Source organism: Rhipicephalus microplus, chromosome 1 (assembly GCF_043290135.1).
Source record: "Rhipicephalus microplus isolate Deutch F79 chromosome 1, USDA_Rmic, whole genome shotgun sequence".
Lineage (NCBI taxonomy): Eukaryota > Metazoa > Arthropoda > Arachnida > Ixodida > Ixodidae > Rhipicephalus > Rhipicephalus microplus.
The window spans coordinates 282,247,281-282,319,369 of record NC_134700.1 but is presented as its reverse complement, the minus strand read 5'-3'; the positions used below and the strand labels follow the sequence as shown (position 1 = coordinate 282,319,369).

At 42.8% G+C, this 72,089-nt stretch overlaps 1 protein-coding gene across 2 annotated transcripts; it reads right to left on the bottom strand.

Annotated features, from left to right (window-relative positions):
- Nucleotides 1–29,195: 29,195 nt before the first annotated feature.
- On the bottom strand, nt 29,196–69,920 carry LOC142817990 (oxytocin receptor-like). 2 transcript variants are annotated; one of them, XR_012895465.1, is made up of 3 exons: nt 69,741–69,920; nt 34,284–34,431; nt 29,196–29,519 (listed from the first exon to the last, which is right to left on the bottom strand). XR_012895465.1 is itself a non-coding variant. In XM_075896118.1 (2 exons), the coding sequence occupies exon 2, from the start codon at nt 34,026–34,028 to the stop codon at nt 32,835–32,837; it is 1,194 nt and encodes a 397-aa protein (XP_075752233.1). In that variant the 5' UTR covers nt 34,029–34,431; nt 69,741–69,920; the 3' UTR covers nt 29,528–32,834. The 2 variants fall into 2 exon arrangements, 1 of the variants encoding a protein (XP_075752233.1); XM_075896118.1 differs by lacking the exon at nt 29,196–29,519 and having other exon boundaries at nt 29,528–34,431.
- Between the last annotated feature and the right edge of the window lie 2,169 nt (nt 69,921–72,089).

The following is a 72,089-nucleotide window of genomic DNA, read 5'->3' as shown; positions in this document are numbered from 1 at the left end:
GAAACTAGTGTCGGCCATTCTTTCACGTGTAAGGCTTCAGTATGTGCAGTTATGGTTTGCTGAAACTTGCAACATTTTAACGTGGAACCACACTTATGATGCAGTTATAAAATTACTAATTTTATCAGGTAGATATCATCCAAAAGCATACTTTGGCACTGGTGGCAGAGGACTGATTTTATGGATTTGCTTTGATCCGCAAATACCTTCGATTCTCTGTAGCTTTACTTCAAGAATAGAAACATTGCATTTAGTCTATATACGAGTGCATTTGTCTATCCTATATTATGCACGGAAGTAAGTGAAACCAAGCCCTGTGTGGCCACAACCAAGTACATTTATTCGAGTCTGATTACTTGCAGGCCTTCTACAGTACGCTTGAAAGAAGGCGATGAAAGATTCATATTTCAGCCACTTTGCGTGAAACAAACAAGGACGAAGCAACGAGTAAAACTAACGACCACAACTAAAGATTCCTTCGAGAGGGCGCCGCAAAGCTATCACACTACGCCTAACAGGGATGAACAAAGTTACATAAACCAGCCTGAAATTGATCGAACTTCAAGCTCAGTGCCATTAGGGGTAAGTTTATTTATTTACTTATTTATTTATATATTTCCAAATGTGTAGCATTTCGTTATATGAAGTGATAGAGGACAGTCAAAGTATTGATCCAACTCAGCCATTCACTACATCGCTAGAATGCGTACGTACTAGGAATACGTGACATTGGTTTTTCAACTTAGCGGATGCTTTCAGTGTTGTCACAAGCACATGCTAAGCATGTGCGTGTTTTCGAAAACAACGTGTACAGACGTGCACGGGTGTTTGTGGCTGAGTACACGCTTTCTTTATTTCTTCGTTCCTAGAGAAAGTTTGTTTCTTCACACAAATGGTATTATACAGGAGGTGCACGCTTTACAGGAAATCTTAACAACGGTGTGATGAAGCATCTTTCGGGAAGTAAGTATGGTATATTGTGATCGCAATCATTATCATAGCACCAGCTCTAATACTGTTAGTGGTAGTAGTAGTAGTAGTAGTAGCAGTAGTAGTAAAAGTATTAGTAGTGGTAGTAGTAGCAGCAGTAGTAGTAGTAGTAGTAGTAGAACCTATAGCCAGTAGTTTCCGCAACTATTATGCTAGAAACTATTAAGGCTAAAGCCGTAAGTGCCATCAGACAAAAATACCTACGCAGGTTCAAGTGCAGGAGTAAGTTTTGCAGATGTAAAACTGTGTGGCTGGAGCTTAGACCTACACTAAACGTTCCACCACGTGATCTGCGCAGCAAACGGATGGTTTTAATTAGCCAAAATTCTCAGCAATGTTGAGTCGTCGTCATCATCATCAACGCCATCATCATCAACATCATCATCATCATCATCATCATCATCATGATCCACAACATGAACACAGTGCGTACTCTTCAGCGATGTTCGTTCGCACGTGTCCTTACAGACGCGAAATGGGTACTTTGCAACTTCGCCTTCGAATCAGGTTAGGTGAACACTTAAGGATACCTGTGAATTCTAAAGCGAAAGCTTTAAATGCCTCATCAAACTCTAAACAGGACCATGAGCGTCCCCCGTCGGTGGCTGTGACTAGTGATACAAAAAAAGAACATCTTCCCAAAGGGAACCCTGATGGGATGCGAAGCAGCAGCGTTGCGCACGGACGTGATCGGCGTTTTTGACGCGTATCTCATCGGTGTCGTTGGTCTTCCGTAGCCGACGCTTGCGTTCGGCATCGCTGGCTTGTGCCTCGTCGGTGTTGCAGGCACCGCGTCGGCATTCGCGAATGCGATCGGCTCTGATAACCCTCGCAAGGCCGGCTACGGCAGGGTTAAGCCAAAGTGCTTCGGTGTATGTTTCGGCGGGCGAAGGAGCTTCGCTTTCCAGCGTCCTCCCCATCACAGATAAACAAGCCGAAAGGACGTTCACTCGATGTTTGCTCGAACGTTTCGAGTGGTGGAGGGGTTAAAGTGAAAGGTAGGAACACGCGGCGAGCACGCGGCAGGCCAGGGAGAGAGTGACGTCACCGGGCACAGCGAGGGAAGGAGTGGCCTAGTTGGCACCGCCCCAACAACTGCGGTGGGGAGAGCGTGGTGTTGTGCGTTGGCACGTAGATACGAACAGACAGCGTTACACAGACTAGTCGAGAAGTTTCATCACATTTTAAAATCATCACGTGATCACATCACCATATAACTGAAATTGCGGGTATCACCGATAACCAACTGTTCCGTGCTGCCTTAGCCAATATTGTATATGCAGAAATATCTGATGATTAATCTGTGTTTGTGTGACCACATTGTTGCGATAATACAAATTTGTTTTGTCTTTCCTTTTCTTTTATATGTACACAACCTTTTTTTTTGTAACCATGCTACCTCATGTTATGCCTTTGTTCTGTACCACTCCCCTCTGTAATGCCTCTGGCCCTGAGGGTATGATAAATAAATAAATAAATAAATAACGTTAGAATGACGTCATAATACTATGCTGTGTTGTTATCCTGTTACAGAGACCTTAAACTGTGACTTCAACATATCATTACTTACTACAAAGTGGTGGTGACATCACCCCACCGTCACTTATTACAAAGTGGTGCGATTATGAAGGCAATGTGTAATTGGTGAGGTGCTTCCACGCTCTATGAGGCAGAAAGAAGCCAGATCAGATTCCGTAAGCTTTTGAACGGTGGCGGCGATTGATCGATACATGAAATGAGAGGGAAGAGAAGATGGCTTTCTTGTGATTGCTTTAGCACGACGTCGACTTCAAATCATTCATTCGCAGGTGTATCATTACTCTTTTCCATGCCTGGTCGGCACATATTAGGAGTAACGTACAAGGGCTTTTATACGATTTCTAACAAGCTTTGACAAATATGCATGTCCTAATATATTTTATTGAGGATAAACCTCTAGATATATTAGACTAAATTGAGAGCTTCTCGTAGCGTGCGCCTCTCATGCAAAACTTACAGGCTGGGAACATGTGTAATGTTGAGTTCATTCGTATTCGTCTCAAAGATAAGTCCATAAAATACGATGAAATCGTATAACTGGTCACAGTTACCTGAATACTTCTCTTAAACTGCTTTTTTGTTAAATTCTTCGTATCATATATGTATATGCAATTGCAGCATATGCCATGTATATGCTGCAATTGGCCTTCACGGTTAGCGACTCTACGACCAATACGACGCGCTTGTTCTGCGTGTGTTTGATTCTTTTGCATGCTATTTTCTCTTTCTTTCATTTCATATACTTTTAGATAAATAATAACTTGCTAACTTTTACACAGCCGATACTGCTGTAGCATAACTGTTAGTTTATGCCGAGAACGTCACGCTGTGTTTTCCGGACGACCACCCCTGAAGATCACCCCTGGCCAAGTATTTTTTTTTGCTTAAACCCAAGTAAGGTTTATTAGCGGCGTACCTCACCGATAAGATTATAAAAAAATTAATGACCACGCATTGAGAGCGATCTCATTGAAACGCTCTGATTCCACTGTTCCTCACTGACGTCGTGTGAAACACGAATCTCCGTGCTCATACTTTGAATTTGACATCGTTGTGGCACGTTGGCACGTAAGTATCGCAGTTGGCTTGCCCCGCTTCGATTTAAGGCTCTCAAACAATTCCTTTTTACTATAACCGATAAAGTGAGCCACGAAAAACTTCCGTTTCCACTCGGCCACAAACCACTCACTGTACTCACTATCAATGGCGTTCTATGTGTAATCTTTCCTTTCACAAAGCGGACGCCACTATTTACGACCGTAAATACGACCGTACCAGTAAATATGACCATACCTGTAAATACGACCACACCAGTAAATACGACCGCACCAATGTAGCCGCCAAGATTATGGTAAGACTTCTTCTTTTTTTATTTTTTTCATCTGTATACGCAAGCCATAGATGACGCCACAAACCACAGTTTTCATGCCTTCATAGTCAATTTTCAAAGATCAAAATTTTAAAAACTTCGATTGCTTTCTTAGCTTAGCTAACGGAACTACTTAGCTGGAGGTCCCCCGTGGAAGAGCAGTGGTTACGGTGCCCGAATGCGGACCCAAAGGTCATGGAAATCGATCCCAGCCGCAGCGGTCACATCTCGTTGAAGGCGAAGGTAGAGGCCCGTGTGCATGTCATTGTAATTGCACGTAAAAAAACGCCTTATATTTGATATTTTTGGGCCATTCATTACGGCGTCTCTCACAATCAAATCCTGGTTTTGGGACGTAAAACCACAAGTATTAGGACTTCAGCGGGAGCTCTTTACGTTAATTCTGTTCCGTTTATCCTTTACTGAATTCCGAGAACTGACAGTAACGAAGGAAAAGTGTTTTATGGGCTAACGTATGTGAAAACGGAGAAACGACTGACGTTAAGTAGATGTGTGGTATTTCAAATTGGATTCAAACCAATGGCTGATGTGTTCTCATCACAAAAAACTAAAGATTTCACGCACAGCTTGATCTCTCAGCGTTAAAAAAGAGATATGTACACAGTGTACTCCCACATGAGTGAACTTCAAGAGACCCAAAGAAACAGTTTATTCAACTGAACTTTCAGTTGGATGTGGACACAGCAAATATAAGGTGAAATTCGTGATACACAATTTATTTTGAAAGGCGTTTCTTGTTATTTATTCAGACTTGTGCTCTTAAAGTGCAAGAAGAGACAAAGTTTTCCAGAGTGCGTCCCTTTCAATGCACTGCCTCTGATTTAGCTCGTTGCTGTGATACGAAATCTCACGACTTTTTATATATCCTACAGCCTCGTCTAGATATAAAGCATTTGTTTTGTGATTGCCTATTTTACGTGCCACAAAAAAAAAAATGCTCACTTCAACGCTGGCAGGAAATGGTGTGGCAACGCTGAGAGAAAGCGGCATTTTATCTGCAACGTGTGATGAGATAAGATAAAAAACTGCTATAAGGGATGTGATTGATTTTCTATAAGTACGAGACCGCACACTAGACTTAAGTGAAGCCATGGTGTGGCGTCGTTATTGTATATGCGCATAACTTGTTTCTTCCTTCTTCGTCACCCTCTTTCTAAGGTGATAGATGGAACTAGCTCGGGCCGATATGGCTGTCTTTTAATAAATCATTTCTCCCTGTCTCGAGGGATACGGGATTTGAACCTGTCTCACCACTGACAACTTCTTCGTCACGCGCTCTTTTTTGAGGGGCTGCGAACAAATACTGGAAAAATTTTCTAACTCTGATAGTTCGGTCGCGGTTATTGATGCACGCGTGGTTTGTTTTCGCCTCCCGCCCGGCTATCTTGCCTCTTCGGTGCTGCACGCACAAGCGATGTTGCACCATCGCCGACGAATTTTCAATTAGGGGGCAAGAGGGCAACGGCTACTTAGATGCTACAGAGCTAGAAACTTCATTAAATTGATCTCGAAAAATCAGCCGGATCCCGAAGATCAAGTTTATTCAACTAAAATATGCACCATAAGGAACTTCGCTTACTTAAAATATTTTTGCGTAGAGCACGCAGAAATACCACCTAGGAGTTGTTGTCAAAGGTAGCTATTTTGATATACTAATAACTATTGTGATATATATATATATATATATATATATATATATATATATATATATATATATATATATATATATATATATATATATATATATATATATATATATATATATATATATATATATATATATATATATATATATATATATATATATATATATATATATATATATATATATATATGGACAGAGCGAGCGAGAGAGAGACACAGAGAGAAAGAGAAGCGATACAACCTAGCAGTTGTTTTGGTATTGAATCTGTAGCTAATTATACGAAAACTACTTAACTACTTTTCTTTTTCTCTTTTCCAGCGATAAGCGCTAGTTATTGTGAACCTCTTGATGTATAAAAGTTGATTATTCAAAGTGTTTGCAAGGGAAAAATTACGCTGCTGGTATCAATATTTTCGTGACCCGTCAAAAATGGGTGGAATTCTGCTCAGCCAAATTTTCAGATCCGTCTACGAAGCTACTCCGGCGGAAGTACAGCAACGGAAATACTTATTTTGTTACTTTAGACTGCGAGCTACGTTACACCGAAGGTGTAATTCGTTTCGTGCCCAGCGACAAAGCGGATTTTTTTTTTAAATACTGGCATGTGGGAGGGGCGAAACACGACAAAAACGCATCCGATTGCCTTAGAGAGTGTCGTATTATTTGAAGCATTAACTTACACCTAATATATATTATATTTATTTGTTTAAGATGGTTTGAACATACAAGATAATGTCATATAGAGCTTCTTGGGAAAAAAACGGCATCACAAATTACCGATTGCCACTTAGTGCATGACTCCCTCTAGTCGCGCTGCATCGAGGATTTTCTGTGTTCCCAAGGATCCTCTGGAGAGGCGTATGAAAAAACTGGTAAAAACCAGAAGTCAAGTCGTTCGCAAACATGCCTTGGTATTGAGATTTAATTACTTTTCTTCGAATCCCTCATCGACAACAGTACAAGTGCTATAAAATCTGAATCTGGCACCCTTTAAAATTCATTGCCTCACAAAGCCTCGTGGACGAGGTTAAAAGCCATGAAACGCTTGAGCAGTTCTGCATCAAAAGAAGTGAAGAAGATATGTCAAAACACATCTAGCCTTCAGTTGTTCAATTATTCAATGAAGTTCAAGCGTTCAGCAAAAGACTACATTAGCACAAAAAAAAAAGACTGGCGGTGTTTGATCTGCAAAGATTCCGGAGCAACACAACACCAGGCTCTGTCTAAATTCAATGCGTGGAGTCCAAGAACTGGGCTCGTCAAGACCATATATATATAGATATATATATATATATATATATATATATATATATATATATATATATATATATATATATATATATATATATATATATATATATATATATATATATATATATATATATAAGGTAAAGAAGTGTGTACCTAAGGCCTCGTTTTTGTCCTGTTTTGACACAATATTAATGAGATCTAACAGACAGTAATGCGAAGGAAGGAAGGAAAAACTTTATTTGCAAGGGTTTGGGACAGGGGTCATGAGCTTGATGGGTGGGGCCCCAAGTCCAGGGCTCCACTGGCTGCCACCGTCTGTCTGACGTGCCGCAGAAGTGCAAGCTGCACCTCTGGGTCAGAGCTAGCGAGCTGTGCCTCCCATTGCTCGAAAGTATTACAAAGTTTGTACTGACCTAAAAAGGTATCTAAATTTGGTGGTCGTTTTAGGCATCCCCACACAATGTGGTAGAGCGATGGCGAGCCGCGACACCACGGACAAGCACGCCCATACAGCGTTGGAAAAATTTTGTGTAACCTTTGAAGATTGGGAAAGACTCCCGTTTTAATTGGGCGGAGGTCAATTGCGTCCTCCCCTTCTAATGATTTGTGGGGGGCGCTGTATTTTTGTCGCATGCCTCGCTGGTTAGCAAGAATTTCGCGAGGGGCCATTCTGGATGGGTCATTATCCTCCTCGATAGCTTCCTCCTGGGGTGTTTCAAAGGATTGAATGTGCTGTCGAAGCTCTGCTCGGTTCGTGAGCCCTCGAGCACAAGCGTCAGCACTTTCGTTCCCCTCCAGGCCTGCGTGTCCTGGACACCAGATCAGTCTGTAATTGTTCGTCAAGCTCCCGCCTAAGAACTTGCTTATTTTTAACGGAAGGTGGCCTCTTAAAAAGAAACGGCACGCTTCCTGCTAGTCGGAAATGATAGTTGTCTGTGGTTTATCTCTTTGTTCCTGCGCTTTGATTGCAAGGGCAATGGCAAAGCATTCCGCCTTGGCGATCGAGGACGTGTACACTGATGCACATGTCACCATGCAGTTGTCGTTGCTAAGTACCGATGCAACTGACCGTTTAAAATTGTACCTTGAAGCGTCGACATACAAAACATTTGATTTGTTTTTGAATGTTTTTCGGAGCCATCGCACTCTCTCCTCTCTGCGCTTTCTGTTTGTTTTTACGTCCATGTTCTTGGGCAGCGGTGAGATCGAGATCTTGTTGCGGACGGGATCCGGGATTTCTACAAGAACCTCGTCCATGTTCTGGGGGTATGGCGGAAAGCCCACCCTAGAAAGTATCTCTCTCCCCGCTTTCGTTTGACTTAGACGATTTCTCTGCGCAGTCAGTACCACTGTCTTTAGCTCAGAGTATGTATTATATATACCGAGGTCCAAAAGCTTTTGGGTTGGTGTGCTTACCGGTAGCCCTATGGCCACTTTGTAGGCGCCCCTAATTATGGACTCGATGGTTTCTTCTTCTGATTTGTTTAACACGTGGAAAGGTAGACTATACGTAACCTTACACAGTACAAGTGCCTGTACTAATCTAATTGTGTATCCTTCCTTCATGCCCTGTTTGTGGTATGTTATTCTACGGATCATTCGTGCAACTTGTTTCGTGACTGATTTTAATATGTTTATTGTATGATTCGCTCGTCCATTACTTTGAACCCAGTAACCCACAATACGTGCGACGGTCACCTCACGTACTTTGACACCTTCAATGTTTATGTCAATGCTTCCGTTACTTTTGTATTTTTTTCCATGTACCCTGATAATTTCAGATTTTTCTGGGGCACAGCTGAGCCCGCTTGCCTTCGCAAAGTTTTCAACTGCTGCTGCAGCCTCTTGAAGTGTCTGCTCTTTGTTAGCTAGAGATCCACGCGTTGCCCATAGTGTGATATCATCCGAATAGAGAGTGTATCCTAACTGCGGAACTCCATCCAGAGCTCGCGTGAGTCCTAACATGGCGATATCAAAGAGCAGGGGAGAGAGGATGGCTCCTTGAGGGGTACCTTTGTTTGGCATCTCAGTAATGCGAAGGAATGTACAGGGGAAGTTATTGGAACCAATGGAATGTAAATAAGAAGAAAGAAATGTGGGTGAAAAAATAACTAGCCGTGAGCAGGAATCGAGCCTACGACCTTCGAATAACGCGCGCGTTCGACGCTCTGACCACTATATACATATATATATACATATATATATATATATATATATATATATACATATATATATATATATATATATATATATATATATATATATATATATATACTTCGGCGAGGAATAAAATCGCACGATTACGTTTTATGTTTAAAATAGTTAAAGGTCATCTCAACGGCAGTATATCCAATTATGTGCATTTTTCAACAGGTTATGATACCAGAATGCGACATTGTTTTTCAATCACTCCATATCAATCGGCTAATAATGTTTTTAAGTATTCTTTTTTTCCGCGAACGATCGATGAGTGGAACGCCCTGGATGCACCCACCGTTGAGGCCAACAGTGTGGAATTGTTCGATTCATTGCTTGCCGGTTGATTGTGTGGAGTTTCTCTCTTATGCATTGCTTGCCTTTCGCCTTATATTTCGGCCTGAATGGGTGTCCGTTTTTGTTTCTGGTTTTCTCTTTATACATTGTGCGCCTGTTTACATTGTGCGCCTGTACATTACACATTGTGCGCTTGTTTTGTTTAACTAATTGTGTTGGTTCTTTGCTTTGTATTTGTCTTCATTTTTTATTGTAACCCCACTCTGCGGCGACTCCACCAGGAGTTAGCAGTATTGTCAAATAAATAAATAAATATATATACACGGAAAATACAGTACGATGCACTTCGGTTTTGCACGGGGTATATTCTGACTGAAGTTTCGGCTGGTGGAGTAGCCTTTGACAAAAGCTGGTCCACCAGCCGAAGCGTCAGTCAGAATATACCGTGCAAAACCAACGTGCGTCGTACTCTATCTTTCCTTATTCTACTGCGGCCAGTGTCACTTCCTTGCTGCAACTTTATTTATATATATATATATATAAGAGAAAGAGAGCAGGGACACAACTTAGCGGTTGTCTTAGTTTTATTTATTTCTAACGGTTTCACCCGGTGGACAGGTCTTCGTCCGGGTTTGTGCACGTCGGGGTTCAGCACAAACTCTGACGGAGACCGGTCCACTGGTCAAAACAGTTTGAAATAAAACTAAGACAACCAAGTTCTGTCTCTTCTTAGGCCGAGTACGTTTGGCCCATTGGAAGAACTTCTTCAGGGTACATACATATACATATATATATATATATATATATATATATATATATATATATATATATATATATATATATATATATATATATATATATATATATATATATATATATATATATATATATATATATATATATATATGCACGGCTTTCGTGACTTTCGCAACTGATGAAACATCATTCCAGCCATGCCCTAGTTGAAAACACGCCGACAAGGCTTGTTGCCGAGCTATTTGCGCTGCGTTTGTTTTTTACTTGAAAACAAAGTAGGCGGATGTTTCTTGTTTTTTCCTTTTTTTTTTTGAACTGAGAAAAGAACAAGCTGTGCAAGAAAATATTTGTTATTCGCACCGACAATTCTACTGATCTTTTTCAGCCCAATATGAGCAATCACACGCGTACTTATACACACATATGTTTGCTGTTTTTTCTAAGGTCAGCCCATAAAACGTTTTTCCTGCACTACTGTCAGTTTACGTAATTCAGTTCAAGGTTTCCTTCGTTTCATCGGAGTCTGTTTAACATTTCTCAATGTAAATACGGGATTAGTATTTTACACCAAGAGTGTGGAGTTCCCTGATGCGGGTACAACCACAACCAAAACGTCTTTTCAAAAAGTAGTCGAGTTCGCACGGAAGTAAATACAGGATTAGTATCTTAACTCACGAGTGTGGAGTGCTCTGATGCGGGTACAACCACAACGAAAACATCTTTTCAAGAGGCAGTCGATTTCACAAATCGTGTATAAAAATATATTCGTTTGTCTACTTTTCGGAATTTTCAAATATAACGTGTTCGCACACAATACAGCAGCTAAATCCGCGTATAGTGCTGACTTAGCGGTAAAGCTACAAAGAAGCTTGTTTAGAATGTCAACGAGTCATAGGTTTGCGAAGCGCTACCTACAGCGGCTGGTGTGCACCTCGCCGAACCACACGCTGAAACATTGACTGAGCGACGCCAGATGGCGGTAGTGAGCCCCGTTTTGAGTGGATGATTCTCTAAGGCTCTCGTGCATCAGTCGAAGTTTCAACGCCTTCACTAGATAATGCACTCTTCTTAATGCGGCTAGGGAGCCTACATGAAAGTGGTCATGTATGCTCCCTAAATGCGGCAAATTTACAGCAGTGAAGCGTCTCGGACCAGAGCTTTTTTTTAATTATAAAGACAATTCTGAAAATAATTATAATCTTGAAGCAAAATGCAGAAAGCTGACCGCATTAACCCAATTATTATAACTTTAATAAACGCGTAAGTTCTTTGTGCAATAGAGAAAATAAATAGTATATTAAGCAGAGAGTAATGCTCCACGAGCATAAATGATGAAAGTTTGGCAAGGTAGAGAAAGTGTGCCATCGCATTACCTGTAATAAATTTAGCCTATTTTAATTTAGTTTAGTTTCCATGAGAAGTGATGAGGTTCCACTGCATGGAAGACAAGCATTCAGTGAATGGATAACGGCGAATCATTATATAGAGTTCCAAAAAAAGGATGGTATAGTTGGTAATTTACATGCATACCTGATGTGCTATTTTATAAAGAAACGCCAAGCCTGCACAGAAAGCGTGGTGCAGTCACAATGAAAGCTGAAACAGAAGCATTTCTACGACCAAATTAGCTTCTCTTGTGCTACTACTACTAGAAGTACATCTGCAAGGCACGGATCATAACGTCGTGAATCCTAGCTTTTGTCAGGGTGCGGAGCGCTCACTGCACTATTGTTCGTAATTCCGCGGAGAAAAAAAAAAGGTACCTGCTACACATTTTCAAGGCGAAGAAGAAGACTTACGTCTGAGGTATTTTTAATCGGTTTGAACCTGTAAACGAAAAAGTAGTTACGTAATTCTCATTCCGTTATTTTACCCTCCCATCAGGCTATCTTACAGATTTTAATGTGAGAGAGAGGGGAGGGAGAGAAAGCACGTTAATGAGGTCCTGAGGAAACGAATCATTGAGGCCTTATGAGCTTTAGTGGAAGCGCATTTGCCAGGTACCCACTATGCTACAAATCACTTTTTTTTACAGTGAGAGCTGTTATGAGATGACAATGCGGTTCAGTTGTTCGCCGCCACCACCGCCGGTGTCCGTAACCACTGTCACAAAAAATAAAAAAGTAATTAAATAAAAAAAATCACAGCATATTCACGGAGTGAAGGATGATGAGTGGGGCGAAGCTTAGGAGGATTTCAACGCAGAACCGGAAATCCTCCATGAATATCGCCCGTTACATCATCAGAAACGTTGCAAACGCTGTATATATTTTTGCAAGAAGTTTTATTATTCGTAAACTGGTAGCTATACATTGTTTTCGTTCCCCTTTAATTATAATGACTTTATGGTAGGTGAAGTTGTGGATAGGTGATGGGGTGTAGTGGGATGTTTGCAAAGCTGAAGTAGTGGGCCCTTTGCAAAGGTTGAACTATAGGCGATCACGTACATACATACACGGGATGGACAGACTCACGCCTTTGAGAGCTTCGCCTCTATAACACCAAGGACGCAGTGGGATTTGAACCCGGGTCCCCTGTATGCCAGCCCGGTATTCAACCTCTAAGTTCGGGAGTGGAACACCTTTGCACATTGGCCCTAGGCAGCCTTGATGTTTGGAAAGTAATTTACGAGTAATAAATCATTATAGAACAGCAAAGGAACGACCAAGTGTCAGATGATGCGAATTGCTGAACGAGTGGGTTGTCGAATGCTCCAATCCTTTACAAAAACTTGATCTCGTTCACCTATTTACTGTGGCACATACCCATTGTGGGAGATGGTGGGGATAATATAGGCTTCTGGCATGATTCTTCATCGCCGTCAGCCACAGCACACGAAAAAATTGCACAAAACTCCTTGCAATTGTGCAGCTGGTACCACGCTTTTTCGAAGAACGACGAATGATGACACAGTGAATGTCTGCCTACTACACGATGATTAATGGCGCAGTGGATACCCTGCAAGTGTGCTTGCAGTAGCTACCCAAAGAGCGTTAAAAAAAGGCTCTGAAAGGCAGCTATTCCTACTTTCGCTGTGACAGTGCTGTGCGCCTTGCGCAGGCCTGGCGGCTTTTCTGATAGGTTAAATGCATTCAACGACTCACTCGTCACGCACTTTACATTGTGTAGTGACTGGTTATTTAACTCATCTACCACACCATACTACACATCTTAACGTCGTTTTTTTTTCTTTCAACATGATTATGTAGAGTATCTATTTGCAACAGAGTTTCAAACACCGGCATAGCTCTACGTATATACATAAAGCACAAAATACTTAAGACCGATTCAAAAAATGTGCAATACACGTCACAAAATATTTTCCATAGAACGATGTATCTATCCACATTGAAAAAAAAAACGACATGTCTTTGTGGTAGAATTCCAGCCTGCCATGATGAAGACCCAAGTTCTAACCTCATTTTACCCTGAATATTTTTCTACTTTTGTTTTTTTTTTTTTGATTAGCAGGATAGCGATTCAGACGTCAATGGCAGTGGCACACAACTACGACGATCAAAATCACCATTGCTATGACCTCGAAGCAGCTTTTCTGTAGAATTTACTGTTCTGGCTCTTAAGTCCTACAAAGTGATCATACTGTCGGCGGAAAACTGAATTTTAAACGCTATTTCATTGTGAATGGTTAGAAAACGTATATACGTCCTTGGCACCTTTCGCTTAAATTACACACCGCATGGCAGCTAAGCAGGGTTGATTTTCATCTCGAGCTCTTTAACTTGCTTTCAGGTCAGTTGCTACCTAAAAGGCGGAGACACATGCACTCCTTTGTGTTTTCTGTTATTTCTTCATGTTTCAAGAATTGTGTCAGGAAAACATGTTTAGGAGCCTTTTGTTCGCCTGTAGTAAGTTTCCACACAAATTTATTTGTTTAGATAACCGCTACATCAAATTCACGAAATAATAGTACAGCTTTGTTGAAAACCTAACCCGTTGCATCACAGGGGAAATAATGGCAGCCCAAGCCTCTTTCAATAGAAATTGCACATCTCTTTCTAGACACCAAAGTGAGGCTTTACGCGAAAAACGGATCCACTCGCCTTCCTCGCGTTGAACGATGCTTTAAGCAACTGCTTTTATTAAGACCACTTATCGAAGAAAAGTCGAGTTTCTATGAAAAGCATCCCTAAAGAAAACTTTATTCACTTCTTTCGACATAACGTTGCTAAAATGTTACACAATGTGAGCAATAAAATTTCACATCCAGTTTCGAATTTTCTCGGAAAGCCCATTCATCAGAATCGTTTCGCTTTGATGTCTTGTTTTTACAGCTGGTACAATACATCTGGCCACTAAATGTCACAACGAGCGACGCAGTAGCCTCTTGGAATACGCCCTCCCCTCATTCAGCCAGTCTCTCTGTATCACGAACAGCTTTCATTGCAATGCTGAAGTCGAAATGTAGATTTCCAGCGCTTTATAGAGCGGAAATAGCAGTTTGGTGACGCAGGTCAAAGACGTCGACTAGTTGCTTCATGCTCTTCCTAAAAGGGTGTCTTGTATTTTAATAGTGGCTCTCTGAGGCATCCAATAAAGATCAAACGTGTTTGTCTTCTGCGTGTTTTCTCGGTTTTTCATTCTCTGTTAGTTGTGCGTCACCTATTCTTGACACCTTATGTTCTGTTTGAAGGCAGAAGCGTGGAAAATAAAATGGCACAAAGAAAGAGGGCAGAGCAGAAATTCTTTGCATGCCCACTAAAAGCATCTCGCTTTATAAGACTCGGTATTCAATCATAAACCTTTCGTATAGCTAGACCTTTACGAAATCACACTCCTGGTTTGTTCGACCCGAATGAAGAAATATCTCCGACATTGAAGCACTTTAGTGCCAAGTGATAGACGCTGAACAAAAAAAAAATTAAGACTTTTTCACTTCAAACATTAAGGTGTTTCTTCTTTAGGTTCTTTTTTTTTATTCTCTTATGGAAATACGTTGTTCGAGAGCATTCGAAAAAGCGTTAGATTGAGATGGCCTGTATAGTGCGTCATGGCAGATTTTTGCGTAATCAATCATCAGATGTGTTTTTTTTTTCATCATCAGCAGATCGGCATGGAGGTCATAGGTGGCGTCACGCTTGTTTCGTGACCTGTTTCGTGGCTAAGATTGCGTAATCTTGTTTTAGAGTGTGCATTTCGCTTCCTTAAAGTTCAGAACAAAATGACCGAAGACTGCTGATTGTAGGCAAAACGACTCAAAGTACGAGCTTTGACTACATCTAGAGCGACGCAAAATATCAAGGAAAGAAATAAAAACAGTTTGAGAACTCGTGAGAGCCATGCGAACTGCGGAGCATTGACTCGCCTGTCATTCTCTTGTAGTTACCTTGAGTTGATCTTCATTCCTCACTTTTTTCGTACGATTGTGGGGTACTTTATATCCTTTTCTATCTTTTTTTGTGTGTGTGTCACGATTTCGATACCAGACGTGGCGGTTGCACTTCTATAGTAGATAAATGCTGGAGGCTTGCGTACAGTGCGATTGCAGTCAGTGCAGAGCAATGTACACCGGATGATCAAAATTTTCAGAGCCCTCCGTTACAGTGTCTAGCTTTATAATATTGCTACGTGCATAGTTTTGGAACAATATATGCCAGGTTAGGTTTTCTCGTAGTTAACTGGTTTGTTATACTACGGTCTCCTTTGTACTGTTTGCTGCACTGAGAACTGTGCGTCTATCGGCTGATGCTTGCGGTCACCACCACTTCTTTTTGCTTTTTTCGTATATCGCTATCCCTGTCACTTCACTCGCTTATACAGCTGATTTATTTATTCGGCGACGCTGACATTTCTAAGCAAACAAGCGCTGACGGTCTGAATTTGCATCTTGCTCGGGTTCTGTAGATCAAACATAACTCCAACGCGAGACAAAAGATGACGTCTCGACATCCCTTTAGACTCCTCCGTCGTTTAAGGTGAATGGTAAAAAACGAAGCTTAGTGCATGACAAACGTACGAATGATCGAGGCGGAAGTGTTAGGTGCCTTATAAAACGAGAAAACAAGCCGGCGTCCGCCATCGGAGGAGTCAACACGACTGATGCAAAAAAAAATGAGCACCTCATGATGACACCACCTGATGGCGTCACCATGACGTCACAAAACACCAAAATTGTGGAAGTCATTATGACGTTGATACGACGTAAAAGAGACGTTACGTCCAGCAATGACATCATTACATGACATAATTGCTTGGTCAAAGGTGGGTCACTCACGGAGGCAATGCAAGACCACCTGAAGTGCCTCCGATTTCGGAGGCAACGTCAAAGCACCTTAGGTTCAGGAAGCTTTCGTAGGAGGGTGGAACAGGATAAATATATTGACTTGTTTTCGTGTAAAGGAAAGGAACGCTGGCTAAGAAAAGATGGCCGCGTGAAGCCTTTGTTGAAGAGACTATCGATTTGTGCCGGTCACGCCACTGGAACAGACGTGCAGTGTGTAAAGTAAGCGCACTTTATTGCCTTCACCATCCCAGCAGCGCACTTGTGCCATCGCGGAGGAGCCACAAAATCAGGAGCTCACTCTTGTGGAACCATGGCAGCGCTCACATTGGAGTGGGCCCATTTGGAGGCACGTTTCGCTTGGCACGGCCATTTCGCTTCCGGGAACCACAAAAACGCCAAGCAGTGGCCCAGAAGAAAATCCTGTTTATGACCTAGGTTACACACATGCCTGCCAAGATCATACCCGCGTGGTACCACCGGGCTGTGCGTGCCTCGCAAAAAGAGGCCTCCAGTCCTCCCCCGCAATCGCTCCAGTATGTATTATCTCTTTTCCGTCGGTCTCCCAATTCTCTCCTCGCAGAATACAGTCAACGAAGGGAGTGCAGAGATGTCAAATAAAAATATTTCTTTAAGTAGAAAAATCTCCATTTTGCACGAAAGTGCAGTGATGGCAGCAGAATGAAACCATAGTTTGTTTTCTTTTCTCGTCTCGTTGTAATACGTAGCTGTATGGGACGAAAAGCAAGCAGCTAGATGAGTTTGATAAAGCACTGCACTGTCGATTGTATTTAAATATATAGACAAGCAGGCTGCTATTCATTGTCCATGCCTTCATATACGAAGGCTTCCTGCACCTTAGGCTGCCCGATAAGTTATCGCTCTACATACGTTCATTTCAAAACCATAAACAAGCGTCGTTCATTTTACTTTTGCTAAAGCATTTCTACAATTGAAATAAAAGTAGACGAAAATGCGACATCAGAAAAAGAAAAATGTAGGCAAAAAACTTTATTCGCCACATGTGAAGCTCAACTTTGATCTTTGACGAAAACAAAATGACGCATAAAGAACGAAACACTCTCGAAAGCAGGCGCTTTTACGAGCGGTTTCAGCGCAGAGTTGTGGCTCATTTATTCAGCAGTACCAGGTGTGAAAAAAGAAATACTAAAAATAAAAACAGAAAAAGAACTCCACGTCATCGTAGCACCAGAAAAGCAGGGTCGATAAAGAGTATGTTCTATATTTCTAACGAAACTGGCCACCGGGGATGCCGTAAACATCCCCCGTGTCTCACCGCAAAGAGCTGCCCCCACGTTTATTGATTGTTGACTTTTCTGTTCTTGTTTTTCTTTTAAGTTTTAACACGAAGGGTATCATGCTGTGCTTCTTTAAACTGAACAAACATTGTATTCCATTTCTTTCCGCTGGTTTTGGAGCTGAGAAATAAAAAATGAGAAGGGGGGGGGGGGCTGACGTTCTATACAATGAAAACTGGAGAGTCCATACTCTTAATAGTATGCTTCTGGGCAAGGAGGTAACTAAAATTATCGACATGTAACGCATGTCAGCTGTGTTGCACAACGTATGGGTAGCAACAAGCTATATCATAACCAACATACATTCTTATGCGTCTAGTTCTCCTCTAAAGCATGCTATACTCTGCCTAATAATAACTACTATTGCATTGTATTGCCTCTCCGCACTAATTACATTGTTTTATAGCTCTAACACTCTGCTCTGTAATGTTTGTTGTCCCGGAGGGTACCATAAGAGAATAAAACAATCATGTACCATAGAAAAGGTATATGCCTTTTCGCACCTATCAAGTGTGGAGAACTTTAGTAGCGCGTGTGTATGCTCTTTTTGCTTTGTGTAAATAAAGGAAAGAAATCACGTAGAAAAACTGAAAAATAGAAAGCAAGTGAGAAATATGAAGAGTGAGTAGGAACGGAAGAAATAGAACGACAAATTTGAAAAAAAGAGGTATGATGACGTAAAACACAGCAAGAAACTGGAAAGACAACAAAAAAATTAAAGAAGGCCACACAGCAACAAAGAAGGTGGCCCAGCGCCACCTTTCCCTCACGCTTGGCAACACGAGTGCGATGCTGCCTTGATTCTTCTTTATTATGTGGCTTCTGTTTTCGAACATGCTATAATGTAATAAACACTCACAGATTATGCGAATGAGCATCTTGGTAGCATGTTGACGGGTCGTGCGTGCGTGCATGTGTATGTGTGCACGTGCGTGTGTGCATGTGTGCATGTGTGTGTGTGTGTGCGTGTGTGTGTGTGTGTGTGTGTGTGTGTGTGTGTGTGTGTGTGTGTGTGTGTGTGTGTGTGTGTGCGTGTGTGTGTGTGTGTGTGTGTGTGTGTGTGTGTGTGTGTGTGTGTGTGTGTGTGTGTGTGTGTGTGTTGTGGTTGGGGTTAGTGTTGCGGAGTTGCCACTCCGAAACCGGAGCGATTCCGGAATCATCCCACAGTTTCGTGATCTCAGAATGGAATAGAATAAATAGAGCTTATTTTCGTCTACGCGCTGTTTTTCAAGCTTCAAACATTAGTAACTCATGGCCTCAAATATAAACTTTTAAAGCAGTGTTTTTAAAATGTCTTGGCTGATTACAAGCGTGGCAAATTTGTAGACAACGCGCCTACTACATTCTTTCCACTTATCGACCATGTTGCCGTTAAGTTCGGCTCCATCCTTCGAATGGCCACGGCTCTATGCTATTGCCATCCGTTGATCATGCGAAGCTACAGCTACAGCCTATCCCCTCCCTTCTAAAGCTTGGTATTTTACTTTGCCCTCGCCAGCGCTGCAGCCGCCTGCTCTCTCTTGACCCTTCACTTTTAGCCAGTCTGAGAACTGGCTAACCTCCCTGTCCTTCCTCATTTATTGCTCCTCCTCCTCCTCCTTCCCTTCTTTGTTTTTGCTTTTGTCGCCGTCCGCGACTTGGACGAACACTCGAAAAGCAAAGCACTTCTCTCAGTTGTGATGCTTATTGACGCTGACGCGATGCTTGTGTTCACTGCAAGCTTGATCGAGAGGAGTGCCCACCTGGTGGCCACTGGCTGAAGATGCCTGGTGTGCATCGCTCCCTATGTCGTCTACTAGACACATTAGGCTAGTACGTGCGCGTACGTCATGCTCACCTTCAATGCGTGGTTTGTCCTGCTCTGTTAGCAGACGTTAAAGTTCTTGTACGTTTGCCTAGCACAATCTTCAGATGCATCCGGCTTTTCTCGGCTGTATGTGTGCGGTTAGAGGTCACTTCGTGGACTTGCCGAGGGTGCTGTGTATCAGCCTCGTACATTGCGTTCGCGAGGGTCATTTCCGTGCAGCGGCCACTTTCCGGTTTAGCGCATTGTAAGGTGCGCCTACCGTCGTTCCAAGCACGGGGAAGCTGAAATATTGCGTGAATGCAGCGTTTAAGCGACTCAGTGATAAACGAAGCTTTGAATTGTTGTTAGGTGTCTAACTGCGGCACTGCTGCTTATTGGTTATGCGGCAAGGTTTAATAGTCCTTGAGATAAATCTTTATTGTGCGGTCCTGGTCCTGCCCCACCGAAATATTTGTGTATTGAAATCTGAACTTTCGGTACTTAAATTAGCTATTAAATAAAGCGGGGTATGGAATCACACGCAGGTGTGAACACATGGTAAAAGAAGAAAGATTATCTCGGAACATAATCTAGAAAAACAAACTCTTTATCGTGCAGCAAAACCGAAAGCTGGCTGACGCATTGTTCCCCTCTTTTTCTTATGTGAAAAGCTTCTGTCAACTCACGAGTTAATTTATTTTTAGACCGAAAAACTACTTCAGTATCCTGAAAAGAGGATAACAACCGCACTCTGCAATGAGCCGCGAGATGCGATGCACCCAAAGATTTCAAAGAAGAATCGTGCTCACTGAGACGAACATTGACGCATCTTCCCGACTGACCGATATACACTTTACCACAGCTAAAAGGAGTCATGTAAACAACGCCCATTGCACAGTCCACGAACTTTTTGCTGTGTTTCATGCGACATTGCGTAAACTCTCTGCGCATGCGTAAACAAATAGACTGCTGTTTGCCTTTGGCTGAGAAAAGCACATCGACTTTATATCTATTAGCTAGTTGCTTAAGTTCATGTGATGTCTTATGAACGTAAAGAATCACTGCTATCCTCCTACCTTTTCTACTCTCTTCACGACGCCCCGAGTGGTTCCCTTGAAATTTAAGTTTCTTAATCATGTTGTTACAAACGGACGTGATGACATCATTAGGATACCCTGCTCGTACTAGTTTCTTTACTTGACTATGAAAGCTCATTTTCATTCTGTGTTGACAGGACTTTTTTAGAGCAAAACCCAAACTCGTAGTAATGATACCTCTCTTCACCAGCTTAGAGTGGCTCGACCTGTAATTAAGTGTAGGCTTTACGGATCTGGGACAATGAATGCCGGCTTGCACTCCGTCTCACCTCGTACTCCTCCAACCCCCACCGTTTTGCAGCATTGTCCCCCTCTGTCTAGACACATGGGCACCTTTGCCCGAAACTGCACGAGATATTACCTCAACCTTAAGCTTGGTAACGTGTTTTGCATAATTTTGCAGTTCTTAATACATCTGATGACATCAAATTTATGCGGCGTACATTCTTAACTTGATACAGACGTTAAGATGCAATGCCTTTGTTGAGGAATCTCAGGAATGGAATTGAACTGCCTAGTCATTCCCGGAATGAGAAAGGGCTATTTTTTAGATTTCGAGGAATTTAAATGAATAGAATTGTGGCAATTTCCAATTTCCCAGAATGAAATTGCAATTAAATGCAGACGACCGTTCCGCAACACTGCTTCGGGTACAAATGAGAAAATCGACTGGGATAAGGAGAAATAAAGGGGCTCATTTATTTTTATTTTTATTTTGTAGGGCTAAACACACGTTCCCACATCCAACAAATACACCTTGCGTTAATCAGCACTTTCAAGTACCGAGATGTTGGCAGACCGTCCTTCTGAGTCTATGATAAGGAAACACAAGAAGAAGTCATTGACGACTGCCTGTTGAATGGTTGGCTTTAATTTTACGCGACACAATTTTCAAAAAACCTCTGCCTTTTTTTGTAAGAAAGAAAAACATGAGGTGGTGCCATTGGGTGTGGTATTCCTTTGGTGCCTAAATGCTCTAACATTATTCTGTGCTCTTTCATTCAATAACTGCTTCTCTAATGACTGTCGTTTTCGGGTATTCATGCTTCGATCCTTTTTTTCCTACATGAAGTGTGATTTTGCCTTCTATTTCTTTCTTTCTTCTTTTTCATTCATGGTTCTGCTCAAGCTTTTATACGTCTGGGGGCACTGTTTTCATTTGCCCATTATCTTTTATTTGGATAGTATACTCATTAATAGCCATGTTACTTCCCATTAAAGCAATATGCTTTAAGGCGACCTCTCACGATATTTGGGGAGAAGCGAGAAAGTACACGACTACTTGGAAAATATCAGGCTGATCAAGAAAAGAAGAAAACAGCTTTTGATAAAAACAGGAAAATCTATAAAATAACTTAAAAGGAAGTTTAGAAAAGCTGATTATATTCTTCTCTGAATATTTATATGCATGTAACTTTTAGTATGATTCATCATTTGTTATTATAATTGTTCTCATGTGTCCCCTCTGCCATTTTGATTGTTGGTTTTTCTTTGAGTTTTCGCCTTTCACTTTGTACTTTTGGATGGATTTCTTTAGTTACGCCTTCCTGTATAACGTTTTCTTTATCTACCCCCTTCTCTTCTGTGATGACCTCGGGTGCTCAGGGCACAATAACAAAGTGAATAAATAAATAAATAAATAAATGTTATGACAAAACACAGCTAAAATGCTTGAACGTAATGGAGTTACATAAAAATGAGCACCCCGGCGACATGAAACAAGGCTGTTATATATCCTACTCATTTTTTTTTAAAATGTGTAACATCAACTAAGATTGATTACGAGGTCTGCACGAATGTGGCACAAGGAAAATATCTGAAACATAGAAACGAAGTTTTCAAAGCTGGGGAAATGTCAGGAGAATTGCCTTTGTATACGTTGCAAGCTATGGGTCCACCAAGAGAAAAAAAAATAAGAAGAAAAACATGCTTTTCTTTTTTACGCATATAGAGGCATTTAAGTAATGATTATTCGCGGCACAATTATCTTTCCTATTTAAACATTGAGGCGTTACCTAATAGCAGGGTTTAAGTGATAATGGCGCTTCCGTTAAATCGTCGAAATGAGTGCTCTGCTGCAGGCATTGCGAGGTCGGCTTCGAGCCATTTGCTTGGGTGAACGCGTGCCAGCCATGACTCGTTTCCGCACAGGTGCGGAAATGGGGCTTTCAGTCCGACTCTACTGCCATTTGTTTATGCGTGCGTCTGTTCTGAAAGTTGAGCCCACCACCTCGAGCAGGAAGAGATTATTCCATTCCTCGGGCTTGAATCCACACACCTTTGAATGCGCGGAGGAGGATTCGCTTTAATACGAGGATTACAATTGCAACAAGGACTTGCTTGGGCGAGCTTTCCCTGCCTTTTCGATTTGCTACGCACCCCTGCCCCTTCCTCCGTGCTAAGGCATTAGCAGGTACAACTCGCCGTTGTAGAAGAATGCCTTGTTTATGTGCTTTGCAACAAGCACACCAAAAGTCGATCAAGCGCAGCGTTGCGCTGTTTAATTACGCAGTAAATGAGGACAACGAAACTTTGAACATCCCAAAGCACTGCCTGATACAGGGATTTATGAGGAGCTAATGTTCTCTGCCTAAATGTGTAACCATGGCCTGTGTAAAGTGTTTACTTTTATTCTGGACAGCGGAAAATGTCACTTATTTTTTTATCCACCGCAAAGTCTAGAACTTGGTGTTATTGCAGAAAAACCGAGCGAGTAAGTTACATTAAGTTGAGACTTACAAGCTTAGTTGGCTCTGCACCACCGCTTACAAGTAGGTAAAGAAAGAAACGAGAGAAAAAGAAGAGAAGGATGGTGCATTATGAGGAAGGCTGTAGCCGAAAAGTACTTGTCTGCAAAAATGTTTACCTCGTCTTAAATTCCGACCATCTTTATCAAGAATTTCATGACGCCCTTAAGAGCATCCGCTTTACGTGTATGGTTAGGTCACTGTCCCAGAAGGTCTGTTACCGATGACTGTAGTTTCAGCTTGAGCGACCTTGTTTTTAATGATTGTACAGCTCCTCGCAAGTAGATGTTCCAGTTGTGTTGGGTAGCCAGTCGCATGTCCCACTTTTTGAACTCCGGACAGTGTGTACACAATTGAAATCTTGCGCAGTGCGCTTAAGATCAATTTTATAACAATATGAGAAAAATTGAAATGTGGTGCGACAAGAATGAAATCTTTGTCAGAGAAAGTACAATTTGGACGCTAACATTATTGCCCACCGGAGTGAGCTTGAAAGCACTGTGCGAAAAGGTAACTTCCCCTTCCCCTTCCCCACCCCCTCCCCCTTAAGTGTAATACAAATCTTCTGAAGAGCGGCCATGGTGTCTTGGAGGTGATTAGAAAGCGCAATTTTCACGTGGTTTGGCGTACTGACTGTTAGTAACGCGGAAATTGCACTATGGGAGACTCTGAGACATGTCCTATAGGATATGATATACCTAAGAAGTGTGCAGTGCCAGAGGAGGTTCCGCACGCACCAGATAAGGCATGGCGACTCAAGTTCTGATGTGTTTAGTCTCTAATACATCGAGAGCCTGGCTTTCACCTTTGTATCGTATTGGCGAGTGTGGAAGAGATCCTCAAAATTTTCGGATAGGCCAAGTTCCTTTTTAGTGTCAGAAATTAATTGAAGCTGAGAGCTTCGCTTTGGTACCTTTGATGCCTGTGGGACAGCCAATTATAGCCCGATGCTGGATGGAAAAACAAAAAGGTAAACCAAGCTCGTATAGGGTTTGCTTCCCTGAACTTTTGGGTGAAGGTGACTGGGAATGAAAAGATCGAAAATAGAGAAAACCAACAGTCACGCTTCATCTGAAAGCGCATGTTGAAAACATAATGTGTAAGTGAGGTCTTCAAAAGTCGAATGCTTAGCTTTTAGTAGCACCATGCAAATAATACGTAAGTGAGCGCGCGTGAGGATAATAATATAGTATAATAGTTTCTTCAAAACGTCGGACCACAGATGCATGACAATGCCACTACAGGTGCGTGAATAAAATAATTTTATTACATCATCCAGTCCATGTCTAGGCATTTGCATAACCATGAAACCTAAAAATGCAGGTATATTATTATTTCTTTGTGTGTGCGAACATGGTTTTAAACAAGGCTGACATCCTTATACATGAACATGTGACATCACACGCACGCGATCTGCAGAAAACACTCATGTACTGTTCCTCCTTTTTTCACTTAAATCCGGCATTCTATTTCCCGGTCACTTCTCATTTTTGCCCATCATAATAATTTTTAATATGGCAAATGCCTCCAGCACAAGAAATCTTAAAGTTCGTTTGTCAACTAATAATTATAGTGATCAATTTCTTTTATTTGCCCATGTTGTCGAAGGTGCAATAGCACTACTGAAGCCGATAAGTTATGATGCCATGCTTCTTCAGCAAAGATGACAAGGCTGTCACTGGTTTTACTAAATGTGAAACAAATCTGCGAAGCAAAATGCTCCGGTGTTTCACATAAGTCTTTCCCAATAAGGGGCATGCAGCAGTTTGAGACAATGTCAGTGAGAACACCAAAGCATTATATCAGAACGCCAATGCTGATTTAAACAAAGCAAATATTTTCAAAACAATCACGCTAAACTTTGTGATATGGAAAAATAACTTTAATGCTGCTGCGTTTCACGTGCGTATCGTTAACTCACTTCCTTAAGTGAATAATTTACGAACAAAGTTTTAGACACTGAGTCACTCTTTTACCTATCAACCGATGCACTGAATAGTTCTTCTTCAGTAGATACGCAATTTTTGGCTCCTTGGCCAATTCAGATTAGAGGTTAGATGATGCTATATTTTGAATTCGTGATCATCATTGTCATCACCATTAAAAGCCTATGTACGTGCTGCTTGTAGAACTATGACCTTTTTTTAATAATCGATATTTCACCCTTTTCTTTATTCTATGCTTTTCAGCCTATTTCTCAAATTTTTATTAACAAACCTAACGCCCTGTGATCATCAATTGGGTTTCTAATAAGACACAAGCTATACCCTTTTCCTGACTATCTGTTGCACGCTATTCGTGGCGTGCCTAGAGACATAGGCAACGAATTTTGTTTGATCCTGAGGGGTTGCTGTCGTGACTTCCTAACGGAAGGCCATTGCCGCGCCCATGTAGAGGGTAGAATGCTGTGACCATTAGCCCTCAGTGGTTCCTCTTGGTAGCCTATAGCTTCGTTTTTTTTAAATCAAATGTAATAAAAGCTACACCAGTTCCGAAAAGCTATATAAATGCTTAACTGGGTGATATTTATTGTGGAGCGATTACAATAGCAGAGCGCGCTACGGCCTCGCTGGCTGTGAAACCGCCGACGTGCTGAGACCAGAACTGCCATAAAAGCGATAAACACGAAACTCTCATATCTACATGATGGCGAAAATGAGGCATCATTTCCGCGAGTGGCATTGTCACAAGAAAACTGTCTAACAGTATCGCTACGGCGGCAGTGTCACAAGAGTTGCTGTGATGATGTCGCATCACATAGCCGCGTGATTTGGACGCCGAAATTGTCGTCACGTCCTGATGAGCAGTGTTTTCGCATTCAATGCAAGGGACAGACGTTGGCTCCTGTGTAACTTTATCCGTGCTGATTTGCTGCTATTAAGAGCAAAGGGAATCTGCTCTATCTGACTAGAATCTGACCTTGCAATGGCGTGTAGATGAATAAGTGTGAGCATGGGTGTACATCATCTACCTATGCTTTTAAGTGGGTTTTGTTTATTTCCTACATTACAATGTCTAATTCAAGACAGTGCACCCAAGGTGCTGTGGTGGCGTTCCAGCCAAAGGAAAGGAAATTCAGAGATTTAGGTTCACCTGAAGGAGACATATAACACTTATACGGGCATTAGAAGCACTTGCCACTGCGTCGATGTCACCTGTCTCCCGCGAAGTGGTTAGGTGTCACAACATTATTATTATTATTATTATTATTATTATTATTATTATTATTATTATTATTATTATTATTATTATTATTATTATTATTATTATTATTATTATTATTATTATTATTATTCCGTAGCAGCCTCTAATTCCAGGTTATGGCCGATAGAGCACGCAGGGATAATACACTCAAGCAATTTCATAAATCGCACGCACCAGGAAAGACTACAATATATGTGCTCCATCTAGAAGAATACGTGCGTATGCCCATAACCATCTATGTATGTATGTAAGTATATATATATATATATATATATATATATATATATATATATATATATATATATATATATATATATATATATATATATATATATATTGTAACGACGAGAAATAAGAGACAACGCCTTTGCTGCAGGCCGGCTGTTCTTATTCTGCTTCGTCTTCCTCGGCTTCCGTCACCCTGCCTGCGCCCTTGCCTGAGCCCCACTATTTATTATCATTACACTCGGCCCCGACTGCGAGCCTCGTGGGTTACCGACAATGTCTCCGGTGGGCGGCATTGACTATTCCGGGGTGGCCGGGCTCGGCCAAGCTGATATTTCACATGGAAGTTTGTTGAAGGAGATTCCGGAGGACGACACTGGCTGTGACGTGATGGTCGGTGCAGGCGTCGTCCACGATGGGGCCAACGCTGTTGACTTGGACAAGATGCCGCTAGCAGGAGATACAGACTCCTGCAAAGTGGCCGCGTTGGTTTAATCTCGTCGGTTTGAGCATCCTGTCGCAGTCGTGTTACAAATGCTGGAAATAGTCCACGCTGCACCGTCACCTGCTGCACTGAGCGTCGACGCCTGCGTTGCTTGCGGTGTGGCAAGGGGCGTCGGGGTGTCTTTGTAGTCATCTGAGAGCCGAGTTCAGGTTGCAGCTTGAGAGGCAACGCGTGCTCTTGCAGCACTGCCTTTGTCGGACTCATGCTCAAGCTGCTTATTCCTATAGTTTCACGTGCAGTAGAGCCTTCATTGTCAGATGACCTGTCACTAACCGGAAGTATTACCTTCTCTGGTAGGTCTTTGCTGACAGTGACTTTGAAGGAGGCGGCGCTTAGCGTGTGGCAGACGTCCGCACACTCGGCCACAGACTGACGTGATATCAGGAGATGTCGCTTCGAAGTGAGGGTCAACACTGTAGGGTTGTTCGTCCCAGGGTAGGTGGTTAAATTGGCTGTCGGGAAGCTGCAAAATACAGCTGAAGCCGCGAGGGTGGTCTCCTTCTGGGATCTATTCTCGGTAGCGGTCGCGTAAGACTGGGTGGTCGTGGAGAGGTGATGGTGACTCCGTCCAAAAGCAGCTATGAGCTTGTCACTCCAGTCCACCCAGGATGTCTGCCGCACGCCTTCGTATCGATGCCAAGCCGCGGCAGCATTCCGAAGGCGGTCTATGGCCATGCCCCACTTCTTTTGGTCCGTCCACGCTGCGTGATCTCCGACAGCGTTGACGGTTGCCACCCATTCCTTGGCATCGTCCTGGAAGCCGCGAAACTCCGGTAGCTCGAAGGAAATCGGCGATGGCGGGACTGCGGGCAAAACTCCGAAATGTGCCCACGCCAAGCAGTTCACTTGCTCTGATACCTCCGTGAGAGAACGCCCGAGATTGCGACGGTTCTCGGGCGAGCTTACCTCGAAGTTTTGTGAGGCGGCCGCAGCCAACATGGCATTGAGTGCGCACAATGTTGGCAAGATGGCAGGACATAGCTGGGAGCTCGACGCTATGAGGGCGTTGGTCGTGACGCGGAGTTGCGCGATGGTATGCTGCAGCTCCGCTGCGCTGTCGTGTGATCCGCACGAAGAGCCAAGGCCCGCCTCTGCGGAGGATACAGTGACTGCGGTACTCGAGGTGGTACAATTGCTGACCAAGGACGCGTGGACGGCGTCCCTTGGAAATCCAGCTGTGGTAGGAATCGTGGACATGGGTTCCAGGGCGCTGGAAGCGTCAACGACGTTCCCAGGCAAGCGGAACCCGTGTGATGAGTTGTGACCTGGTACTGTGGCGTAGATGAAGCGGTCTTGCGCCGCCGGGTAGGCCTCGACGCCGTACACGGTGGGTGCTTGAAGCGCCGACAGGTTGCCAGGTATGGAGGAGGCATGTACGCCATCCCTAGGTGAGAGAGGCCCGTGCGCATGGTTGCCGCGACGTGTCGCGTCCCAGGACAAGTTTCCCGGAACCACAACGGAGGCCTGGACGCCATCCGTCGGTGCTGGGATCGATGCTGGCCGCGACGGACGCCTTGCGGGTTCCATCAGCGAAGAAGCGTGACGGCGTTCCTTATCGTGAACTGGTACGGGTAACGGGTGCTGGAGCCGCCGAGGAGGCCTTGACGCCGTCCCCGAACGGTGGTGTCAGTAAACAGCTGCCGAGGAGGGCTTGACGCCGTCCTCAAGCGACGCTTACCGCGGCTGCACGTCGGCGGGCGTTCTGGATGACGAAACCGAGACGTAAGCCGTTTTCTTCGTCGACTGCGCCATTGTAACGACGAGAAATAAGAGACAACGCCTTTGCTGCAGGCCGGCTGTTCTTATTCTGCTTCGTCTTCCTCGGCTTCCGTCACCCTGCCTGCGCCCTTGCCTGAGCCCCACTATTTATTATCATTACAATATATATATATATGCATGACGCTCTTGCCTACATACTAAGACATGCAGATGTCTCTCTCACACAGATCGTCCTATATTCCCAGTATGAGAGTGGCAACGCTTCAAATTACATGTGGCCCGACTACCATGCTCTTATAATCTGTGGCTTTATTTGAAGCAGATGAAATCACCTGCTCTTAATCAAGTCAATTATTCAAGCTAAGTGTTATGACTTGCTTTTGCCTTCTGTAACCATTTCTGTATGTTTATCACTACCTCTATTTAAGGCTTGCAAGTCATGCTTCGTCACAGCCCGCCATTGGAGCGTCTCCGTATATATAATATGTCAGCCACTATATCATAGGGTGACGACACTGTCGCATCGAACGTGTTTATTTAGCTTTCTGTAGGCGTTTTTGTATGTTTATCACTACCTTTATTTAAGGCTTGCAAGTCAATCTTCATACGTCATCTCTGAAAAAGAATAACACGGAGCACATTATTATGAGATATATGCATGAAAATATACTTTTGCATGAGTGAACATAAACACCTTCAGCGTAACACCACCGTTCTCTTATTTAGTCAAGCCTACAAGACGTCACTGTACATTGATTCTTGGACGAAAATATGCGGCAGATCTATTGAACAGTTTACAGTTCTACATTAGGGTGCTCTGGTGGCTCTGAGACCAATATTTGAAACAAAATCGTTTAACTCTGGACTCTCCGAGAAATTCGCGACTCCTATGCAGTATGGGAGCTGGTGCTTCCCGATGTGGTATGGGAGGTATTCGCGCGGCACATGGTGCTGTGTCTGGCCGCTCCTGTCCGCAGCGGGTAAGTGTGCGGTCACGCCAGCTCTTTCTTGCAAGAATAGCTCCTTTGATAACCCGGTTTGAATGTTTGTTCACAAGATCGATGTCCTTCGAGCTACGCGAATCACAGCCAGCAACGAGTATCTGTTATTGGCCCTTTTACTGTACGCAACAGCGCAAATACTGATAACATCAGAACCTTTGCCTACGACAGCGATTCATGCATCGCGATCCGAAACATCGCCTGCATCGTCACTCTGAGGAAGAGCATCCGGTTCGGTCTTGATTATGTAGCAGTGAGCAATTTCCATCTAGTCTTTAACCTCATACCCAGCCATTCATACCCAAGACAGGAAAATGGCCAAGCAGTGAGTAAATTTTCGCTTTAGGGTAACAGTGCATGACTACTAAAGGTAAATAACAAATTTAATTGTATTGCAAATCATCCTCCACAAAATATTTACAGTTACAGAATAACTTTTACATCTGCTTAGGTTTAGGTGCGCATTTGCGAACACCGGGACGTGTGGTCGAACTTTCGGGAGCTTTCCACTACGGCCTCTCTCGTAATCTTTTTACAGTTTTAAGACGTTAAACCCCAACAATTATCATCATCAACTGTTATAATTTGAGTTAACACAAAGCAATATGCACACGTGGCCATTCAAATTGAAGGAAGTTCGCATCACGAATGGAGAAGTAAGCGTTCGCATCAACCACGCGAACACACTGCGAACGGAGAACACTCGTCGAGATATGCGTCGGCGGCAAGCCATTTCGGAGACACTCTGAAATGGCTCCGCTTTGACACTCCGCTTTGACACAGTTCCTTCCGCTTCTCGACCCACAGAGATGACGGCCCTACGCTTTCTACAAAGTACCATCCTTCTCGCGTTTGTGGTTGCAACGAAGCAAGCTTAGCCATGGCATTTGTCGTACCACACGTTGGCATAGATCGTATAACAGGTTCTTGAATCTGCTATCAAAATAGGTACAGTGGTTTATTCTACAGCGATGAATGTTGTTTTGCACCTGAGCTGCCAACGACCAAGCCTTTACGCAGGCACTAGGTTCTCCTCAAAAGCTTTTACCAGAATATAACCGGAAAACAGCCCTCCTCCAAAGTACACTAACGTTCCGTCGACGCCCAGTACATTGTAAGCCTGAGTAGCGGTGTGGTAAAGCAGTAACACCCCATATTATTATCTGCAGTACACAAGCGTCAAAGCTGTTCCAAACCACATCGTAGCAACCATGCGGAAATTGCTAGTTGTCATGGCCTGTTAAGATTGTTGATGGGGTATCTATCGATTATGTTCATGTTGCACCTATACCCACCGAAGCGTCGACTTTTCTTGACCTATTTCTGCAACAAGAACATCAAATAGAACGTACGACTACGCTGGAGTCTGGTTGACCTCAAGGGTTTCACTTGCATCTACGTGCACAGGTGCTTCATAATTCTTCGAAACCACATACACAATCTATATCTGCACTGAACACTGGACTAATTCAAGATCTTTGGTTTCAAAATATTGGCCACTAAGCCTCCTACCGCACCCGTAATCGGCACGTTCAAGGCCTATGAAAAAAGATTATCTTGAAGGGCTCGCTATCTGAATACAAGAGAATAGAGATGTGGTTTTCGTCAGCGATACCTGTAATCTAATGAATTAGCTTTATCCAGCTAATGAGAAAGTTAACATGTACGGATTGTAAGTGCATTTACTTTTTCCTAAAAATTATCGGCATGTGCAAAATCTAAAGAAAATCGAAACATTAGAGCTCACAACTCAGCGTCTCTGGGCGGAATAACGATGTCACCACTTCCTCAGCCACACCTAACAAAGCACAAAACATAAGTGTAGCAAAGGCAACTTCGAATTTCGAGCCTGTGAAGATGAGTTGGAAAACCCGCTTATCCACATGAAGTGCAACATAAGAAATTGATTTCACGCGCTATAGATGCTTCAACGGACATAGCGGGACGACGATATCCACTTCTTTTGTATGTTAGTTATTATTCATTGTTTAGCATTAGTTAATAGAGATTGTTTCTTATGTTAGTAAATGTTTGTTTGTATCAATCTTTCTCTCTCTCTCTCTCTCTCTCTCTCTCTCTCTCTCTCTTTCTTTCGTTTTTTTTTTGCTTTGCGTGCATGATTACGAGCATGTGAACTTCATGCTTCTACTGTTTTAGTTGTTCTTTTATGTTCGCACATTTTCAGGCTGCAATGCCAAGTCTCTAATCAAGATTATGCTTCTACGATCACCGTATGAACTATTTTAGAGTGCAGTTCTTGAGCGCTCATCCCTGCCTATAATGTCGTCTATTTTCAGCGCTCGCGATCTCAGTCGAACTGCACGGTACATGTTGTTAGCGCTCTAAAAGATGCTCGGAATTCAAATTCAGGGTGGCCTGCCAAATCCACTGAAATATTCAGCTTTTTTTGTGTGTGTGTGGGGGGGGGGATTTATGGTAATAATTTTTATGCTGATTGTACATGCTTGCCTCTCTCGACCTATTTGCCTTGAAATACTTTCATATGAAAGCACATGCAGAGCTGCGCTCATACTTCCCATTACAGCTATCATATTCTTTGTCAGTTTTCGCTCTATCATTTCCTCTATATTGCCACATATTTCATTCAAATTGGTCAGTGACTGTATGCATGAGCATCTTCTACGTTTTATGTGTATTTTAAAAGACGTCGCAATGAGTTTTGAGATAAAGCAGTGCTTTACTGTATGCGCCACTAACAAAATAATTTTTTCAACTAGACTGATATATAAAATCATATTTCATTTCAGTAATTGTGTTCCTAACAGTATATTTTCTAAACACATGCTTCTGCCTACTCCGCTCGTCAGGTATGACACCATCATTCGCTTTTCCTCTGTCTAAAAACCCACACGGCTGTAAGTACAGGCTCAGCTCTGACTCAGTAACCTTCAACACCTGCAGGGACTTCTTATGGCTCATTCTCAACCTTTCGCTGTTTTTCGCAACTCTCGCATTTTTCGGGAGCTGGCGGCCCAGCTTTTCTCGTCAGACGCCGCCGTCGACGACGTGACTGAGCCGCTGACCAAGGACCGCGGTATGTTACCGCGACTGTCCGCTTTGGGGTCGAAAAAGACGTCAATCGGTGCCACAGGCCGCACACGTTGGTGTCACACCACGCGACCCCTGCACCGCCGTTGAAGGCCAGGTACACGTACGGGTTAACGGCGCTATTCAGGGCTGATATTACGCCGAAAACGGCGACCAGGTTTGGTCCAAGCTGGACATTTCGCGCGAACGCTAGCAGCATCTCCTGCACCATGTACGGAAGATTGGTCACGAGAAACGCCACGAATATCACCACGGCCATCTTGAGCGTCCGCAGGCGAGCCTTAGGCATCGTGCTCCTGGCACCGTCTACAACAGAGCAGCCTCCATCAAATGCAGCGCCCACTGATGCGTCCGGTGGCGGACGCGGAGAGGACGAATTCGAATCCGTCTTCCACATGCGCAGTAGAATGCTCGTGTAAAGCGACACGAGCGCCACCAACGGCAGAATGAACACGAAGGCGAAGATGAAAGCCATGTAGGCTTGCCGAGCAATGGCGGTGTCACGGTATATGTAGAAGAGTGAGGCACAGTAGTGTTTGTCCCGAACCGCGACGAGTCGGAACACGAAGAGGTTTGGCAGAGATGGAATGAGAGACAGCAGCCAGCAGGCCACTGCTACCGAACGGGGCTTGGGCGCTGGAGCGAGTGGGTTGCAAATGGCGAAGTGACGGTCCACGGCAATTCCCACCAACATGTAGGTGGACGAGACGAGTGCGTACGTCTGCAGCACCTTGAACACACGGCAGGTAGCGTCGCCGGCGATCCAGACGCGTCCCATAATCTCCCACAACAGCTGCGAGTTCATAGTAACCAGTGTGACCAGCAGGTCGGCCAGGGCCAGGTTCAGGAATAGCACATGCGCCTTGAGCAGCCGGTGGCGCCTGGATGTTAGGAGCCTGTAGCAGACCAGCAGGTTGCCCACGAGCGACAGGACGAGCATGGCGCCGATGAGGCTGATGCGAACTGTGCTGGCGTATCGAGGACCGAGCACCACGTCTTCGGTGGAAAACGCTCCCATGGATATCGTCTCATTCTCCACGCTGTTGAAAGGCATGAGCTCAGATGACACGCCGGAAGTGAAGCCGTTCTCGAGCCAGCGTTTGCCTCCTGCCCCATCGCCCTTGAGGCTCGTCGTGAAACAGGCCAAGGCCAATCAGCTTCAGCCGACCTCAAATTTAGTTCTCTTCAGCTATATGTTGGTGCTGAATATATGTGTATCTACTTAAGCTGCACCTCCAAGATAATGTCTCGATGTTTTTGTTTTTCTGCTGTGCTAGCGTGTTTGGTCTACTGCACCCTCGCTACGTACGAATCAAAACTTCCTGCTGTGACGATCCACTGCAGCTCTTGTTTTCTTCATGTGAAGGCTGTTGGCTTTGGCTTCATGGGGGGGATTTTACTTTTTTGCCAAGAAACACGTTCGTCTGGAACGTACCATGGCTGCTGATGTATTGTGACTGAAACGGAACAAAAGGTGCAAAATACAGAATTAGTCACATGAATGGGATTGTAATGAGAGGAGAGTTAGCACATTTATACTCGGTTTCACAAGGTATTGGCTGTACTGGGGAATGTATGGGCCCGTGGTTGTGTTCCTCCGCGAATGTCACTTCCGTTAATCTTACGCACGGCCCAACCTGCGTGTGAAAATGTGTACTATGCTACTTTTTCAAAGAATACAGTTTTTCTTGGTGACCTTCGACACAAAAACTTTGGTATGTCTGCCTACCTTTCTGTACTTCAGCTCTAAACGATACTCCAAATGGCACCAAACGGCACTCCAAACGGCCAACCCCACCCGCAGCGCCCACCATTATTGCTCAAGTTTGAACGTTCATACTTGTGCGATTGTCAATTGAAAAGCAATTATTGCGAATATCTGAGTGACCGTAACAACACGTAAATAATATGTATGTGTGTCCTTTTACTAGAAAATGCATACATAAGTAATTCTAAGGAACGTAGCGTTTATCACGCTGCGTTAACAATGCAACGCTTGCACAAAAAGGCAAGTGTTTCCAACGCTTTGCTTAGACGACACGGTGATGGCACCTACCCGTAGCCTTGCGTTGTACACCTTATCACCTCCGAGACTGGTGCACAAACCGCGAACTTCGTTCTCCAAGATAACTGCCAGATAGCGCTCATGTCTCAGGTGTCACGTGACTTGATGCACCCGTTCGCCTCCGCTGCACGCTCGAGGCACTCTAACAAAGCCCCTCCAGAATACCATTCACCAATTTTCTTGCGCAGAACATCAAATAAACGTTTTGTTCACTCTCTCCAGACGCAAGAAAATTGTCTTTTGATGACATTTGCAGTGTAACGTGCAGATATGGGGCCGAATTTTTGCGTGTGTACCAGGTGGCATTTGGCACCTTTTTGAAATGTTTTGTCTATTTATTTTGACAGGTCAACTTTCCTTCCAAAGGAACTGACCCAGCTCTGTTCATTTATATTCTGCAGCACCTGTTCCTACGAGTTTTCGGCAAATGAGAGGTTCAATTTAATAATTGTTTATGCTACAGGTATGCAAAAACTATTTATTTTAATTATTGAATCAATCAATTTAGGTGAATCAATGAGTCAATTATTGAGCAATTCATTGAATCAAGCAATCTTAAGCGAACTTTTCTGGCATAACGGAACATGTCTTTTTGTTTATTGTTTGGCACTTTTGACAGTACTGAACGATCTTGTCTTGTACGCAGCAGGTGATGATTACCATGAGCCTGTTACAAATATTAATACCTCGTCATGCTCATCCCAACTGAAATGTGGCATCGCAGCTCCACAGAAATCTGCGGCGGCATTGCATAATAGGCGTCGCTTTTGCCAACAGCTATCAATATATATATATATATATATATATATATATATATATATATATATATATATATATATATATATATATATATATATATATATATATATATATATATATATATATATATATATATATATATATATACACCTCTTTCCCTTATTCATTAACGAGGGTCTCGTACTGGCAGACTTGGTGTCATTAGGTTGTATACGAGGAACTATCGATCAGCTGCCCGCTCGTAATAAGTTCACGTGCTACGTGACACCAAACATGCGCATAAAAAAGTGTTTCACACTCGTCGCTTGGCTTATAGATGGCGCTGACTGATACTCCTACTTCAAAATTCACATATAAACCCCAAAAAGTGGATGGAGGGAAGGCCGCTGTGATAGCTCAGTGGTTAGAGCATCGAACGCGTTAGCAGGTTCGATTCCTGCTCACGGCTGGCTATTTTTTCACCCACTTTTCTTTCTTCTTATTTACATTTCATTTGGTCTAATAACTTCCCCTATACGTTCCTTGGTATTACTCTCTGTTAGATCTCTTTATATATATATATATATATATATATATATATATATATATATATATATATATATATATATATATATATATATATATATATATATATATATATATATATATATATATATATATATATATATATATATATATATATATATATATATATATATATATATATATATATATATATATATATATATATATATATATATATATATATATATATAGATATGAGAGAGAGAGAGGGAGGGAGGGAGAGAACAAGAAAAAACAAGAAGAGACACAACCTAGTGATTGTTTTCGTATTGGCTCTGTAGCTAATAATACAAAAACTACTTTCCTTTTTTCTCTTTTCGAGGACTAAGCGCTAGTTATTGTCTACCCATTCATGTGTAAAAGTTGATGATTGCTCACAGCGTTTACGAGGGGGAAAAAATTACGCGGCTGATATCAATATTTTCGTGATCCGTCAGAAAGGAGCGGAATTCTGCTCAGCCAATCTTTCAGATCCATGCATTAAGCTGCTCCGGCGTCAGTACAGCAACGAGAACAACAAGCAACGACTTTAGGCTACGAGCTACAAAACACCGAAAGTTTAGTTCGTTTCGCGCCCGGGGACAAAGCGGATTTTTTTTTATAATTCTGGGATGTGGGAGGACAGAACGCGACAAAAAAGGCATCTGATTGCCTTCGAGAGTGTCGTGCTACTTGAAGCATTAACTTACACCTAATATATAATATATTTACTTGTTTAAAGGGGTTCGCACATACAAGATAATGTCATATAGAGCTTCTTGGGAAGCAAACGACTAGAGAAATTACCGATTGGCGTTTAGTACCTGACTCCCTCTGTTCGCGTCGCATCTAGGTTCTTCCGTGTTCCCAAGGATCGTCTCAAGAATCGTATAAAAAAACTGGTGGAAACCCCAAGTTAAGTCGTTCGCAAACATGCCTTAGTGTTCATTTTTAACGACTTTTCATCAATACCCTCATTGACAAAAGTACAAGCGCTATAAAATCCGAATCTGGCACCCTCTAAAATTCATTGCCTCACAAATCCTCGTGGACAAAGCTGAAAGTCATGAAACGCTTGAGCAGTTCTGCATCAAGAGATGAAGAAGATACGTAAAAAAAATTGGCAGATCTCACGTACAGTGGGAATCGATATTAGGCGAAGAAGAAATGAGAAATATTGATGTGTCACTTTAAAATCAGCACAATATTAAGAGGTGGAGGTAAATGATGCCGTACATGACTTCCGTGTCATGATTATTATGTTTGGATGTGTCGTTTACTTTTGACATCTATTCACGTCACGTGATACCAAATTTAGCATATGTGGAGCCTGCGAAACGGCTGCGAGCACGCTATTAGCATGGTACGTTGTTTTTATTTATTTATTGTTGTCATGTTCTTACATGACACGCGTGTCAGGATTATCATGTTTGCACCAGTCATATTTTTCGTCTTCCATTGACGTCACATAACACCAAATTTGGTATATGAGGAGCTAGGAAAACGACCACGAGCGCATAATGAAGGGCCTAATTATACTCTCCGATGTAGTGTTGACGCACGAGCACGCTGGGCACAGCGGCGCTACGTTAGCAAAACGCAAGCACTAGGCGCGACCGCGGCGGCCCGGCGCCAACCGGCGCATAATTCGCGCCGATGCCTCACCCAGACAACACTGCATCACCCTCTTTTCGTGACGGAGGGACGCCGGACGCGCTGAAACGCGCATGCGTCAAAGCAACGCAGCGCGGCGCGCGCCTGCTAGTATATAGCAGGACCGGTGCCTGGCATAGCAATGGTGGCGTGACGCGACGAAATGAACGCCGGCGAGCACGCACACCGCGTCATGTCGAAACGTATTGGCGCCTTCACTGTGACATGTAGTCGTGTTCTCACATGACGCGCATCTCATGATTATTATGTTTGCACCAGTCGTATACTTTCGTCATCCATTGACGTCACGTAATACCAAATTTGGCATGTGTGAAGCTAGCGAAACGGCCGCGAGCGCATCATGAGTGTGGCATGTAGTAATGTTGTTACATGACACGCATGTCGTGATTATTATGTTTAGATGGGTCACTTACCTATGCCGTCCGTTCTCGTTGTGTAATACCGAGTTTGCTACATGTGAAGCTAGCGAAAAGGCCGCGAGCGCATCTTGAGCGTAGCATGTAGTCATGTTACAAGACACGCCTCTCATGTTTATTATGTTAGCACCAGTATCCTACCTTCGCAATCCATTCACCTCCCGTAATACCAAATTTGGTATAGGTGAAGCTAGCGAGACGGCCACGAGTGCACCATGAGCGTGGCATTTAGTCAAGTTGTTACATGACACGCATGTCATGATTTTGATGTTAGGGTCTGTCGCTTGTGTTTGCCATGCAATCATCTCATACCATACCAGTTTTCGTATACCATGTAAAATATCGTTGATAAATAACAAAAATAGGAGTGGCCCGAGTACTGAGCCCTGCTGGACACCTGAATCAACTGGTACTGTACGGGAACAATGATCATTGAAGAACAGGTATTGTTTCCGATTTGAAAGTTAAGTGGAAAGTGGAAATCCAATTTAGAAGCTGAGTATTTTTAAAAAATAAATCCGATTTGAACAAGAACCTATTGTTTCATTCATACTGTGGTATGAATGGAACAAATATCACAGTGATTGGGAACACTATCCCCTCAAGGTTTTTGTTTTCCGCCAACTTATATGCAAAAGCGAGATGCATGGAAGTAAAGCTGCTGTTACTCATTCGGTTGGCCATACCTATAGAGAAAGCACAGCAATAATATATTCTTCATAGCAATTTGCATACGGCTAGCTTCCTTGTTTCTTTGTTTTAGTGCACGTTTCTGCTAGTGAATTTCAGGAGGGCGTTCTATGAGTAGCTAAAGGGCCACTCACCAGGTTTGACAATTTTGAGCTGACAAGCGCAATGCGAAGACGAGGCGTTCGTGATTACGTCTGCCAAAATTTGCAACGCTACGCGCCGCGGAAATGGGTCAAATTTCGAGATGAACGCTGCTCCCACTTCCTGGGCATGACGTGCGCGTATGAATGGCCCTACGTACACGGCAATTTAGTGACGTTAGTCCTCTACGTTGACGACTTTGCTCTGACGTTGCCACCAGTGCACGTGACATGGCGAAATTTATTTAACCACGACATGCATAGTTTGTGTATTTGTTGCTTGAAGAGATTAATAAATCTCTTAATAAATAGTCAGACGTAATAAGAGAATGTGAGCGTGATATATATATATATATATATATATATATATATATATATATATATATATATATATATATATATATATATATATATATATATATATATATATATAGGTATGAGATATGGCACAACGGGAGCGTTGTCAACAAGGATAAATATATTTATTTCCCAACAGTTTCGGGAGGGGACCTCCCTTCATCAGGGTCCCCTGATGAAGGGAGGTCCCCTCCCGAAACTGTTGGGAAATAAATATATTTATCCTTGTTGACAACGCTCCCGTTGTGCCATATCCCATACCTTCACGAAGACTAACTGGCCCAATGAATTATTACTCCCACTATGAATATTTATATATATATATATATATATATATATATATATATATATATATATATATATATATATATATATATATATATATATATATATATATATATATATATATAGCTAAGAAATTCTTCGCATTTAAAAACCCCGCTCGTGTGCACGGGGTTTGAGCTTGTTTGGATACGTCATGCGCACGTGACATCTTGGTCGGATGCCGGAGAGGGTAGGGAAGGATTTCGAGCTCGCCTCCTCTCACCTTCGTTTCGCGCCGCTTCAAAAAAAAAACAGCTTTCTCAACTCGTAATGAACCGATTCAAAAAATTTTTTTTCCAAAATGTTCCTTATCGGACCCCGAGCAACTTCCACGCTGTAACGAAATTTCATATGGGACCTGGTGAGTGGCCCTCTAACAAAGCTCGCAATCACCTCGGCCGAGCATTGGGGGGCTATGCGGTTCAGCCCACCTTCGGAGAACCAGCTCTGGACTTAGTGACTGGCAGAACAAGCCTCCAGGATTCAAGGCCCGAGAAAAAGGCATTATTGAGGGGCCCGTCTCCTGGTCCCGCACCTTTTTTGACCTCAGCCGGGCACTTCAATAACGTTTCTTTCTCCTTCTTTCTAAGCATCCAAAGTAACACCGAGCTAGTAAGAACTTGCAAAATTATTTTATAGCTCCGCAAAATATTTCTTTAATGTCTCGGAACATGCAGAAATATGTTATTGTGGCTTTCGCACAGGTCTGCTCTATCCTAGGTTTTCTTAATTGAGGACACACCAAAACACAGCAAACCCATTGAAGAGCAATCTTCATCAAAGTGGCCCTTCCACGTCGACCAAACAGTAGTGGCAAGTAATAGGCGGATTATCCGGCAGAGAGATCCATGGTCGTTAACGGATGCACGCCATTACCATAGCCGCAGTGTTTATTTTTTGTTTTTTAGCGAGCACTGATTTATTGCGAGGCCACTCGAATACTCGCCTGCAAGCCCTCGTTAGACGAACAAATGTATTCTTCCGAAGAAAATAGGTCACAGTGGGTACGGGAGGCAGTGGGAGATAGCTGCTAATGACAGGATAGGGGGGGGGGGGGGTAAAGGTGAAGAAAAGGAAGAAAAGAGGGAAGAAAATCAACCATCGTACTACACCACACCGGCTGCAGTCGGTATATCAGCTGCAGTTTCGACAGGTTTTGGCACATGTGCGAGTGTAGGTCAAACAGGCTACAAGATTTTTATTATTAATAGATGGTGGTGTTGAACGGCAACAATGAAGTGTAGGGAAGTACAAAGACGCTTACTTTCCCCAAAAAATAATAAACAAAGAAATCAAAAGTTTATTTTTATTTTTATTCCAAACACGCCATTTTTGTAGACAACAAGCTACGCTTCTTTACCTGAAACATACACGCTGACTTGCTCTTTCAAGTCTGGGCGTGACGCTTGCCCATTTTGTGTCTTCTGAGGTGATATCGGTGACGTCGAACATTTAAGAGAGAAAAAGCAGCGATGGTAGTCGGCTTGCAAAAAGGTTGTCACGGGAACGGGACTGTTCAAGATGGCATTTTTTTAAAGGGCGCACGGCAACTAGGAGGAGCCTGCAACGTATTTTCATATTACTTTCCTGCGAGACGCAGATCTGTGTGACATTTGTTTACGAACCGCTCTTATTCAGGAGATGCTAGGTGGAACATATGCGGGGCATTTAGGCCAGGATAAACACATCTGTGCAAATAAAAATAAAAAGTGATGTATCCTGAAGAGAAAAAAAAAACTTGTTTTTTTTTTCTTCGCTTCTCCCCTTGACCCAAGCTGCGAAGACGTCCCACTCAAAAAGCACTCTAGTTTGTTCCATTAGAGTTCAAATAACGCTTATATAATGGGTTCGTTACCAGTGTATGACTTACTGGCATGTAACCAGAGGTATCGAAGCATCCCAGGCGAGCTCTACTGTACCTAAATTACAGGTAAACGTACAAAAAACACTGAACAAAAAACACTGGATTAAAACGGACAAGTGCGAAAATAAAATAGGGTCCCCATAGATCAGCGTTCGTACTAATAAATTAAAACGCATTATTTAGTTAACCCATGGAGCCGAAAATCTTAACTATTTAGTGCGAACTTTTCTCAAAAAGATTTTTATCCTCTGAATAAAAAGATCTCTTCAGGTCACTTTGCTAGTTACTGGCGTGCTTTCAAAAAAAGTAACTACAGGCCGTGGCATTCCGCAAAGTAATATTTCAATTTTTTTTCATTTAGTATTTATTATACACCTCAGGGCCAGAGGCCTTACAAAGTGAAAGTGGTAGCAACACTTCGCCACAAAATATCAAGAAAAGGGAGCAAAAAATACAATAAACCAAAAAAGTTAACAAAACATTCACTGCTTTTTCCTTCAGGCAATCAGTACCTAAACTATTAGCTTTGTTCTAAATTGCGTGAAAAGTCGAGTTTGTCATATATTAGCATGAGGCACCCGATGCATTGCGTTTAGTTTAAAAACAGAAACATTGAAAGACACCTTGTGAATTTCAAACTGAGTTTGGTGAAAGCCTGCGGCCATTCGACTGACTTTACCGTGTCTTTTTTTTTTTTTTTACACTCCCAGTGCAACGGCACACAAACGAAACGTGCGCGTGTTTTCTTTTTAATCTTTACCGCAAATCGCAGGGCAACGCGGCACTTATCCGCCTCCGTTTCACAGGCGGGCATTAGCGCGCATCACACGTCGTGGAGACTCAGCCTGTGTCCGAGCGCTCATTAAGCTCATTTATCCTCCCTCGTGAGAGGGAAAGACCCCAGCTGGCCCCTTGCCAGCGGGCAGGATGGACACCGGACATCACGAATATGAGGCACCATACGCTTTCGCCTCGAAACAATACACTACGTACGATCAACAATATCTTGAAGGGCGAAGTTCATAATGCCGTGGATATGTCCCTCCTAGCTCGTACGTGACCGTTTAGTTCAATGACTCACTCAGCTAGTAAGGACGGAATGACGAATGAACTGACGGACGGACGAACAGACAGATGGACTGACAGACGAACGGACGGGCGGACGAAAAGGTGGACGTACGGATGGACGATTCATGATTTACCGATAAAAACACTCTGAAGCTTCCCCCCGCACATCATCAATCACTCCTTGGATGCGCTGTGGTTTTTTTTATTACGTGCTTCTTTTTTTTCTAGAACAATGAGCTGACACGATGTGTAAATATAAACGTTTTCGGGCTACGTCTTTCTGCTGTAAGCTTTATCGCGAAACATTCCATATCATGAAAAGTAAACGTTGCGGACGAAAAAGAGACGGTAAAAGAGAAGAAATGAAATCCACTGAATGCTGTGCAATTCTCTTTCATAAACTTTTTTTGTTTTCTTTTTTCTGCTCTTGCTTTTTTTTAATATGTCATCTGGCATTTCACCCGTGTTCTTCTGAAGAAAAATCACTAGTGGGTCAGTATTTGTCTGTTTTTCTTTCACTGCGCCTTGTATCCCACACAAGAAGGAATGGGCAACTCATTTTTTTTATCAACTTTTTAAGAGTCGAGTTTCCCAGCAACGTGTTCTTTTCGTACACAACCTTTATCATATTCAAAAAAACATTGCCGAGCTCCCGAACTATTCTGCAGCTATTTCATTGTTACCCGGCGGGTTTCAACGTTTAAATTCTAGCACGTGTGTCGGATCACGCCTGACGCCAAGCAATTTTTTTTCGAGCACAACGTACAGGCAGTGTAAATCAGAAGTGTATGTCAGTGCCAAAAAGTTACAGACACGCACAAGCTGGCGTATCATTCGGTGAACTGTCAAGCTACCCCTTTCTTATGTAAGCTCTTTATTTGAAAAGCCAACCAAATAATGAGCACAGGATTGCTACCATTGAGACTAAGGTCTATATCAACAGAAAAATTTTTTTGAGTTTTTCGAAGAGTTTCAAGGAATAAACGCTCGCCATTGCATGACTCTGGAGTGAATTGGGTCGGCAGATTCCCCGTTTCCCTACATATCCTCTCAACTAGTTCGGATAGTCTTATATGGGGCATTAAACATTAATAAGGGGTCTACATAATTTACTAAGATAAAATTAGTAAGTAAGTTTAGTACACGGCTGAATTCCAGGCCTGTGATGAGCGCAAAGTAAGTAAATCAAAACAGACTACGCCCTGTAAATAATCGCCCTGCTGGAACTCCGGAAAAGTTTTTTTCCTAACTCGAAGGAAAAATTCAGTGAAAAAGAAAAGACAGCGAGTCATTTGCTGTTCCCACTTCCTTCCTTCTCATTTCTGCATATCCAAAAATGGGTGTCATATATATATTACTCCAATACCACAAAATTCCAGTTTAATTGTGGGAAACTATGCTAGGCAATCAAGCGAAGGATAGAAAAGCTTCACCAAATTTTATGAGATGACTCAAAGTGAAATTGATTTATGAAGGCATACGTCCTGTAAGTGTGCGCTTATATAAGCCCATATTCAATGGCTTGTAGCGTGCTGGGGCAGTCTTCACGAGGAATTAAAAAAATAAAACACATATACACAAGCACACATATATGTAATTTAAGCTCATACCTCGCCCGCAAAAGAAAACAGTTAACGCCAACAACTTCAACAACTGACAAAACAGATGTGATGGCAAGACAAAACTTCATATTCCTGAATAATGAAGAACTTGTTTTAGCGCATATTAATGGGAGGCCATTGTTAATCACCCACTGCTCTATCCTAATTAAAATCGCGTATTTAGACGTTGACTTGATGAATGCCTTGCACAGCGAAAGATTGAAAAACCATCGTAAGCACTGCCACGTACTCCTCGTGGTTTTCGATTTTCTTTGTGAAGAAGCCTCCACACGTGAGCCGTCTTATCGCTCTTCTTGCCTGAACGAGAAGGCTGGACCGAATTAAGTTAGCGCAAGATGTGCAACTGCGGAAGCGCTTCGTTTTGCGTTAATTCAGAAGCTTAGCAGCAGTCTTCATCAATCTCGCTTAACTTAAAGCCATGTAGATTTTCTCGACAGCAACGGCATCGCTATGTCAGTCTTTCTTCGATAGAGCCTGAATGCGCTCCCTATTTTTGACCTATACCTATTCTTTAGACACACTTCTGCTTATAAAGATAATAATTTGATATGTGGGGTTTAACGTCCCAAAACCACTATATGATTATGAGAGACGCCGTAGTGGAGGGCTCCGGAAATTTAGACCACCTGGGGTTCTTTAACGTGCACCCAAATCTGAGCACACGGGCCTACAACATTTCCGCCTGCTTATAAAGATAGATAAGTAAAACTTTGTTTTACTTACTAGCTAAACTATCTGTCCTTCCGCTTATTCCTCTCCCTGTTTTACTTATCCGAAGCGGCAAAGGGAAGCCTTCAACCTAACTCATTCTTGGTCTTACGTATTTTAATAAGCACACTGAAACACTGGACTCTTGCGTATTTTTTAGTGCCAAACCGAAGCCTTTCAACTTACTCAAACATCTTCTTACGTATTTTAACCAGCAATTGAAGTGAGTGTAGGGTTAAGACTTGGGCCATATGTCTCATGGTTGCAGCACAGGTGGAAACGGCAGGAAATATTGCACGAGCGCAAGACAAATAAGGGTCGACAACAGCGTTGTCTTTGTCTTGCACTCTGTCAAAATTTTGCACTTTTTCTTGATTGAAAAAAAATGCGCTCTATTTACTGCGGAAAACGAGGTTAGGGAGAGAAAAAAGAGAATTGGACAGTACAAGCGCAAACTATGAATCGAAGTTTGTTGAACGAACCTAAAAGAATGAAGGTTCACCAGAAAGAGAAAGATTCGTTTACTAAGAGGGTGGTGCTCGACAATCTTGCTCAACGGTCTTCAGATGCAACATGTGAGGTGTTGCATCTATCTATCTATCTATCTATCTATCTATCTATCTATCTATCTATCTATCTATCTATCTATCTATCTATCTATCTATCTATCTATCTAGCCCCGCCGCGGTGGTCTAGTGGCTAAGGTACTCGGCTGCTGACCCGCAGGTCGCGGGTTCGATTTCCGGCTGCGGCGGCTGCATTTCCGATGGAGGCGGAAATGTTGTAGGCCCGTGTACTCAGATTTGGGTGCACGTTAAAGAACCCCAGGTGGTCAAAATTTCCGGAGCCCTTCACTACGGCGTCTCTCATAATCAAATGGTGGTTTTGGGACGTTAAACCCCACAAATCAATCATATCTATCTATCTATCTATCTATCTATCTATCTATCTATCTATCTATCTATCTATCTATGTCTTGAGATTGTCTTCACGGTGTTGAAGTTTTCGAATAAACATCTTTGTGTCAGCATTGTTTGGATAACCTAATATTATTTCTATAGAATTTTTTGCAGATAACCTTTGCGCCTTAGGAACAGAAAACTAAGTTATTCCGCCAGAACCATGTTTATTTGATTATCACCACACTATGCTTGGCGAGTTTCGCGAACTAATCTATCAGTGGAAAGACGTCTGCTTCAATGACTCCAATGTCACGGGTTCAATTCCGACTGCATCGGTCACTTTGTTATGGAGACGAAATTCTGGATGCTTGCGCTCTGTGCAGTGTTATCATCATCATCATCATCATCATCATCACCGCCACCACCACCACCCCCACCACCACCATAATCATCAGCCTGTCCACGTCCACTGCAAGACAAGGGCATTTCCCATGTTGTGCCAGTCAACTTGGTCCTGCGCTTGCTGCTGTCATTTTATACCCGCAAACTTCTTAATCTCATCTGCCCACTTAATTTGCTGTCTCTCCCTAACCCGCTTTCCTTCTCTGGGAATCCAGATAGTTACGTTTAATGACCAGTGGTTATCCTGTCTACATGCTACATGTCCAGCCTATGTCCATTTCCTCTTCTTGGTTTCAACTATGATATCCTCAAAGTGCCCTGTGCAGTGCCAGAGCACGTTAAAGAACACTATATGTTCCAAATTCGCCGAGCCCGGTGAATTTAGATTACTACGGCTTGCCTCATAATGTACAACGGTTTTGGCACACGAAACCCCAGCTGCTACTATTCAGACAGCTAGTCCATCCAGCTATATCATAGGGACTTGTCTTTCTTTACCGACGGTACAGGCCCAATGTGGCATCGACAAAAGCACCGACTCATGCAACCTACAGCTGTAACATGTTTTCAATATAGCCTTCAATATGCTATACTACAGACAACAAACACTGAATGCAAACACGGGCACTGTCAGAAAGAAAAACGCCATGGCAGTGGCCGGGACAAATGGCAGTTACATCTCTGGCTCACTGCTTGTGGACTATGGAACACACGGGCGAGATGTGACAGTAAAACGTGCGTGTTAGAACTTTCCGTCTTGATGCGGCTTTGCAAACTTAGATTTTGTTTCCTTCGTTTATAGATACTCCTTCCCATTTCTCTCATTAAGAGTATCACCAAAGCATAGTCTCCATTTGTCTTTTTTTTCTGGTTAGTCACGGCTTCTATCAATATTTATGGATCATTTCTTTTCATTTTTCTCTTTCTTCATATATACCACTCTCAGGGTCTAACAGGCTCGATAAATACACGTCTTATATGTACTCAATAATTCTTATACACATGAACACATGTTACGTCCACCGGGTTGGATCATTGGTGTCGGAGCTAGGCTGCTTACCCTAAGGTTGCGGTTCAATCCCAGCCATGGCGCTCACATACCGGTGGAGGCCTAAGTACTGTGCAATGACAGTGCACATTAAGGAACGTACGTGCGTCTGATCGACGAAATTTCCCGAGGCCTGCCCTACGTCATCCCTCGCAATCATATCACAATTTTGGGACGTTTAATTCGAGTTATTTTTATGATCGGGGACACGTGTCCCAACAGGGGGCGCATCTTCATTTGTTAGAGAGAGGATAACTTTTTATTTAAAACCAAAGAATTTCGTTGACGTATACAAATCGCTGACGTGATACTCTGCGTGGGGAAAGAGATGAGGAGGATGGAGAAATGGAGAAAGAGACAGGTGTGAGAAAAGATGGAATAAAATGCGATAAAAGAGCAAAAATCATACATCGAGGCTTTTTGGCTCTATAGGGAAGGGAGTAAGGAGGGGGGGGGGGGGTCATGCGTTAGTAGAATAAATAGACATGCTGTAAGCTATTAGGGCTATACCAGGAGTGAGCGTACTGAAGTGATACCAGTGATAATCAGGGTTTTTATGGAACCTACGCAAGTAGGATTTTTTTTTTTTTCATTTGGCAATACCCAAAGAGGCCTACTTTTTTATTCCTTGCATAATTTAGACGTCTGAAGTTGGACATGTCGCATCATTTATACGCCATGTGTTGTTTTGGGGTGTGGCTTATGCTTTGGGGCTTACATCAAAGCATCCGAAAGCGAACAAGGACACCAACTTGACCTTTTTTACCTATTGCATTGATACATTTGCTGTTGCATATGTCTTACGTGTTCATTCGTTATTATTGCACTTTTCCTCCAACAAGGTCACGCGTTTAATATTGTACGTGTCCCCCAGCGATGCCAACACTGTTACTTTGCGAATGTATCTATGTTGTCTAGGTTCTATGCAAACGTATCTCATTTAATCTCACCTAATTCAATCATTCTCAAAATGTAGTTCATTCCACTGATAGAACTGTCAGATCAATGTGAAGCGTGTTTGGTGTAGGCGACTTTTAAAATGTATTCTGAAATACGCAGCAGCTTTTTAATTTGTCGTGAATGACTGACCGTGTTATTATATATTTTTTTGCCATACATGTCCACCTACTTTCGATATTTTTCTCGTTGTCTGGTTGTCACTTCTTTTACTCCCTCTCTTTTGTGATGTTTGTTTTTATTCAGCCATAAGTTTTTTTTTTCTTTCGAACTTTCAATGCTTAAAAACAATCAACATACATATTAACTCAAGAAAAGAGACAACTAATTTAACAAAAAATGGTAGTATGGAAAAATAACTTTTTTTGTTAAGGCTTGTTTTAGCAACAAAACCTCATCGCCTGTTTTCTCTTCTCGTGTTTGCCATAGACATGTGTACCAGGTTCCGCGAAGCGTCATAGTGTTTGAATAAGATGGTCTTTCATCAAAGTCACACTCTTGGAAGAAGATAGATTTTCACCTTGCAAAGCATTCTTTTCATTTCTTTTTTTTTTTTTGTAGAAAAAACTACTTTTGCATCATTGTGCAACTGGCATATCCGAAAGCATTCATAAGATGTCGGAAGCTTTGGATTAATCGCACAACGTCCAGCATTTTTCATATGTGAAATATTAAAAACAGTTTGAATCCTTGCAATATTGTTATGCTAATGATAATAATGGTTGAGTGCGCATTATGCGTGCTGCTATGGAGACGAGCTTTGTGGCAAACGCATTTGCAGTTGTCCCGGCCTAGACGCGGTGATATTCTCCTTGAATGTTTCAAGTACAACGAGAAAAGAAGAGCTATAAAAAGCTTGTAAGTCCACTTTCCATCTCCCCCCTCCACCTTTTGCCATTTTTTAAAATTTGCTTAGGTTATGACAAATTCGGTAACACGTTACAACCTTCGGCTAGCGCATGGGCAAACAGTAGAGAGATATAAACAACCGCTGCTTTTCGCCCTATACAGGGTTTATTTCGACATGTTTACATTACATTATCATTCAATTTCGAAGACGTAGATGCGGTTCCGATCTCCGATTTATTGAAAATAGAAGCAGCCTTCTGTAGAGGACGGCAAAGACATTTGCCGTGGGCTTCATTGCACGGGAGCTAGATAAGAGCACGAAAGGCTTTCGAGAAAATGCTTGAGATGATGGAGGAGGGGGGGGGGCGAGTTGGAGCTTTTTTGCAGAGACCAGAGGGGGCTGAAAAAGCCTTCCAACACATCTGCTACATCTGTTATTCGGTCATCCAACGTGGCCCTGATGCGATTGCAGCCGTCTCACAGTATAAACAAGAGGACGAAACTAAAGCGCCCGAATGGGTGGTATGGGAGGCGTGAATTGGAGGCTTTGTGTCAGCGGGACACTGGTCTGTAGGGAAGAGTTCTGTTTGCTTGTTTGTCTCGTTCTGAATCTTTCGTTTCGTTTCTCGATTGATTCTTCTGTCACTTCTCGGTGTACAATTCAGCTTGTTATAACATAGAATGTCGAGAGCTTGAAACTTCCCGAGGCATCTTTTTTTTTCTGCGCTTTCATTTCACTGCACCGACGAGTGATGAAGAAGTTATGTTGAGGCCTACGTTGTCGAATGCAATAGAAGTGCAACAAAAAACCCATTGACATGAAGCAAAAAAAAAATCGAGGGAGTTAATCGGTTATGCCTCTCTCTGTCTATAACTTAACACTCAAGGTTCAACCTTACAGTACGACAAGGAGCTTATATGACAATTATTTCTTGACGAGAAAGCGGAATACTCGTGATATTTGTGAGGGACTAGGATGTTGACGTTTTCGCACGTTGTTGTTGTTTTTTGATGGTGTATTGTAGCATTCTTTTTTCGGTGGCTCAAAGCAAGGCATGTGTGAGTATACCCACAATAATTCAATAATAAACCATACTATTACATCTCCGTAAATTTTTCTGGGACATATATATAACAACGAGAACGTGAGCAATGCCATAAACAGAAAAAGTCACTTCTGAAGCTTGACTAAACGCGTGTATTTTTTAACGCAATTACAAAGAGGCTTCTTTGAACTATGATGGTAACTGTGGGATGGGCATTCAATAGTTCAGGGATCATATGCAGTAGCTTTTGTGTACGCTAGTTTGTCCGTATTCTTTCGCTGTAGTGTATAATATGCATCGCAAGTTGTGTGATTGCTGTGTTCGAGAATATGCATAATGAAATGCCAACCACGTCATATTTCCATTTATCAGATATCATCACCAACACCTTTTGTAAAGGATACTCTCAAACGGTAATGTGTTCTAAAATGTCAAACGGAACAAAAATACGACTGTTAGCACGTATACAGCATTCGCTTATCAAACCATTTATTAGAGCTTAGTATTAGCGCGTGGGAGCATCGTGATTGTGTCTATGAGGTGCACCTTATGATTCTAATATCTGCTACGACAAGCAATGAATCTCAGCTGTGTCTTTTTTTTCATTCTTTAATTAACGCTATGAAGTACACCGAAACTAGGTCTACAATATCGGGCTCTAATACAAAATGGAAGTAAACCATGTTTCTCACAAAGCGTGATATAAGCAGCACGAAATACGTCACACACTTCCTTCGTCACATTAGCAACATCCATTTAAATTTTCTTTCGTTAGGCACGAGTTGCACTGAAATCGCACTGAAAGCATTTAGGAAAAATTAGCCGAGCTATATCGTTTCTCCACCTCAAATAAGAAAATAAAATAGTCACCCTTTGGTGTGTATGCTTCACTCCAGCCTAATACGATCACAGGGTGAACACTTTCCCAGAATTCCAACAGGCCCACTTTCTGGGCGTTTTCCATACTTTCATAGTGACCTGACGGTGTCTCCATAATGGAGGCGTTTTTTTTTGTAAATTTTGTGATTTTCCTTTGCCTAATATAATGGGTGGGTCTTCAATTGTAAAAGCAGTTGTGCAATTTTGTGTGGCATGGGGCATGACCCAGGCCTACCATCGCAGAAAAAGACCTTGCAAGTGCTCTTCGGCTTCTTGTGATCTACTGGCCCATAAGAACGACTTCGAGTGGAACGCTCTCATGTGTGTGTGTCTGTATGACTGCGATTTTTTTGTAATATTTTTTTTTCTGTATCTCTTTCAACCCCCTGTTCTCCAACTCCGGTGCACGCTAGCATAGCAGATACTGTATACCTTCTGGTTAATTTCCCTGCCTTCCTCAATTCTTTATTTTTTCACTCTCTCTTGCATGGCAAGTCTTTATTTTTCCTTTTCTACTTTTTTCAGGCCCTCATTTTGCGCATTAGCAATTGACAATTTCCGTGAAAGCAGCGAACACTCTTTGATGCTTTTTTATATACGCTTCTCGCATTTATGAAGGGCCGTGGTTTTTCGCTTTAAGGGCTGGACGCCGGACAACCACTGTGACCCCGTTTTAATCACATGGTCTGATGGCTCGGCACAAAGAACCAGATGGCGTGGAATCACCATTGCTTGCTCCGAGGACAGTCTTTGTAATGCCAAGGTTAAGAAATATAGCAATGAACTAAATGGGAAACCAAAAAGACATTAGGAGCCAAGAAAGAAAAAAATAGGAGCAGGCCACGGGCCATCATTCTTGTTTCATGTTATTGCAACCAGGGGCACCTCACGCCCGTATAACTTTTATGGCTTCGCTGTCTCCTACATTAACGTGGGCGCAATCGGTTCACTGTGCGAGATTCGAGGAGCCTACTCGTAACAATCATAATTTTATGCTCCCTTTTGATGACCCCTGTTGGCGGTGTCAAATATGGCTGACAAGCAGCTATGAGAACAATAATTTGTGAAGCATTTGTTTTTATACAAGCAGTAATCAGAGTAACAATTCATAACGCGTTTCTAGTTAAATATGATGTTAATCGACACTTTTTGACCACGCTCGATTTTCGCCGTAGTCAAGTTTCTCCATAGTTTTTTTTAGGGGCAAAATTCCTTACGCCATCGGTCATATGACCCGCGTCGTTGTCGTAGAAGTAGTTAGCCACCTCTCGTTTAGTCCTTAGAATGTCCGCTGGATGGCGGTACTTGTATACGATCAACATATGATGCAAAGATGCGAGATGGTGTAACTGGGAGTGTTTACTAGATGAAGATGGACGGACGCATGGATGGGCGCCCGGACAGACAGACAAACAAACGGACGCACGGACACATGTACGGATGGACGGGCAGGCAGACAAATGAACGATCGGATGGATGGACGGGAGGTGGATGGACGTACGGACGGATGGATGAACAGACGCACAGAGGAACGCACGGACGTACAGATGGACGTACATACAGACGCACGGACAGGCAGATGGACAGACGCATGCAAGGACGGACGCATGGATGGTCACATGGACAGGCGAAAGCACGTTCACCCCACTCGTCATCATTCACTCCGTAGATATGCTGTATTTTTTTTAACACGGAAGTGTTTTTGCCGGGGTCCACCATGGCTCCACTGACAGATATGGAGTTGTAAAGTATAAACTGACAGATTACCATGAGGGTAAAAATGAAAAGAAAAAGTTCCATCACAGAGTGTCGAACATATATATACGACCTCTCGCTCCGTAGCGCTCGGCGCGAAACAACTAGACCGCCAAGCGTACGCTGTCCAGTTTGTTCGCGGCGAACTTTTATGATACATCATACGGCGTCAGCGGTCCTCAGAACTCAGCAGAAATAGCGCGTTTTCGTCACCAGTAGCTAGATGGCGCCATCTACACACACGTTGCCCTTCACTTCTCTCTCTCTCTTCTCCTTTAATCACCTCATTCCTTCCCCCAGTGCAGGGTAGCAAACCGGACATGCGTCTGGTTGACCTCCCTGCCTTTCATTTCTTCCCTTCCTCCTTCTCCTCCTCCTAGATGGCGCCAAGGGGGCGCGTTTCAGGCGGGCGTGGATGCTATCTCTGGGGCGTGTCTTGTCTAATAAATACGCAAGCGCAAAGATAGAGAAGCAAGGCAAGAATCCGGATTAGCAAATCTGTGCGGATTAAGCTCAACGCCTACCTAATCCGAGGCAATGAGGGCAAAGAAATACGGTGGTTGATGATAAGAGAGAAAACAGAGCAACGAGCTATAACTAACGCAAAATAAAGCGCCAACAAAGCAAACACACGGGAACAAAAAAAAAAGCGTAATCAACACCATTTAGTCGTCTTTCCATCGCAATGCTCGAATGATCATTCCTAGCTTTCAGATTTTTTTGTGTGTTTTGCTCATTCGTGCTGAGGGGTAGTACTTACGGTATATATTACCTTTCCTGTCGCTAATCTTCTCGCGACGCACACGCTTAAGTGCCGTCCCGTTAGAACCGCGTTTCTCGCAGGCCAGAGCGATTTATTTTGCGCTTCGTAGAAGGAAAGTACTGCTGCAGCGCAGCGAACACCGCACTCTAAACACTCTCGTGCTATAAGCGGTGCGGAGCCCTCATTCAAGTGCCGTCCCATTCGCTGTTCCACTTTCCACTCACACCATCCACCCCTATTCCACATAGGAGACGTTCTCGGTCCCCCCTTTTAAAGGCGACAGGGCTCCTCATCCTTAAGGTGGCCCCTCTTTTCTTGGTTTAGTGTTTGGTCGTCCCGCACTGTCGTGCATCATAAGCGTAATACTTCTCAATAAAGCTGACACCTGAAAGAAAGTGGACGAGCTTGGATATACTCCGCAATGAGTTACGTCCCTTCTTGAGGTTGTGGCATTCTCTCTAGTGTCAACGGTATTTAGGAAAAAACAGGGGTAGTAAGGAGGGGTATTTTGAATGAGTTGAAGAGAACATGCTGCGGAGACACGAGTGCGAAAGCTCCTAGCGACGTTTTTAGGACGATGAAAGCGAGGACTTTTTGGCTCAGTTGGTACTTTCTGAACGGTGTCTTAGGCATTTGATAGCAATTACTGGAGTTTTACGTGCAAAAGTCACGACATGATTATGAGGAATGCTGTAATGAACGGCTTAGGAAAATTTTTGCCGTGTGAGTTTTTTTTTTTTCTCTTTACCTGTGACAGGACCGGAGAATGTGCCGCTTTTGAAAGTTTTTCTGCAGTTTTTCACGCAATTTTACTTTATTTTCGGTCAATTTCACCTTTTAGTTATTACTTTTTCTCTTTCTCTGTCGGTTTCTGATTTTCATCTCGTATTTCTTTCTCCTCAACGTGAAAGCGTAGACAGGCGCTACGCCCTTCTCGGTGACAGTCGCCAGAATCGATGCTTTTGTCATCCTTCGAATGCTTTCCGTGCCTAAGCGTTTTCTCATTGCCTTCATGATCGGAGCCTGAAACTTTCCTGTTTTTGCATTTCTTCCGTGATCAGATCATCTTTGACCAAGCGACAATTTCCTGTGGTTAAATCATCACGGTATGAAAGTGGATCATTTTGCTTTGCGCCGACGTCGACGCTAAGTTATCACATTTGATGTGGCGTCTAATGCTTTTGCTTTAGTAGTAATAAAATTATTTATCCAATCAATCAATCATTTATTTAACGTGCCCTAAAACAACCATAAGGTCTTAGAGCAAGCACACGCAAAAATAAAACACTAAAAACTTGTTCGTTGACGAAAAAGCAAATATAGTTTTTGTAGCACTGTAACACCAGATCGCTGTGCCTAGTCGCACAAGTTTTCGGGACCTAAACACGCCTGTTTTTTTTTTTATTTATTAAGTATGTGAAGAATAAAGTATAATATTATTATTATTAGTAGTAGTAGTAGTAGTAAGAGTAGTAGTAAAGTAATCTTGAAGGTTTATCAGGCATGGCGTGAACTTATCAGCCCCGCACACTGAGTAAACACGTCCGTTCCCATGAAAATAATGCGAAAACGCACTATTGCTGCACGTTCAGGTGACTGAAATAACTTGCGGCGGTCCACGCACACTGTGAAGAAAACAAACTTGCCTACCCCCTCGCTTCGGCGAAAAAGACTCAATATCGTATGTAATTGTTGAGAAAGATTATTTTCGTTGAAGGGGGCGTCAAACCACCGATACAGGCCTGTCTACTTTAATCTTGTTGAGCAGCAAGTGACCCGTTGGCGTTGATGGATAGCCATCGCATACGCGCGCGACGTGTTGGTGCAGTCTTATGTGCCGCCAAGCGAATAGACTAGTACGTCTTACGCAGTGCGCCTCCATCCATTTCGCTTCTCATTACTTATACATACATTGAAATAGGCTTAGCTATCCCGCAAGCTTCGACCGTTGATGGTGACGTAGGTGACCCAACCTTGGAGGAAGTATGTCTACGCATCTGGCAAAATAATTACGTAGTTGCGTGGTTCACTATTTTCTTGAGAAGTCCGTTATTTTCTGTAAAACTTCTACACTGAACTGCGTAACATGGCTTTCTGTTTATAATTGTGAACATTTGCAAAGTAGACAACAAAGGAAACAACTTCTCTCTCTCTCTCTCTCTCTCTCTCTCTCTCTATATATATATATATATATATATATATATATATATATATATATATATATATATATATATATATATATATATATAAATGACACATTTATTCATGTGTTTTATTTATATATTATAAGGGCCCAACGTGGTCATCGCATAGGGGGCGCATAACAACTCACATAAAAGTGAAAAAAAATGTAATAGAAACAAATACAGGTAAGTAAGAAAACAAAACTATAAAGAGAAAAAGAAATTGCTAGTAGTACACTTCCTCTCAACTGACAGCAACGTACTGCATTTTCTTCGTAATGAAAAAAAAATAAACTAACATCATTTGTCTTGCATATACAGGCATCGTGACAACATCGCTAGAATCGAGTTTGTTTCATGTTAAAAATAACACTACTATTTAAAGACAAATATATTAGTTTCTCGAATGCCTCATTTAGAGCATCTTTGAGTAGTGCGTGGTCAGCCATTTCAGCTATGTTACATAGGAGGCGATTTTATTTTGAAATGGCTAGGTGTAGGCATGAAATCTGTTGTTTCTTACTGCGCGGTTTTCGTTCAGGGGGAGCGATTTCTTTTTACCGGACGATATTATAATCAATAGTTACTTCTTCTTTTATTATTACGCCTAAATAAAACAAAGTGTTATACGTATCAGCAAATTGAAAATGGACACAACGATGAAAATCGGACACCCTAAATCTTCAAGTTCGTGTTTCTAATACTTAATTATTTATTTATTTGAAGTACCTTACATGGCCAGATGGGCATTGAGTAAGGGGGCTTTACAGAAATTTTATACACCAAAGATATGAACCCAGTTCTCATGAAGGAGCAAAATATGGTATGCAAGAAAAGAGCAATATAAACCATATAATTAATACCATCAAAATTCTACGAAAAGTGAACGATACAAGAACCAGCAGAAAAGGTAACAATAAAAAGTGAAATACAACTTGTGTTACATATATAAGGCATAATAAAAACCAACAATAATGCAAGTGATAAAATAGATACTTTGCGTCAAAAAGAAAGGGATGAGGAAGACTACAACTTGTAAGCCATTACACATGAAGCTGCGAAAACTCCCGAACAAAAGCACCAATTCTAGAACGTGGTCTGCCGGAGATATGCGCGTTGAGAGATTGCCAGAATATTGCCGAGTTAGTTTCCGCCACTATATCATCAGGTAAGCTGTTCCATAGGCTCGCGGAACTGCGGAACAGTTGAAGGCGTCGGTGCAACCATAAAGTCGCGTGAAACTTAGATTATTATGTAGTCTACGAGATTGATTGATATGTGGGATTTAACGTCCCAATACCACCGTATGATTATGAGAGACGCCGTAGTGGAGGGCTCCGGAAATTTCGACCACCTGGGGTTCTTTAGCATGCACCCAAATCTGAGCACACGGGCCCACAAAATTTCCGCCTCCATCGGATAATGCAGCCCCCGCTGCCGGGATTCAATCCCGCGACCTGCGGGGTCAGCAGCCGAGTACCCTAGCCACTAGACCACCACGGCGGGGCTATTCTACGAGATGTGTTTGTTGATGTATGCAGGTCCAACACAAGATGGTCAAGCTTGTACACGTACTTATGGAATAATTACAACATGCAAAACACTGCTTTAGTGTCTATTCAAACCGGAAATATGACGCTTAAGCTCTTGCCTGGCTTGACACATCTGTTTACCAAAGAGGCATTCATATGCTTTGAAATTCAGGCGAGTGTATGAGAAGATGTAAGAATTCCTACTACACATAATATAAAGAATCACTGTCACATAGGAATTTAAGCGATGAGGTGCAATAAAACACATATTTATACCTATTGACCAATTTTGTTTGTTTTTAGTTGACGCATTACAGTTTTAAATAGACGATGATCAATGCTCGAAGTACATCTACAAAAGACTGTGTTTTGTCTTTACTTTATTGTACTGTAGTAGCTAACAATTTCTTTTATCAGAACCAACCTGGGTTCAAAAAACATTCTCACGAGACACTCAACTCATAAAATTCCCCAATGATTTTTTCAGGGACAAGGATGAGCGTCTAGACATTGACTTCATAAAGATCGAACTTGTGCCGCCGCATGCTCAGTGCTAATGTTCTGAAACGGCCGCTGTTACCAATTACCCTGCTAAGCTCAGAGAAGAAAGAATAAGGTTGAGTTAAAAGCAGGGAGGTTAACCAGGAGAAAATTTCTCGTTTGCTACTCTGCACTGGAGACAGGAAAATGGGCATGAAAAGGTAACAAGGGGAAAAATAGGAAAATGGGTGGTTAAAGAGAAGAAATTGTAAAGCACGCACACACTCAAGCGCGTGAATGTCACAATCGTTTAGTTAGCGAGTCCGGCTGACCGCGGAAACTTCAGCGGTGTCTTCGTCGCCTTCTGGCTTGAAGGTAGAACGTTCCGGCACTTCAAAATTGACTTTTCTGAAAGCGGCCGGTCGTCGAGCTGCGCTAACGACTAAGCTAAGCTGAGAGTTGCAATTGGGATATGGTTTCATCGTTGTTGTTACTTCTGAATAGGCCAAAGACTCACAAGCGACAGTTTTTAATGACCAATGGCTTTCGAATTACTGGCCTTCTTCAATTGAGAAATACAAGTTAGCTATTTAACTCATTTTCATTATTACATGAACAACTTTTAGTCGTTAAGATAGGTCCATATTCACAAAAACCAAAAAGCCAAAACCTTGGTAGGAAAATATGTCAGCCAGTCATAATGATATTTCATGAGTAGAACCAGCCGTTGACCTATCCGAAAACGCACTTCTGAAAAAAAAAACGTTCTGTGAATTTTATTTGTGGTGTCTCCATGAACCTTTAAAATTTATAAAATAGCATCCATTTCTCATCCAGCCTATTCAAGAACTCAAGCATGCATTCTCCCAAAGGTAATGCACCCAGTGTGTCGTCATCGACAGAAGAGGGGGCGATGGCAAGGGTTTTTTTTTTTTTTCAGCATGGGAGCATCTCTGGAAAATGCTGCGACAGCCCTTCGACAGCTATTGTCATCTTTTCAAGGCGGCGAGAATGAACCTAGCTGCCGGTGGTGTGCCGTGTTCAGTGTTGCGAGAATCCCCCGCCGGAAAAGCGGAGACGTAGGCCAGACTCGACGTGTGACCTGCATATCAGCACAGGGACAACAAAGAGGCAGTGCTAGACAAGCCACTGTTGTACGTCTGGCTATTATTAGGTGCTCACGGTCTTCACATACAAGGCATGGAATGGAGATTCGTAGTGTCGCATTGGATGCTAGCTCCAAGAACGCGAAATGTCATCGGTCGGCCGATACCCTGCCCGTCACTCCACTCAGCTGAAGTGGCCTGATTGAAGTCTGAATATACCATATGGCTTCCGTTTACGGTGACCGTTTCCTCCCTGTGACGGTCGGATGTTTGCTGAAAAATGGATCATTCAGTCCTAAATATTCAAACCTTGCTTTTAGGCGAAGTTTTAGCCCGCAAGTTACGCAACACAGCAGGCTAATATTACAGCCTCTTCACGCGGCAAAGTACTTTGATTAGGCAAAAATGGAGCATACACACTTTCTCTTTTCTGTATAGTGACAAATAGTCTGGAAAACTTATTCATTGTGCTCATAGTTTGACATCAAAAAGCTGCCTCAATATAGGAATTAGTAACGCAAAGTAATGAGTTACTAGTAACGCAAGATAATGCGCTACCGATATAAGAATTCAGGAGCTAAGTTTTTTTCTGGAAGAGGGTTGGGTGTAGTTACGCAAAATAATGCGCTACCGATATAGGAACTCAGTGTCTAAGTTTTCTTCTGAAAGAGGGTTGGGTAGAGGGAAAGATAAGAGCGGCTCGAGCTATATCAAACACACTACTAGATATGAAAAAAACGAGTCAAGTGATTATAAAAGAAAGAGAGATGAACACAACGTATTTCTGCTTTACTCTGTTCCTCTCGCGTGGTCAGCTCGTTCTTTATGACGTTTCTCAGTTGAATGTCTACTGCTCCTGAAGGACCCGGAGTGCATTGAAAAGGAGATTTTGGGGCAGGTATTTGTTTCTCTCTTATACAAGAAGTTGGTTTTAGTATTCTGTTTTCTTTAATATGAAAATCTGAATGCCACGTGTTTCAACTCTTTCAACACCTCCTGAAGACCAGTTTCACGAAAAGTGACATACACAACGCCATCTGTGCGGGAGTCATTGTACAAATCTTCGCAACTCGCTCATCTGAAGACAACAGATTGGCTCTTCACGCGCGCAGTTCTGCATATAGTCAGCGCACGTGGCCTTTTTTTGTTTGTTTTTTTTTTTTGCTTTCGCAACATTCATGGTCTCTCTTCTCGTTTAGGAGGCACTGGCGCATTGATTGGTAGCAAATATTTTGAGAACAGCTACGCAAGCTTAACAAAACTATGGGGGAGAAAATGATTAAGAGAAGGGGGTTTCTGTTTCCCTAACGAGAAGCTGGAGAGAGGCGAAGAGAGATTTCTTTGATCAGACACTGGTGGTGCGAAGCCTGAAACGGGGCACGTAAGGAAGGACGTTCCAACTGCACTAACGTCTGTCGGCTATAAGTTGCGCTAGCTGTAGCATTCTTCGTGTTTAGTGGAACAGTAGCAAGTAGTGGGAGCTGCCCTATTTCTGTGGCGCGCGCGCATTTTCATGGTCGACCCTAACCCCGTGACACACAGGGACTACACGACACACCACGGCGACATGAGACGCCGACGTCGCAAAGCCTCGTCGCATGAAATGGCGACAAAAGTCATCCGACGCACCACGTCAAAAAGCCTCATCGCATGAGATGGCCTCGAAACTTGAGCGACGAAGGCCTTCCTCTCTCTCACGCGCTGAGAAGCCTAAGCCCTAAGGTGCTTCGCCCCTAAAAGAAGGATGAACAAAGACATACGCGACACAGGTGCTGAACTTCAAAACACGTTAGGAGCTTTGTTTGCCTAAGCTCCTTCGCGGTATTTACCTTTTTCGACTCGCGTATTCTAACAAACTATACTCGTTGGAAAACTTCAGTTCAAGTTGCTTTTCCATCGAAACCATGTGCTTCTACATCGTATACGCGTAAGATATTCAAGGACGAAAAACTTAAAAGCAAGACAATGCTTTGATAAATAAAGCACCTAAATTGATAATAATATCTGGGGTTTAACATCTCGAAACAACGATTAGATTATGCGAGAGCGGCCGTAGTGGGGGGCTCCGTAAATATTTACAATCTCGTGTTCCTTATCGTGCACTGACATTGCACAGTGCACAGGCCTCTACCACTTCGCCTCCATCTAAATACGACCACCACGGCTGACATCGAACCCGCGACCTTCTGGTCACCAGCCCATAACCTAACCACTAGTTGTTCCACACCGAGGCGGGTTAAAGCACCTAAATTAGTGGGGTTCTTGCATTCTTTGCCACACCTGCGCGAGTGTCGTTTTTTTTTTTTATTCGGGGAAATGCTAGTTCGTGAGTCGTGAGCATTGGCCTGTAAGCTAAGTTGCTGAGGCAGACGGGCTGACTTCACGCTTGTACGAAATTTGCTAAAGTAGTCAATAACGTAAGATAATTAAAGTTGGTGCATCAAGGCATCCTTGATGTTGAAATGCGTTTAGTATGATGTAGATGTAAATGCTAAACTTGTGGCCTCACGCTCACTTTATGTGAGTGGTCATGAGTCATCATCATAATTTATTTTCCCTTAAGGGACCCTGATGGGGTATTACATAAGGGGAGGGGGGGTCGAACAAGGATACACAAAGGCAATCACAGACCAAGAACATAAGGTAGGATACCATTCAAGAATTGGAATTACAGGACAATAATTAAAACGGAACTCGTTTTACATCTAATGGCATGATTCAAAGTAACAAAAAAAATGAGAGAAAGGCAACTTGCTACACACAGAAATTACGACGGTTCGGTTGTAAAATGAGTTTCGAGTAAGATTTTAAACTTCAGAGTATTACGTTCGTTGGCTATTGCATTTGGAAGCCGATTCCAATCTTCAATTGTTAACAGGAGAAAAGATTTGTTAAAAGTGTTGGTTGAAGCTTTTACATTTCAGTGATATATATAATATATTTCAAATATAGACACAGCAGCTTCTTTGTTCTTGACAGTTACTGAAGGACTAAAAGACGGCGAAGAAAGAACAAGGTGGATGTACATGGTACAAGTACGTTCACTAGTTCTTCATTGTCTTTTCAACATGAATGTGTCCCAATTATTGCTTTGTTAAGTGTCGAGCACAACGAGGTGCCAGGTTAGCGATAGACATTGGCCAACATAATAATCAGTGTTACTATCATTGCATGGACGTAATTACTTTGTTAATTAAAATTAATTCACCTAAGTTTTTAAAGTATTCTTCACATGTGTCAACTTTTATTAGAGTGAGTGAGTGAGTGAGTGAGTGAGTGAGTGAGTGAGTGAGTGAGTGGACAAATTTGCTTAATGTACGACATTGTACGTGTCATGTGCAAATTTTCGCCTGTGATAAAAAATGTTGGCAGCAAAAAGAGCACGGTACCGGCGTCTTCGCAGAGCTTCATTGCTGTACGAAAGAACTTGACAGGCGACATTAATAACTATGACCGTTACAGGAGTTCACTACCAAATGGTTTTTCTTATCCGCTACTCGCTATCCGCAACTTTAATAAGGAGTGCTTAAGAAATGGAAGCGCTAAATCCTGTTAAAAAGCTCGTGAAACTAACTTAACAGACAAAATTGTTAAGATGACAGTCAAGCCCGGAACACTATGCTACTTAAATTCATTTTTTCAAGAACTTAATGAGATGCGAATAAAATATAAAGCAAAGGGAAAGCACGGTTGTTTGTCTGCAAAAAAAAATTTTTGAAATATTGGGCCCCCCCGGGGGCATTCTAAGAATGGCGATCACTTAGGCAAGTCACATACTTCAAGAGCCGACGCTAACGAAATTGACTATTTCAGTTTATCTTTACTGACGGAGGTACGTGAACTAATGGAAATCGAAATGTCTTATCACCCTAGAACCACGCGGCATAGTCGAAGAAAGACTGATATTAAACCTCATGCTGGTCTTTCGAGTGAATTCCGAGCTATTGTCGCAATCAATTGCCAAGTCTTCTCCAGCTTCTCTCCGTCTTGCGCACGTATTTCGTAAACTTAGACTAAAGGGAATTTCTCATCTCTATACAGCTTTTCCCTGTTTTGTAAGTACAGGGATGGTGTGGGTCAAAGAAAATTTTGTTCTCCATTTTGCTTTTGTGGCTTCTACTTCTGCATTTGCACAATTCCACGAAAGGGACGCTTAGAATTTAAGATTTCAGCTGCACGTCTTTTTGGAAAGAATATTTTTAAAAAAACTTAGGAAGGAGGATGTTACGCAAGTTGAAACCACTACTCGGTGTAGGCTCCCTTCAAAGTTTTTACGTTGGCGATAACCTATGCCATACCAGTTCCTTGCTTTCACCGAACAAAATCTGACTTACGAATATGGACCAGTGAGCAGTTGCATAAGAATACCGTTCGGATTTATTTAGAGACGTGTTATTTTTGTTCCTCATCATGGTTAGATTAAACATACAAGCATCAATAACGATGTGCGTAGGAGTACGTCTTTATGCGTTCGCTGTAAAAGGTAACAGACGACTTCAGTTCAAGCGATTTAGTACAATGAGATAGCTCAAAAAGTAAGATAGTAACTATCAGGGTCGCTTGCAAATACATTATGGTGTACTGCAAGGCCTTGTTAAAAACCATTTGCGAAGGCAGAGATGATGTAGAGAAACTAATAAGGAACACGCAAAGCAGCTTTAAATATGGAACAACTCGTCTTTGTGGCAATATATTGCTAAACTTGGGGTTTCCGTGTTTTTGAACTTCAAGCGAAAAAAAAAAGAATTTTTTTATTGAGCCCACCATTATCGCGACCACTTGGCAGGTCCTACAATCTTGTAGTGAAAAAGAAACGCTGTTGTCAAAAATGAAAATTTTTTTAAAACTCGGTTATCTAAAAAAATCAAAGCATAATCATTCACGGAGTGAATGATAATGAGAGGAGCGAAGCGTCCATCCATTCATTCATCTGTCCGTGCTTCCGTCCGTGCATCCGTCCATCCATCCATCTGCCTGCCTGCCTGCCTGCCTGCCTGCCTGCCTGCCTGCCTGCCTGCCTGCCTGCCTGCCTGCCTGTCTGTCTGTCTGTCTGTCTGTCTGTCTGTCTGTCTGTCTGTCTGTCTGGTGATTAATTAGCCCGATACGCCAGTCGTCCGCGCCCACCACTTTACTTCGTCCTCGCCCCACCAATAGTCGGACACGAACGGTGATGATCCAGAAGATTGAGAGAGGCTCTCGTTCCCCGCGCACTCAGGCACAGCCCGCGCAGAAGCCACTAGAGGAGAAGCGGTACAGCGCCGTCTAGATTATTCTCGCTCAACTACAGTTTGTATACTCTTCTATGAGACAGCGCCATCTGTTATACTCTTCGGGAGATTCTGCCGGGTATATGCCTGACACGGGACAAGGCTAGACCAAGAGGAGCTTCACTCCTGAAAATCAGTGCTCTCTTACATTTCCAGAGAACATTCCTGTGTATAATATGCAATTATCCAGCTGATTGTAGCAAGAAACGTTCGAAAAAAAACATCGAGTGGCGTAAGAAACCCCGGCAGACTGTCGTGTGCGTGTGAAATGAAGCACTTATCGGCGGCACATACGTTCATCAAGAGGTAATTTGTGCTTCTTTCTAATTACGTTGTTTATGATATCGTCTTATCTATCAGTCCTTGTCACTCTCTATTAGTCCTTGTCACTGTATTTGTTATTTTGAAGTCGATCTTCGTGTATGTACCAACCGACTTGGTCACTTTGTCGCGATTTTTCTGACCCTCCCTTTTCCGCAAGTTTCATCTCTTTTCTTTTCTTTCCGAAGGCTGTCACGTTCGCGGCCAATAAAACTAGGATGCCAAAACTGGGAGAGAGCCTCATTAATTATTCTCCTTCATTAGCTTTTCTTAGCGACGCGTGGCCCATTAACGTGCCTCGCAATACAGCGTGATCCGTTCAAAGGAAGCTTTCGGTGAAGGAACCGAAGTATGTGGTTTGTCTACTAGGTGACGGGTAACTCAATTATCTCAGGGGAAGCCAACTAACTTTGCGAAAAGAAAGAATGCCTAGAAATCCGCAAGCGAGGTAGGCTTACTGGCTCTGATTGCTTCCTGTGTAATAGATACCGCCCTTGGTGTGGCTACTAGTGCAGCAGCTGCACAACCTGGCCGACAGGACACCTAACATCGAAGCATACTTCGATGACATTTTCAGATACGAAGCAGTACTTTGACTGACGTGTGTAACGCCGTACGTACGTGCGTCCGTGCTAACGCGCCGCAACACGTTGAAATCTTCTATGAAGACGTGGAAACAGATACGAATAAGGTAAAAACACAGTATAGTATACTGGTAGGAGACTTCAATTCAGAGGTAGGAAAGAAGCAGGCTGGAGACCACTCAGTGGGAGGGAGATTACGGCATCGGTTCCAGAAATTCCAGAGGGAAACTATTAGTAGAATTTGCAGAACGCAATGATTTACGCATTTTGAATACCTTCTTCCGAAAATGAGAGAACCGTATTTGGACATGGAGAAACCCTAATGGCGAAAGAAAGAACGAAATATACTACACTGAGTGCACAGCCAGGCATCGTGCAGGATATGGAAGTGCTTGGCAATGTACGATGCAGTAACTTTAGAATGATACGGTCTCGAATTCGCCGAGTCTTGAAGAAGGAACGACAGAAACTGATACGCAGGAAGCCAATCAATGAGCTAGCAGTGAGAGGGGAAGTACAGAAATTCAGAGCCTCGCTTCAGAACAAGTACTCGGCTCTTATCGAGGAAACCAACCTTAGCATTGATACAATAAATGTCAATCTGACGAGTATCATACGAAGTGTGCAGTGGAAGTTGGAGGTACGGTAGTAAGACAGGACGCCGGCAAGCTGCCCCAGGAAACAAAGAATCTCATTAAGAAGCATCGAAGCATGAAAGCCTCAAGCAAATCAGACAAAATAGAGTTGGCAGAGCTTTCGAAGTTGACTAATAAGCGTAAAGTATCTGATGTAAGAAGATATAACATGGAGATGATCGAACACGCTCTGAAGAACGGAGGAAGCATCAAAGCAGAGAAGAGGAAACTTGGGATAGGCAAAAATAGGATGTATGCACTAAGAGACAAGGAAAACAAAATAACTACCAATATGGATAGGATAGTTAAAATAGCAGAGAAGCTTTACATAAATCTGTACTGTAGCCGGGAAACTACGACCTTAATATAAAAACAAGCAGTAAGCCAGATGACTCCCCGCCAGTAATGATAGAAGAAGTCATAAAAGCCCTCAAGAGCATGCAAAGAGGCAAAGCTGCTGGTGAGGATCAGGTAACATCAGATCTGCTGAAAGATGGAGGACAGATTGTATTAGAAAAACTAGCCACCCTGTTTACGAGGTGTCTCCTGACAGGAAGAGTACCAGAATCTCGGAAGAATGCTAACAGCATCTTGATACATAAGAAAGGAGATGACAAGGACTTGAAGTATTACAGGCCGATTAGCTTGCTCTCAGTAGTATGCAAGCTATTTACAAAGGTTATTGCTAACATAATTAAGACAACGTTAGAATTAAATCAACCAAAGGAACACGCAGGATTTCGAACAGGCTACCCAACAATCGACCACATTCACACTATCAATAAGGTAATAGAGAAATTCTCAGAATAAAGCCAACCACTATACATAGCCTTCATAGATTATGAGATGGCGTTTAATTTAGTAGAAATATCAGCAGTTATGGAGACACTGCGAAATGAGGGCATCGACGAAGCATATATAAACATCCGGGAAGAAATCTACAGTAAATCTACCACCCCGCCACGGTGGTCTAGTGGCTAAGGCACTCGGCTGCTGACCCGCCGGTCGTGGGATCGAATCCCGGCTGCGGCGGCTGCATTTCTGATTGAGGCGGAAATGTTGTAGGGCCGTGTGCTCAGATTTGGGTGCACGTTAAAGAAGCCCAGGTGATCGAAATTTCCGGAGCCCTCCACTACGGCGTCTCTCATAATAATATGGTGGTTTTAGGACGTTGAACACCCCATATCAATCAATTAAAGGGGATCAACTGCTCTCATAGTGCTTCATAAAGAAACCAACAGAATACCAACCAACAAGGGTGTAAGGCTGGGGATACAATCTCTGCAATGCTGTTTACCGCATGCTTACAGGATGTTTTCAGAGGCCTAGCATGGGAACAGTTAAGGTTAAGAGTTAGTGGAGAGTACCTTAGTAACCTGCAATTCGCCGATGACATTGCATTGCTGAGTAACTCAGGGTACGAATTGCAACTCATGATTACGGAGTTAGACAAGGAGAGCAGAAAGGTGGGTCTTAAAATGAATCTGCAGAAAACGAAAGTAACGTACAACAACCTCGCAAGAGAGCAGCGCTTCGAGATAGGTAATAGAGCACTTGAAGTTTTAAAAACTATGTCCACTTAGAACAGTTAATAACCGTGGAGCCGAACCACTAAATTAAAGTAATTAGAAGAGGAAGGGTAGGGTAGAGTACATTTGGCGAGCATAATCAAATCTTGAAAGGTAGGTTACAACTATCCCTCAAGAGGAAGGTATGTAACAGCTGCATCTAGCTGGTACGTAGCAATGGAACAGAAACCTGGAGGCTTACAAAGAGGGTTCAGCGTAAATTGAGGACGACGCAGCGAGCAATATAAAAGAAAATTGTAGGTGGAACCTTAAGAAACAAGAAGAGAGCAGAGTGGATTAGGGAACAAACCGGGGTTAAGGATATCATAGTTGAAATCAAGAAGAGGAAATGGGCATGGGCCGAGCATGTAGCGCGTTGACAGGATAACCGCTGGTCATTAAGAGTAACTGACTGGATTCCCAAAGAAGGCAAGCGGGTTTAGGTGGACAGATGAGAGTAAGAAGTTCGCGGGTATAAATTGGCAGCAGCAAGCACAAGACCGAGTTGACTGGCAGGACATGGGATGGGAGAGGCATATGTCCTGCAGTGGGCGTAGTTACACTGATAATGATAATGATGCTGATGATGATGATGATCATGATGAAATGACGCTTTACGCAAAATGGCTACGTTCAGTGGAACTGCCATGTGTCACAGTATTTGTATCTGCAGTTGTCAACTGCTTACGTAGGCGGTGAATTGCTACTAACTACAGCGATTTAGTGCATTGAAAGACTAATACACCTACAGTGAAAGACGATGCTCTTTCATGGTAAAAAGAAAGTGTTCGGTTATTTCCAGCGATAGTGTATTACTCGTGCGCACTTGTCACAGATTGGTCGTACTAGCCCACTTATTGTGAATTGCAGAGACAAAATGGCGTAAGCGATGTAGAAGAATCCACGTGGCACAAAATCACCCAGAACGAGTGCTGTCCTTCACTTATGCTTCGTCTCCTTTTGTGCTGTTTTTGTTTCCTATTTTTTAACGAACGTGTCAAACCTAGCTTTGAGGAGCTGTACTTCTGTGTAGCCCAGGGTCAAACCTGGATCAGGTGCGGCGATTTGTTTTCTTCGACAACAGTTTCCTCTCACTTCCGAGCATGACTGCAAGAGCTGTGAGTACTCCAGAAACAATCAATGTAATGGGAAGTAGGATTTCTAGTATCACCATCGCTCCAAATGTAGCCTTCGTGGCTACTACGGCCACAGCATTTCTTCCTATAGTTTCTGAACCTTGACTCTTCCTGTGCCGCTGTAACTTTTAGCCACTCTTTCGTGTAGCATTTTTGATGCAGCAAACTGGTGAAAAGTGTAACGACTGTTCAAGATCGGGAGCAGGTCGTTACGGTTCATAATAAATGTCATGGTTTCCGCGCTTGGTCAGTGCACAACACTGTTTTTTCTCTTCACCGTTCTGTACTGAAACAAGCACGCTTGCGAGTGTTTACAGGCAGTCTTATTCTGCGGCCTTCGTTGTTGCTAACTCCGGGACATCCCCGCCGCGGTGGCCTTGTACCTAATGTACTCAGCTGCTCACCCGCAGGTCGCGGGATCGAATCCCGGCTTTTCGATGGAGGTAAAATTTTGATGCGGGTGAAAATGCTGTAGACCCGTATGCTCAGATTTCGGTGCACGTTAAAGACCCCCATGTGGTCTCAATTTCCGCGGCCCTCCATTACGGCATCTGACATAATCATATGGTGGTTTTGGGACGTTAAACCCCAATTATCAATCAATCCTTAAGCTCGGAGACCACATCCAAAGAATATTGGGCTAACGCCTCCCTCGATACTTTGAGGAACCAACAGGCGTTTGTACTCTAAAACGACTGTGACCTTTATGGTTGTTTTCTGAATTTGTGTCTCTTTTTTATGCACTGTACCAAAAGTGATAAAGCTTCTGACAAAGCACACAATAAACGCACGAAAAAGGAAAGTGGGCGAGAAGTGGTGAGTTCTGCTGTTTTGAAGGTTATGCATAATTCAGTCAATCGCTGTAAGTTCACATTAATTAAATAAAAGCACATAAGCAGACTGATTCCAACGACTTATAAATGTCGTTAGCACGTAGGCATACTCTTATTTATGAAAGCGTTCATTACACATTGCTAAAGTTGTGCGTTATGTCATGTCGCAGTGTACTCATCCGTGTGGCACATATTATGACGTCATTCATACCTGAAATCAAAACACCTCCCTAATGTATATAAGTCCTCCAATAGCGACAAAGTTTTCTAAAACGAACACTCGAACTTACTCAAAAAAGAGGAGAGTCCCAGCAGTGCGTCACTCATCTGTGGCTATGAGGACAGTTTCTTTTTTTCTTCATCCCTCCAACGAGTTGAGTGTGGCGGCAATCGTCAATTTTAACGCAGCGAGAAATTCGCTCCTCAGTCCGCAGCGCTTCCGTCTTCCACTGGCAGCAGCGTGTCGACTGGCTGCGATCTCCGCCAGTACATATCCAACAGCCGGCGGAGCTGCGCACGTAGTTCTCACCACCAAGCTCGCCCTTCGCCTTCGCAGCTCCTGCGCCTGCGCAGAGGCCCCCGTCTTTCTCGCTCTAACTCCTCTCCATCCGTCTCCTAACCTCAACGCACGCTTTCTACCTCCCAAAACACAAACTTACATACGTGGACGGCGGTCGTGAGAATAGCTGTGAACGCGTCACTGTGCTGGATGTAGCTTACGGAGAGCGTTCGTTAGGAATGTCACTGGCTCGCCGTGGTGGCAGGTCGTCTTCGGACGGATTACCGTGACCTGCCATCCTGCTCAGTCGCGAACCACGTTGGCAGGTTGATTAAACTGTATTCGCACGTCGGGCCGAGGTGAGACCCAATTACGTTGTGTTATGTAGCGCCAAAGAACGACAGACGACTGGAAGAGCGATCCAGTCCAACCATGTGTTTATATATATATATATATATATATATATATATATATATATATATATATATATATATATATATATATATATATATATATATATATATACACGTGTGTGTGTGTCAAACATGTTCATCGAAATAAAGGAGTGCAACGTTCGACTGTGAGGGTTACATTGAACCTTACGATGGACTAAATGATGGATTTTTTTTTGTTGTTTTGGGACGTTAAACCCCACATATCAATCAATGACGGTTTTTTTTTTCTCTTTTACTACCATGAAACAGGTACCAGATCAAGCATAAGTGAAATTTCACTGTTGGTTTTATTTTTGATACGGGTAATACAAAAAAAAACGAGTCCAAATCGGTTTACAGGAAATTACCACATGTGGTAGCTGAGATATCTTAATATTAAGAATAATAAGATGGACTGATTGCGTAAGTGTTGTGCTATGTACCTATGTATAGCTTTATGTTTGGTGCCAAATATGCGATGTTGAATTTGGTGCAAGGGTTGTAGTCGGTGTCACGAATTGGCACCAACGTCTCCTTATATGCAATTAATAATAGAAAAAGGTGGCAATAATGCTTCGTTACTGAGCCACCATCAGTGCACTTTCATCAAGGTACCATCCGTCTGCCTCGGTGATTTAGTGGCTATGTAAATCGGCTGCTGACTCCAGGTCACGAGTTCGATCCCAGCCGTGGCAGTCACATTTTGATGAAGGCGGAACGCTAGAAGCCCGTATATTGCACAATGCCAGGACACCTTAAAGAATTCAAGATGATCCAAATTTCCTTAGCCCTCCCCTTCAGCACATCTCATAATCATATCATGGTTTTCGCACGCGAAACCCCCGATGATATTATTATTACCTCCTTCATTAGCGTTCATCTAAGAAATTCACCCTGCGTCTTCGTACTAGGAACATACTGCAAACTGTTGTAACTGTATGAAGGCATTTGTTACCTTTTTATTCACTTCCCTTTTCTTTCCCCTTTTGCCATCACCTCGCGTAGATCAAGGAAGGGGATTTCCTGCTCTGTTTCGGCGTCGCATCTTTCTCGTTTACTTGTCCTTGTTCTGCTCCACTTCCGCGAAGCACCTCATCTCGCTTCCCTGCAGGTCGTCGAGGCGAAAGCGTAAACACAAGACGCCGGCAGTAACAGTTCGAAAGGAATCAATGCAAGGTCAGTTTCAACGAATTCTCATGGGTTCGCTTACGCAGAAAACAAATTAGGCCTTAGTTCAGAGGCTGAACCTAGCAGGTAGAATGGCTGCGAAATAGACAGAAGCGCCATCGCATCGTTCTTAGTCTTTTTTTTCTTTGTTTGTATCTCTATTAACGAGGGAGTTAGTAAAACTGCACAAAGTCCCCCTAAAAGGAACAATGTGGCGATGCGAAGCAACGCTGTGGTCAATTTTGTTTTCATTAGTTGTTTCCATTTGTGTGCTTCCGTGTATGTTTCATTTGTGTTTGGAGTTACGTATTTAAATGCGAAGCATTTCCTAGCGAACCTCGGCGACTTTGAGCGTATCTATCTATCTATCTAGCCGCTTATGTTTGGGTGCTCTCGAGGTCAACCCCTTCACTTGACGTGAACCAAAATTAGCATGGGAGGGTAAAAATGGTTTGGCGAATATGACGCGCTGGTCAAGACTTGAATAACGACACAATCCCGTCCCATACGTCGTCAAACACTTCCCGCCAGACAGTCAC

Bases quoted from the DNA above. Each gene is read 5' to 3' on its own strand.
- LOC142817990 (XM_075896118.1), bottom strand. From the start codon at position 34,028: ATGCCTTTCAACAGCGTGGAGAATGAGACGATATCCATGGGAGCGTTT.